At 40.8% G+C, this 72,089-nt stretch overlaps 3 protein-coding genes and 1 long non-coding RNA gene across 6 annotated transcripts; 2 read left to right on the top strand and 2 right to left on the bottom strand.

Moving 5' to 3' along the window:
* Positions 1-256: 256 nt before the first annotated feature.
* LOC124384957 (SH2 domain-containing adapter protein E-like) lies at positions 257-1,491 on the top strand. The gene is made up of 2 exons (XM_046847981.1): positions 257-360; positions 1,053-1,491. Exons 1-2 carry the CDS (start codon positions 272-274, stop codon positions 1,234-1,236), a joined length of 273 nt encoding a protein of 90 aa, XP_046703937.1. The 5' UTR covers positions 257-271; the 3' UTR covers positions 1,237-1,491.
* A 1,612-nt stretch (positions 1,492-3,103) lies between these two features.
* On the bottom strand, positions 3,104-9,128 carry LOC124384994. Of its 2 annotated transcripts, none has more exons than XR_006925659.1 (3): positions 8,288-9,128; positions 3,834-4,027; positions 3,104-3,233 (listed from the first exon to the last, which is right to left on the bottom strand). It is a non-coding gene; the product is annotated as an uncharacterized LOC124384994 (long non-coding RNA). The 2 variants fall into 2 exon arrangements; XR_006925660.1 differs by lacking the exon at positions 8,288-9,128 and adding an exon at positions 4,379-4,543.
* Positions 9,129-12,024: 2,896 nt separating this feature from the next.
* On the bottom strand, positions 12,025-21,437 carry LOC124384993 (SH2 domain-containing adapter protein E-like). 2 transcript variants are annotated; one of them, XM_046848034.1, is made up of 6 exons: positions 20,484-21,437; positions 18,492-18,618; positions 16,671-16,889; positions 15,603-15,792; positions 13,919-13,991; positions 12,025-13,253 (listed from the first exon to the last, which is right to left on the bottom strand). In XM_046848034.1, the coding sequence occupies exons 1-6, from the start codon at positions 20,973-20,975 to the stop codon at positions 13,158-13,160; spliced, it is 1,197 nt and encodes a 398-aa protein (XP_046703990.1). In that variant the 5' UTR covers positions 20,976-21,437; the 3' UTR covers positions 12,025-13,157. The 2 variants fall into 2 exon arrangements, with proteins under 2 accessions (XP_046703990.1, XP_046703989.1); XM_046848033.1 differs by having other exon boundaries at positions 13,872-13,991.
* Positions 21,438-31,123: 9,686 nt separating this feature from the next.
* LOC124384970 (cingulin) lies at positions 31,124-58,539 on the top strand. The gene is made up of 21 exons (XM_046848000.1): positions 31,124-31,262; positions 41,176-41,433; positions 42,349-42,946; positions 44,273-44,376; positions 44,604-44,673; positions 45,847-45,962; positions 46,078-46,210; positions 47,732-47,944; positions 48,145-48,293; positions 49,601-49,721; positions 49,946-50,158; positions 50,249-50,470; positions 50,606-50,854; positions 51,050-51,220; positions 52,341-52,502; positions 53,026-53,115; positions 53,196-53,279; positions 53,433-53,551; positions 53,906-54,014; positions 54,134-54,297; positions 56,528-58,539. Exons 2-21 carry the CDS (start codon positions 41,177-41,179, stop codon positions 56,667-56,669), a joined length of 3,486 nt encoding a protein of 1,161 aa, XP_046703956.1. The 5' UTR covers positions 31,124-31,262; position 41,176; the 3' UTR covers positions 56,670-58,539.
* Positions 58,540-72,089: the final 13,550 nt, after the last annotated feature.

Raw genomic sequence — 72,089 nt, forward strand, 5'->3', positions numbered from 1 at the left:
CCAATATTATGCAGTTTATCATGTCAGCTGTCTGAGAGAAATCACTTAAATGATAATAGATATCTGATGTTTGCAACGAATATTATGTTTTGGGATTAAATCTTAAAAACGTAGTTGTAGAGTAGGGCTGAATGTTTGAAATAATGATTGCTCTATTCTGGTAAATTTGTTTGCTCTCTTCTCATTTCTTTATGGTAGAGAGATTCAGTATGGGTTTAGGTTTAAAACTCTCTCTCTCTCTCGCTCTCACACACTTTCTCAAGCTGGTATCATGGCAGCGTCAGTCGTCAAGAGGCTGAGGCTCAGCTTTCTGGTGCGTGACAGCGAATCAGCCACCAGCAAATACTCTATTGCTCTCAAGTAAGCCTCTCTTTATATATATATATATATATATATATATATATATATATATATATATATAATATTTTAGAAACAATTGTTTGACCTTTAATTTGTTTCCTGTGTGTGTATATATATATATATATATATATATATATATACACAGAAAACAAATTAAAGGTCAAGGCAATTTGACTTACAAAGGTGTTATGCCAACACAATGCACAAAAGATTTTTCTTGGTATATATTCTTTAATTCAGTCTGTGGAACTGTCCTGAAGAAATGAACATGATGATTGCAGAGAGCCTGGTCCAACACTTTGTCTTAAAAGAAATTCCTATAGGTGTTCAATTGGGTTGGTTGTGATCTTGTGAAAAAACAATCCTATGAAGCCATTCAGCCGCACTGTGGATGAAGAGGCTCACGACAGGATAGAAACACTTCACCATAGCAGCAGTCAGATGAAAAAGAACATTCTATCGATTTGCAGTGATGACTCCTTTTAAAAAGACAAAGTGGAACCAAACCACACTTATGAAATGCACTCTGGAGTATAACAAAGCCATTGTTTGTTTTTTCCTTTCATTTATATGTTTGTGGGGTTGTTAGATGTTAAAAGTGACCTGACTAAGCATTTTTAAATAAGCTGATCTAAATGATATAAAGTCCTCCTTCTTCATCCCCCTCTCTTTCATTACTTCTCTATCTTCAGGACCAGCCAGGGTTGTGTGCACATTATTGTAGCCCAGACCAAAGAGTGTGGTTACACACTGGACCAGAGCAGCTGTGTGTTTCCCAGCATCCCTGAAGTGGTGCACCACTACTGCACCCAGCGTCTGCCCTTCACCGGAGCTGAGCACATGACCCTCCAACACCCTGTACCCCGTACACACTGATAATCTCCTAACACAAACACACATCTTTCTGCAGACACACAATGGAAAACTATACACTGCAGCTACTCCACCATAAATGACTCCACATAAATGTGCTCCAGCGGTCCTCTGCATGGAATCCATTACCATAATCCCAACCTAATACTCATCTTTCCTCCCTGTATGCATGTGTCTGTGTTTTAATTTAAAGAGAACGAGACTTCCAGTACTCTGTACTGTGTTCCCAAACCCTTATAGTAAGTCCTGTACTAAATTTTAATGATCCAAAAATGATTTTTTTCCCATATTGCTTAAATTTGGACACTCCATTATAGTTTAGTTTCTAATTTGTTTGGGAATGTTTCCTCCACATTCTTTTTATCTCCTCTTTATCCAGTGCCTTCTGGGCCCTGCAACTGTGTTAGGCTTCTAATCATCTCTCTACTTATAGTGTCTCTATTCTAATGACACTCCCGAGGCAGCAGAGGCACTTAAACTCATTAGCTGCAACAAGATGGACTCCGTAATTACGATGACTACAGAATTACCTGTTAAAATACTTACCTTGATGACTGTGCGTATATAAGAGCCAAATCTTCTGTTGCTCATTTGTCGAGTCATTCTTTTATTTGATGTCTCATTATTATAAGAAATCCTCAAGTATTGACAGCAGGACAATCGAGTTGGCTAATGTCAGCTGTTTGCTCAGTAAACTGGCTCAAATGATTGGCCCATTTGCTTGTATGCCCTTTTCTGCTGATTGAGCAGTCATGTTTGTGTTGTTAAGGTTTTGTGTTGCGTATGCACTCAAGGTCATCTAGTGCCAGAGGATGTGGCTGCTGCTGGGGAGTGCACCCCTCTAATTGATTTTACACATTAAATATACTTTCGATATGACATTTTTTTCCCCCCCAAACATGTTATGTTGAAATTTTAAAAAGGGAACATGCCCATGACATAATGATGCAATTGCAAGTTTAGAAAATTGTTACCTTTGTACAATTTAAGATCATGCAAACCCTTAAATAAAGATTTAATGAATAAAGTTTAAAAATAAAGATTGAAAATATGACTTTTATATATGACGTATAAGGCTAAATAATAATCTCTCTTTCTCACACACTACACTGTCAACCAACCTGAAATGCCTCACATACAGAATTGGTTGTGTGCATCCCCTAGAACTGTAAAAATCAATGATACCGAAACAGGCCGTCTCCATCTTATACGTGTGTACAAGATCACACACACAAGCTATGTTCACAGATGTCCAGAATGCATGAGATGAGAGCCTAATTGAAATAGTGCGTGTGTGTGTTTGTGTGTGTGAGAAAAAGAGCCTGCACATGTCAGATTTTTGCTTCATTAGAGATGACAAGTTTGCAATGCTGAAAAAGTGAATGAAAGCTGTTACTACACTGTAGTAGTAAATAAGAGGAACAGATATATGAAATACACTAAACAACTCCCCCTTTCTATTTTACATCTGTAAGTTACAATATATCTCCCTTTACAGAGAATAGAGTATGGCCAGGTAGCCAGACAAGCTATTGTTTTACAGTCATGGCCATTTATATTGATAAACAGGTAGTTCAGTTCAGAACTGGAACATTGGATTGGGTTGGAACATTGGATTGGGAGGCAGTGGATTCCCCACCCAGTGAAACCCTTCACAGAAGTCCACCATGTGACTGCATCAGGCCAAACCTTCTAAGGCCAAAATCTCTATTCCTCCATTCCTGACTGGGAAATGCAATGAAGTACTGCTGCCTCTTTTACATCCCTGAATGCATTGTTGCTGATCATTTTATAGAAATGTAGGAAGTAAGAAGTGACATAATATTACTAAATAGATTTGGGAAATGACTGCTGATAAAAACACAAATACTTAACTTTAAACAATTTATTTACAAAAAACATTTAATTTAGGGAAAAATATAAATTAATTAAAAAAAATAAATAAATAAACACCCCACACCACAGCAAATGTGTGTTGGGAATTTGATGACGACATCCCCCTAAAAACCAAATACAAAAAGAAAAGACATTTAAATATACTAATAAAACATTTTCCCTCAGTATGTGGACAGCAGCAGAGTCACTGCACAACAACATACATTTCTGTAGGTTAGTTTTCAGAAATAGCCATTCTTTTTACGAAATCTGTTATTTTCTATATAAGAAAACACACATTACATAAGAAACCATACTGATAGCAAATATAGAATTTTACTACTTTTTACACAGGTTTAAACAAGTGAAAGTTCCAATTTGTGTGTGCATGTAGTTATACATACAGTGCATTTATATATATATATATATATATTTTTTTTTTTTTCTTTTTTTTCTCCCCCACATTAATGTTCATATACTATTATCCAATTATGGAACGGAATATGATGCAAAACGAGTATGACATTTGATCCAGAAATGTAAAAATAGCCACTTCAGAAGATTAAGAGCTTTAATTATATGCAGAAAATTAACAGTTTCATTCTGTTGTACTAAACCTGGTTTTTTTTCCCCCCTTAATATGTACAATATCCCACGATCATTAGAATAGTGCTTACAGTTAGTTTTTATTTTATTTTTGGTGAAGCCACAAATAAATGTATTACCTCTGGTTCGCCCCTCAGCAACTCCAGAACGAAATGGACGCAGTTGTATTTGAGGAGATCATACTTTGGATTTCTCCTCAGTGCTGCACTCACTCTTTCAAATAAGTCATGGGGAATCCCCGCTTCTTGTCCATACACAATGTATCTGTTGCCTTGACAGAACACGTTTATTGGCTCTGTTCCCACTTCTTTACCTGAAAGGGAGCAGAAGTATGTGTTTTGCTGTAAAAAAAAAAAAATATGTATGGTATTTAACGTTATATAGTATTAAATAGTTGTTTGTTTTTTCATGTTTATTGTGATGCTACAGGAATGAAGGGGGCTGAGATAGACAGAAGCAGTTAAGTGTTAAATGGCCACATAAACATGGAATTCAGTACAAGGGCAATAATCTCTACATTGTGATTTAATGATTAGACTTTAGGTGTTTAATGTTTTTTTTTTTATTAAAAGCCTGAGATGCTCTAATGTATACACCAATATATTAAGTTAAATAAACATTAAATTGTTGTGTCATTTATATTGAACATTACATGGAGATTTACTTGTAAAATGGATGATGTTCTGGTCCACATCAGAGAAACAAACACCAGCGTGATAATCCCTCGCTGATCCCCCGCTGATGTGTGCATGTATATATATATATATATATATATATGTATGTGTGTATGCATGCGTGTGTATGTCTGTGTATATATGCGTGTGTGTGTGTGTGTATGTATGTATGTATGTATGTATGAGGGCGTGCGCGAGTGTGCGTGCGTGCGCATGTATGTGTGCGTGCGTGCGTGTATGTATGTGTGCGTGCGCTTGTGTATGTATGCGTGCGTGTATATTCGTGTGTGTATATGCGTGCGTGCGTGTGTGTATGTATGTATGTATGAGGGCGTGCGCGAGTGTGCGTGCGTGCGTGTATGTATGTGTGCGTGCGTGCGTGTATGTATGTGCGTGCGTGCGTGCGTGTATGTGTGTGCGTGCGCTTGTGTATGTATGCGTGCGTGTATATGCGTGTGTGCGTGTATATTCGTGTGTGCGTGTGTATGTATATGCCCTCTGTCAAATTTTAATGCCCATTGTGGCCCGTGAGTCAAGTTTGCCCATCCCTGGCGAGATCTTGGGACCAGATGTTCTGGTCCACATCAGAAAAATAAACACCAGCGTGATAATCCTCGCTGATCCCCGCTGATGTGTGCATGTATATATATATATATATATATATGTATGTGTGTATGCATGCGTGTGTATGTCTGTGTATATATGCGTGTGTGTGTGTGTGTATGTATGTATGTATGAGGGCGTGCGCGAGTGTGCGTGCGTGCGCATGTATGTGTGCGTGCGCGTGCGTGTATGTGTGTGCGTGCGCTTGTGTATGTATGCGTGCGTGTATATTCGTGTGTGTATATGCGTGCGTGCGTGTATGTATGTATGTATGAGGGCGTGCGCGAGTGTGCGTGCGTGCGTGTATGTATGTGTGCGTGCGTGCGTATGTATGTGTGCGTGCGTGCGTGCGTGCGTGTATGTATGTGTGCGTGCGCTTGTGTATGTATGCGTGCGTGTATATGCGTGTGTGCGTGTATATTCGTGTGTGCGTGTGTATGTATGTATGAGGGCGTGCGCGAGTGTGCGTGCGTGCGTGTATGTATGTGTGCGTGCGTGCGTGCGTGTATGTATGTGTGCGTGCGTGCGTGCGTGTATGTATGTGTGCGTGCGCTTGTGTATGTATGCGTGCGTGTATATGCGTGTGTGCGTGTATATTCGTGTGTGTGTATGTATGTATGTATGAGGGCGTGCGCGAGTGTGCGTGCGTGCGCATGTATGTGTGCGTGCGCGTGCGTGTATGTATGTGCGTGCGCTTGTGTATGTATGCGTGCGTGTATATGCGTGTGCGTGTATATTCGTGTGTGTATATGCGTGCGTGCGTGTATGTATGTGCGTGCGCTTGTGTATGTATGCGTGCGTGTATATTCGTGTGTGTATATGCGTGCGTGCGTGTATGTATGTGCGTGCGCTTGTGTATGTATGCGTGCGTGTATATGCGTGTGCGTGTATATTCGTGTGTGCGTGTGTATGTATGTATGAGGGCGTGCGCGAGTGTGCGTGCGTGCGCATGTATGTGTGCGTGCGCGTGCGTGTATGTATGTGCGTGCGCTTGTGTATGTATGCGTGCGTGTATATGCGTGTGCGTGTATATTCGTGTGTGTATATGCGTGCGTGCGTGTATGTATGTGCGTGCGCTTGTGTATGTATGCGTGCGTGTATATTCGTGTGTGTATATGCGTGCGTGCGTGTATGTATGTGTGCGTGCGTGCGCATGTATGTGTGCGTGCGTGCGCATGTATGTGCGTGCGTGCGTGTATGTATGTATGAGGGCGTGCGCGAGTGTGCGTGCGTGCGCATGTATGTGCGTGCGTGCGTGTATGTATGTGCGTGCGCTTGTGTATGTATGCGTGCGTGTATATTCGTGTGTGTATATGCGTGCGTGCGTGTATGTATGTATGAGGGCGTGCGCGAGTGTGCGTGCGTGCGTGTATGTATGTGCGTGCGTGCGTGCGTGTATGTATGTGCGTGCGTGCGTGCGTGCGTGCGTGCGTGTATGTATGTGCGTGCGCTTGTGTATGTATGCGTGCGTGTATATGCGTGTGTGCGTGTATATTCGTGTGTGTGTATATGCGTGCGTGCGTGTGTGTATGTATGTATGTATGAGGGCGTGCGCGAGTGTGCGTGCGTGCGTGTATGTATGTGTGCGTGCGTGCGTGTATGTATGTGCGTGCGTGCGTGCGTGCGTGTATGTATGTGTGCGTGCGCTTGTGTATGTATGCGTGCGTGTATATGCGTGTGTGCGTGTATATTCGTGTGTGCGTGTGTATGTATATGCCCCTCTGTCAAATTTTAATGCCCATTGTGGCCCGTGAGTCAAGTTTGCCCATCCCTGGGCGAGATCTTGGGACCAGATGTTCTGGTCCACATCAGAAAAATAAACACCAGCGTGATAATAGCCAGTGGCTGACACCACGCATTGGCTGTGTCTTGGGACCAGGATCAGGTCTCCAATTTTAAGTTGTTCTTCCAGTTCCTGATCCTCCTGTTTGATGATTTTAAACACTTCAGGTGTGTTTCCAAGGCCGATCCTAATCGTGCTCTACAAAAGAATTTATCCAACACAGAATATTGTCAGCTAAAAGTGTAAAACTGTGACTAAGGATTGTGCATTAACACAAACATTCATAATGTCTAATCATGTCTATTTTTTTTTTATGAATTTTATTTTAATTCATATTCATTTTACTTAATAAAATGTTAAACATCTATAATGTAGCATTTTGTACTACACTAAAAATGTTCGTAAATTTAACAGTAACAGTATAAATGCTACAGGATAAAACCAGATTTCAAAAAACTTGCAATAACAGTAGTATTTACAGTGAAAACTGTAATTAGACTTACAGAGTAAAGCCCTATTCGGACGGGACTAGTTTTACAGGGGGTCGTTAGAGAAATTTCTGTTTCACAGAGGTACTTTGTGATTTTAATCCCGTCCGAATCTGCCATGTCTGTCTTTTTCCTCACACGACCTCTGTAAAAATTCCAGAGCAAATTACCTACTGTTTTTCCAGCAAACTCGGCGCTCATCTGAGAAATCTAATCCCGTCCGAATGCGAATGTCTGCTTGGCGAAAAGGTTTTTTTCCAAAACGCGTTTACTTGTGTTTTGGTCAACGTGAACTACCGTACTAACCCTAGCGTGCCGGTATTCAAATTTCTGCGCACCAATAATGGATGTAGAGGTCTTGTGCCACGCCCACATGTAAAACACAGACACTCCTACCTCCGTAATAAACACGGAGATGTTAGTCCCGTCCGAATCCATACATGAAATGACAGAATTTGTTTCAGCCGACGGAAAACTAGTCCCGTCCAAATAGGGCTTTATTTTAAGAAGAAAAAAAAAAAAAGTTTGCTTAAATTGTCTGCCTAAAACACTTAAATGTCCACCTTGACATTTGATTTTGAGGAACTGAAATATTGTTCTGCTAAAATTAACATTGATTTTAAAATGTTTAGGATGTGAAACGATATTTCTGAAATTCAGTTCCGTTTTGTCTCTGTCCTCAGGAGTTTGTTTCAAAAAAAAAAAAAAAAAAAAAAAAAAATAATTCAACAAGCATTTGAAAAGGTAACCGTTAAGCATCATCTAATCATGATACACGTTGCACCTTGGCGCCAGTGGGTAAAGAATTTGATTGGCTGAATACTGTTTGCTTTCTCGCATTTCAGCGGTTTTAAACCGTAAAAAAAAATAAAAATCAGAAAAATATACAGTACAATGTGTGCAATCCTGTACTACCAATAACGTTCTTAGCGTATTTTTCACTGTAAAGTTCTGGCAACCACAGCCCTTATCACACCTGCTCAAATCATTACAATTGCCCATTTCACAACAAAATGTTTACTTACGGTCAGAAACTCTTGGGACACGGTGCACGGCCAGATTATCAAGGCAAAAACAATACCGAAAAAAAAACAGTAAAAAAAAAATATCTTAGCCAGCAAACTGACAAATACAGCGAGGGCAGAAACACAAACAAAAAACAAAATAAAAAATATTATTATTATTAAGAAGAAGAAGAAGAAGAAGAAGAAGAAGAAGAAGAAGAAGAAGAAGAAGAAGAAGAAGAAAGTCCAGCGTTGAAACCGGGTAACGGAAAGGCAGAATGGTGCCGGAGCGCCAAGTTAACGTCTTTGGTGTCCTTAAATACCGGGAGGCGCGGGAAAAACGCCAAGATGGCCGCCGACCCGGAAATGCGCGTCGCGGAACCGGAAGTGCGCGCTGTCTGCCCTGAAGATCCTGACACTTAATATATCCCACCCACGACAAAGAGATAATAACTGCTGTTATAATGTCATAATTTTAATAACTTGTCGGTGTACACGCCGATGCTGTGTTCTGTGATACTAGGTCAAATTCTCCTAAATAAAATCTCTAAATAGCTTGTGCAGTCATGTGAAAAATAAACATAAAAAAAATCAAAATATATAAAAATAAAATACAGTTTGTACATACAGTATGAATAATCAGGACAGTTTGCCAAGTGCCGAAAACCACTCGGGCAGAACTTCAGGAAGACCTTGCATCAGCAGGTACTGTTGTTTCAAAGAAAACTATAAGCAATGCACTGAACTGCCATGGCATCCATGCACGCTCTTTATGCAAGACTCCATTGCTGAACAAAAAGCATGTTGAGGCTCGGTTAAAGTTTGCGAAAAAGCATTTGGAGAAGCCTGTAGATTATTGGGAGACTATAGTATGGTCAGATGAAAGCAAAATTGAACTTTTTGACAGTCATTCTACACACCATGTTTTGAGAAGAAATGGCACTGCCCACCACCCCAAGAACACCATACCAACAGTTAAGTTTGGGGGTGGAAGCATCATGGTTTGGGGCTGCTTTTCAGCAAGGGGTACTGGCAGACTTCATATTATTGAGGGCAGGATGATATTTATATATAAAAAAATATATGATTTAAGTTTGACAAATCAGTTTAACAACTACAATGAATGAAATTAAATTGTATTATTATAATTATTAAAGGTCAAAAAGGGTGTAACAATGTTTATAATCTGCTAAAACTACAACCATGTAAATGTGTGTTGTGTGGAAACTCACAAAGCCCTGACTTTATAGTTACAGCAGCCCCTGAAACCTCAAACTCACACAAATAGACTGGCAGTAACTAGTAATTCAGACACAATTCAAATTCAGTATGAAAATATACTTTGTTTTATTGATGTTAAGAAGATACTACAGAATGCTACATTATAGATTTTATTAACATTTTATTTTTGTAGTTTATGTATCTAAAGCAGGATTTGTTTAAATAAATATGTATTAAAATGAAGTACATTTAAAAAATAAGTAGACATGATTAGACATATTATGAATGTTTGTGTTAATGCACAATCCTTAGACACAGTTTTACACTTTTAGCTGAAAATATTCCCTGTGTTGGATAATTTATTTTGTAGGACAAGTTTTTGATTGCCCTTGGATGTGCACTGGAAGGGTTCGCAATAATCAAATGGCAGGATCAGGAATTGACGTTAGACCTAAAGCTTGGAGACCTGTTCCTGGTCAAAAGAGCGAGCGGTTGCGGGGGATCAAGCCTAGGATACCATCATGCTGGCGTTTACTGCTGTGAAGTGGTCAAGGAGATCATTCATTTTCAATCATTCATTAAAAGTGTGTATAGCAAAGAAAAGAAGACCTGTATACAATGTCCTGGAATACAACTGTGTCCATTTCGCTGCTGGAGGTCGAACCAGAGGTAATACATTTATTTGTAGCTTCACCAAAAAAAAGTAATTTTATAAAAAATAACTGTAAGCACTATTCTAATGATCGTGGGACATTGTACATATTAAGAAAAAAAAGCAGGTTCAGTACAACAGAATGAAACTGTTAATTGTCTGCATATCATATAATTAAAGCTCCTAATCTTCTGAAGTGTCTATTTTTACATTTTTGGATCATAATTGGATAATAGTATATGAACATTAATGTGAAAAAAATATATATATGCACTGTGTGTATAAATTCACGCACACACAAATTGTAACTTTCACGTGTTTAAACCTGTGTAAAAAGTAGTCAATTTTATATATTCATGTTTGTTATCAGTATGGTTTCTTATGTAATGTGTGTTTTCTTATATAGAAAATAACAGATTTTGTAAAAAGAATGGATATTTATGAAAACTAACCTACAGAAATGTATGTTGTAGTGCAGTGACTCTGCTGCTGTCCACATACTGAGGGAAATGTTTTATTACTATATTGAAATGTTTTTTCTTTATTTTTGTATTTGTTTTTAGGGGGATGTCGTCATTAAATTCTAAACGCACATTTGCTGGAGGTTTTTTTTTGTTTTTTGTGTGTGTTTTTTTTTTTTTTTTGTTAAATTTTTCCTAAATTAAATGTTCTTTGTTTTTTGTAAATAAATCATTTAAAGTTCATTATTTGTGTTTTTATCAGCAGTCATTGCACAAATCTATTTAGTAATATTATGTCACTTCTTACTCCATTTCTACAAAATGATCAGCAACAATGCATTCAGGGATGTAAAAGAGGCAGCAGTACTTCATTGCATTTTTCAGTCAGGAATGGAGGAATAGAGATTTTGGCCTGATGCAGTCACATGGTGGACTTTTGTGAAGGGTTTCCACTGGGTGGGGAATCCACTGCCTTTCATGTCAACCCAATCCAATGTTCCAGTTCACAAGTTCTTTGCACATAATAGAGTTCACCATGAGCTGAAATGGGTTCCACCAATCATTTCAGTAAAACCTGCAGCATGCTTTTAATTTGAAAACCAAACACAATTTATGCACATGTACAAAATGTTAATCTGAAAATGTGCTTGTCCTCAATTAGATTAAAACTTGATTTAAGATATGGGATCTTAAATCCACCTGCCTCACACAAATGTTTATCATCCAGAAATACACCCCATGTTTGCATGCTTGTTTGTTTTTGTGTGAACTCAGCCAGTTCTGTCTCTACAGTTACAACAATCACCAAAGAACTACTGCTTGATTTAGAATGAACTGAACTACCTGTTTATCAATATGAATGGCCATGACTGTAAAACAATAGCTTGTCTGGCTACCTGGCCATACTCTATTCTCTGTAAAGGGAGATATATTGTGACTTGCAGATGTAAAATAGGCTCATATTTTCCATCTGCATGGAGAGGGGGGTTCTTCAGTGTATTTCTCATATCTGTTCTTATTTACTACTACAGTGTAGTAACAGCTTTCATTTACTTTTTCAGCATTGCAAACTCGTCATCTGTAATGGAGCAAAAAAATCTGACATGTGCAAGCTCTTTTTTTCTCACACACACACACACACACACACACACACACACACACACACACTCACTTCGCTTTTGTGCAAACACTGTTTTTCAATTAGGCTTTCATCTCATGCATTCTGGACATCTGTGAACATAGCTTGTGTGTATGATCTTGTACACACGTACAGTATGAGATGGAGACGGCCTGTTTCAGTGTCATCGATTTCACAGTTCTAGGGGATGCACACAACCAATTCTGCATGTCAGGTTGGGTGACAGTGTGTGACAAAGAGATATTAATATTCAGCCTTATACGTCACATTATATATAAAATAGTCATATTTTCAATCACAATCTTTATTTAAGGCTTTGCATGATCTTAAATTGTACAAAGGTAACAATTTTCTAAACTTGCAATTGCATCATTACGTCATGGGCATGTTCCCTTTTTAAAATTTCAACATAACATGCTTGAAAAAAATTTCATATCGAAAGTATATTTAATGTGTAAAATCAATTAGAGGGGTGCACTCCCCAGCAGCAGCCACATCCTCTGACACTAGTCGACCTTGAGTGCATACGCAACAAAACCTTAACACCACAAACATGACTGCTCAATCAGCAGAAAAGGGCATACAAGCAAATGGGCCAATCACTTGAGCTAGTTTACTGAGCAAGCAGCTGACATTAGCCAACACGATTGTCCTGCTGTCAATTCTTGAGGATTTCTTATAATAACGAGACATCAAATAAAAGAATGACTCGACAAATGAGCAACAGAAACAAGATTTGGCTCTTATATACGCACAGTCATCAAGGTAAGTATTTTAACAGGTAATTCTGTAGTCATCGTAATTACGGAGTCCATTTTGTTGCAGTGTGTGGTTGCAGTCATTGGGGGGAGCTAATGAGTTTCATAGTGCCTCTGCTGCCTCGGGAGTGTCATTAGAATAGAGACACTATAAGTAGAGAGATGATTAGAACCATAACGCAGTTGCAGGGTCCAGAAGGCACCGGATAAAGAGGAGATAAAAAGAATGTGGAGGAAACATTCCCAAACAAATTAGAAACTAAACTATAATGGTGTCTAAATTTAAGCAATATGGGAAAAAATTTTTTTTGGATCATTAAAAGTTAGTAGAGGACTTACTATAAGGGTTTGGGAACACAGTACAGAGTACTGGAAGTCTCGTTCTCTTTAATTTAAAACAGACACATGCATACAGGGAGGAAAGATGAGTATTAGGTTGGGATTATGGTAATGGATTCCATGCAGAGGACCGCTGGAGCACATTTATGTGGAGTCATTTATGGTGGAGTAGCTGCAGTGTATAGTTTTCCATCGTGTGTCTGCAGAAAGATGTGTGTTTGTGTTAGGAGATGATCAGTGTGTACGGGGTACAGGGTGTTGGAGGGTCATGTGCTCAGCTCCGGTGAAGGGCAGACGCTGGGTGCAGTAGTGGTGCACCACTTCAGGGATGCTGGGAAACACACAGCTGCTCTGGTCCAGTGTGTAACCACACTCTTTGGTCTGGGCTACAATAATGTGCACACAACCCTGGCTGGTCCTGAAGATAGAGAAGTAATGAAAGAGAGGGGTAGGAAGAAGGAGGACTTTATATCATTTAGATCAGCTTATTAAAAAATGCTTAGTCAGGTCACTTTTAACATCTTACAACCCCACAAACATATAAATGAAAGGAAAAAACAAACAAACAATGGCTTTGTTATACTCCAGAGTGCATTTCATAAGTGTGGTTTGGCTCCACTTTGTCTTTTTAAAAGGAGTCATCACTGCAAATCGATAGAATGTTCTTCTTCATCTGACTGATGCTATGGTGAAGTGTGGCTGAATGGCTTCATAAGATAGTTTTTTCACAAGATCACAACCAACCCAATTGAACACCTATAGGAATTTCTTTTAAGACAAAGTGTTGGACCAGGCTCTCTGCAATCATCATGTTCATTTCTTTAGGACAGTTCCACAGACTGAATTAAAGAATATATACCAAGAAAAATCTTTTGTGCATTGTGTTGGCATAACACCTTTGTAAGTCAAATTGCCTTGACCTTTAATTTGTTTCCTGTGTGTATATAAATATATATATATATATATATATATATATATATATATATATATATATATATATATATATATATATATATATATATAAAGAGAGGCTTACTTGAGAGCAATAGAGTATTTGCTGGTGGCTGATTCGCTGTCACGCACCAGAAAGCTGGCTTCCTTGCAGTTCTGCAGCTGAGCCTCAGCCTCTTGACGACTGACGCTGCCATGATACCAGCTAGAGAAAGTGTGTGAGAGCAAGAGAGAGAGAGAGAGAGAGAGAGAGAGAGAGAGAGAGAGAGAGAGAGAGTTGTAAACCTAAACCCATACTAAATCTCTCTACCATAAAGAAATGAGAAGAGAGCAAAAAAATTAACCAGAATAGAGCAATCATTATTTCAAACATTCAGCCCTACTCTACAACTATGTTTTTAAGATTTAATCCCAAAACATAATATTAGTTGCGAGCATCTGATAGCTATTATCATTTAAGTGATTCCTCTCAGACAGCTGACATGATAAACTGCATAATATTGGCTGCAGTGCTCTTGCCACAAATATGCCTCTTTTCACTCATCAAGAATATGATGATGAAGAAAGATTGATCCACATACAAAATGACGGAGTCAGCAGTCTACTAGCAGGATTCATTTGATTGTAATCGGGGTGTAAGCACAATTTATTAATGATTGCATTGCTCTCAAACTCATAATTCGCTCTTAATTTGAACAACCTGTCTTACAAAACTAATTCATTTCGACTTTTTTTTTTTTTTTTTTATAAAATCCTATTACTTTTTGGATGTGTACACTAGGGGTTTAATTTCTTAAGGCAACGATGCCACTGAATCTGATTAAATATGATACAATATGATTTCATAACCACTGAGTTAATCCTACTGTCAGGATCCTCTGGGTTCTGTACCTACTGCTAAATAATGAATGATAATGACTTAGAGAAAGAGTATATTCTTAGTATCAGAGTTACAGGCAAGTCATCTTGCTAGCCTGATATACTTTTGATTATTATTTATTTTTACACACTGTTTGTCTGTGCTTTTTTGAAAACGATTTATTTATGATCGTTGCCTCAATTCATTTCAATTGCTGCTTTTAAAATGTATACATCACTGTAATCTGAGTAAACCATTTGTTTCTTTACAGACATCCCATAGCATCATTAGTTGATATACAATATACTGTACAACACATGGACAAAAGTATTGGTACACCAGATCTTTGCAGTTATATGTAGTGTTTTCCATCCACATCGCCAGTTCGAAGCACACAGTTGTATGGCATGCCTTTGAATGCTGTAAAATAAAACCTTTCCTTCACTTAAAAAACCCAAACCTGTTGCAGCATGACAATGCCCCTGTGCACAGCCACTTCCATAAACATAACGTATGGTTTGCATGGGTTGGAGTGAAAGATCTTGAGTGGCCTGACCTCAGCCCTATTGAACAGCTTTGAAATGAATGTGAATGCTGACTGCAGCCCAGGCCTCCTCACCTCACCTAGATCAGTACCTCACTTTACTAATGCCTTTCTGGATAAATGAGCGCAAATCTCCAAAATCTAGTGGAACATCTTCCCAGGAGAGTGGAGGTTTTTAGAACTAAACTAAATGTGGAATGTATTTTTCAAAAAGCACATACAAATCCTATGGTCAGGTGTCCACAAATATTTGCCCACAGAGTATATGTTGTTAGGGGGAATGCTTTACAAATGCACTAATGAAAATTAAAACCATTAAACAACACTGATTCTGGTGTTCATATAATAATATCAAAGGCGTGTAAAAGATGTTTCACTTTGTGCTATTTTACACATTTAAAACATACACCCACCTCTGTAACTCAAGGGGAACGGTGGGGTCAACTTTATGGCTCTCAGAGTCCGGGTTGGCTTTCGGGGAGGATGGAGGGGACAGACGCAGAGATTTGGGTGTCCAGCTTTTCACCGAGCGCAGAGTCTGCTGTTTAACACCGATGGGGGCAATGTCCTCTTTACACGGTCTCTCCACACCATCAAACTGAGCTAATGTGTAAAGATGCATTGGAGCAATGAGGCTTTTCATTCATCTTTCAAGAGAATAGTACTTTATATAGATTTTATATCAGAACATGGTATCTTATATTATGATCCAAAAACATGAAACAAAGTATATTTCAATCTAATTCTATTTTAATCCTTTTTTTTTTTTTTATAGCACTTTTTATAACATGGACATTGTCACAAAGCAGCTTCACAGAAATAAAAAGCTTTGCAATATAAAGTCATAGATGTGTCCCTATACGTTTATCCCTGTTACATTTTATTCTTTCATATTTATTAAGAATGACCACCTGAATTTAATTATCTACAAAAGGTATCTTCATGTTCTGTTTGGTACTCAGCTGTTGGCCAGATACTGCTTTTGATTAGCAATGTGATTGTAAAAAGGAAGGTTCCTCTTTAAAAAAAAGATTTGACGTGGGTTATGTAATCTCAATTTAATAGTAAATACTGGTTCAGAATTGATGTTTATAGCTTCATCTCACTCACTAATTCATGCATCATTCAGTCAGTTCATCCAGATCACTGTTACTCCTATTGTCACTTTTTACACAAAATGAGGAAATTCAGACTTTCCAGTGCAATCCAAAAACATGAAGACCCATGTAGACAGGGGGAACATGCATAGAAAGTTCTTAAAGGCAAAATCCTGAGCTAAGAATTGAACCCTTAAGTTGTTCACTGATTATATTCATTGATTATGAATACAATCTATTTAAAGAAATAGACACTCAAAATCCTTTTACTTGATTTGGGAATCTTCTGAAGGTCATGTGACAGGACTATTATAATTTTTTTGCAATCATGTTATAAATCATGTTTGGTAAAATTCCGGACCAGAGCAAAACTGCTGTACTTACCTGAAAGCACTCGAACAATCTGCTCCTTCTTCCACTCCCAGGGAAGCTCGTACTCTGCAGGTGGTCGGGGGTCAGACTCGGGCCGGGTCAGGGGGATGCCTTCCAGAACTTCCTCATACGGCACGTCATAGATCTGTGTGGATCCAGAGCCTTCTCCTTCTCCTCCGTTCAACACCACGCACACCTTCAGAAGATCCTTGGACCCACGACGACGAATCTCTGCAGGAAACAGTCACCTTTGAGATGATTCAGTCACCTAGGTGTAAACTAACTTTAATCTGGGTGCATTAAATAGGATTTCATTTTTACTATTTGCTGCAGCAATGAGAATTTGATGTTACAATTGACAAATTAACTGATTTCATTTATGAGCCGCATAATTGACAAATCAATCTTTTTTCAAATGATCGATATTTCACTCATATTTCACGCAAATATTCAGGATAAACGCCAAGAGTTTCTTTATGATAAAGTGGATAGGGAATCACTGAAAGCATTGTCAAAAAGAGCCCTGGCATCATTTTTTATCTATAAAGTTATACAGGGTGAAATTTCAGTCTATCTTTTTCCCCTTCTTTGTTTCAGCCCTAGTAGTTAGGAGCTGCATTCTGCCTAATGGTTTCTTTTAATGTATTCCAGGTTTTGACAGATCTAGACAAAGCTGCATTTTCCTATTAGGCACATTGTTGATAGAATAATTCGAAGGAAAAAAAAGTTTAAAAAAATGTTCAATTTATTGTTAATGTGTTGAAGGCTATTATTAAGAATTTGGTGAAAGTCATATGTTTTTTTTTAGTTAGTTAAATAAACAAATAAGGCTCATTATTTTATGTGCACAGTAATATTTTGGTTCATTGTAGACTAAAAACTTTTTCCTTGACAAAATGTGTTTGGTCTCAAGAGATGGCTTATCATTTTTTTTTAGTTATCAAGGTTTGCATTAAACAACAATTCAACAGGCAATAATAACTATATGAACTCTATAACTCAATCTTAAACCAAAACTTAATATAACAGCTTTGACAATGGCAGGGTGTCATTTCTAATGCTGTAAAGCCATTTAAAACAAAAACGTATACCCTTACCACAGCCTTTGTGTGTAGATCATGATTGTGTGCTTTTACTGAAAGTATTGCCATTCATAATCAGTTATCACACCACTAAGAGTCATTTTTAAATGTCTGCACTTAATTCATCACTTTAGTTGATAAAGTCTCTTGAATGAGTAAGGAAACATTATGGTTTTTTTTTTTTTGTTGTTTTTTGTTTTTTTTGTAGCACACAATGTACATATTGTGGGTTTAATAGGGGAACAGTAACAAATGCACAGTGCTCCATCTTTCAAGCTGTGTTAGTCTGCTGTCACTTTGTGTCTGCTCTATTGTATGAGAAAACAATGGCAGTACCAGGGGAAGGACGGCCCCGGCTTGCGATTGGCTCGGTTAGCAGACCTACTTCCTGAGTTCTAGGAAGTCACTGTTGGGAGAGGAGGGGGCTTTCTCACACAGTCTAACAAACTGAGGAGGGAGGGGGGGCAGCAGGGGTCAACTTCCTGCCCAGAGAATGGGGCAAAGGAAACACAGACAGGAAACGGGAAGCAGAAAGAGGAAACTGCACCCATTGTCCCTGCACAACACCATCACCGTAGCAACCACCCGAGAGAGAGGGGAGACCGACATTTACAAGAGGGTGCTGTGATTTTAAATCCCTGAAAGTCTGCCTTCATTCGTTCGGTTGTCAAAAAGGGGTAAGAAGGTGAAAATGGGGAAAATAGTGTAGCAAGAGAACAGAAAATTGCGAGCAAATGAAAAGACAGAGAACCTGTGATAATGAGTTGGGCATCATAAGGCTCCATGTATCCATCATTCTCTCCTTCTCTTTCAGCTTCTCTCTGCTCTTTTGTTTTCTCAGCATCAAACGGGTCAGCGTAGTCCTCCAAGATAATCAGCTGTTTTGACCGGAAGAAAGATGTTGACATGAGTTACTTCTGTATTGTACTATATTACATTTTTTTCACAGTAAATTGGCTGTTGTTTGGAAATATACACTTGAAATCTTGAATATTTGGATCCATGGAAGCAATACTAGAACTGGATTGTATTGGATATTACTGGATAATATTGATTGCAGTTCTCTCTTTTGTCCAAAGTGTAATACTGTTGCTTAATCGCTTGGTTTAAAAAAAAAAAAAAAGGTTTTTAAGATTAAACAAATGTGTTACATTTTTTTCTCCTAATTCACACAGAATGAACACTTGTAGACAGACACATTGCTGTGTAATATGCACCACATTGTCACTCATTGAAGCATATTTAAAGGCAGCTTTGAAGATATTTCTCTTGTCCAGTCCTGCACCCCACCCCACCCCCTGTATCCAAAGATACACACTCCACCAACCACCAACGCCCCTGGACTTTTTTATCCTGACTTCATGAGAGTCTCATTTCTGTGGTATTATGTTCAAAGAGTAGCCGGAGGGCCAGTCCATCTATGGGAGAAGTTACTGCCTGTGTGTCAAGTGACATAATTCATCAAACACTGACTTCACTGGGGATGGAAAGAAAAGATACATTGTATTGTGTGTGCATTCTATTCTTCCTCTATTTGCGTTTGTGGAGGTGTGTGTAGGTGTGTGTGCACCTGGGCATATCTGTGTTTGAAAATGACATTGGACAGAAAAAGAAAGAAAGGTGGCAAGGCCTGATCTCTTTGTGTGTGTGTGTGTGTGTGTGTGTGTGTGTGTGTGTGTGTGTGTGTGTGTGTGTTTGTGTCTGTGAGTGTGCAGGATGACTGAATAGAGACAGGAAGAGTGGCACGAAAAGGTTTCTGCTCATTGTGATTGCTCTCCTGCTACTCTACTTGAGCTGACCGTAATGCAAGCACATAGTGACTAGGGAATGGGAAAGGGGTGGGGGTGTTTTAAATTGTGTGCGTGTAGTGGTGGTGGTGGTGGGGGGTGTATGGGGTGTTGGAGGGGATATGGTTAAAAACAAAGGAAGCTGGAAGGGAGATATCAATCTTGGTTTTCATAACAAAACCAATTTCTTTTTGGTTCCCACAGACATTTCGCAATGAAGTACAGGAGTTGAAAAAGAAAATTAGAGAAACCACACTTTAAAAAACGATGCCTCAGAGGGAACAAAGGCTTTTATCTTCCGTACGAGATCAAGCTCATATGAATAATTTGAGCTCACATGTTAAATGGGCGCTTTTCCGAGACAAAGACCAAATGCACAATGCAAAATCTCTGCATGTTTTTTCTTTTTCAGACTTCAACACCAACACAATAACCACAATGAGCACCTTTTGGAGATTATTTTGCAGTATAAATTCCTACTTTTTCCAGTACTCATATCCATGAAGTCTTACTTCTAAGAATGAACACTTTCTTGGTGGATTAGAACAGAAATAGTGTCTGGCTGATAAGGCTAACATATAAAGTTCAATCACTCTTGAGGTTTTGTAGTATAGTATTAGTAAGACAGACAGACAGACAGACAGACAGACAGACAGACAGACAGACAGACAGACAGACAGACAGACAGACAGACAGACAGATAGATAGATAGATAGATAGACAACAGAAGTCTTTGTTTATCTAAAACATTAAAATGCCCACTGTATATGTATGATGGTATATTCACAGACAGACAGACAGACAGACCTACAGACAGACAGACAGACAGACAGACAGACAGACAGACAGACAGACAGACAGATAGATAGATAGATAGATAGATAGATAGATAGATAGATAGATAGATAGATAGATAGATGGATGGATGGATGGATGGATGGATAGTGTTTGCTGACCGTCTCGGTTTTAACAGGTGTTTTTCCGCGCTCCACGTCGCTCCCGGTGCCTTCTGAAGCCGCGCTGTTGTATTTCTTCTCCTGCCACTTGTCCTGCTTGTCCACTTTGATCATGCGGCTCATGTACGCGTCGGCGATGGTGCTCGTCCTCAGCGTGCGGTGGTCCTCAAAGCCCTCCATCTTCACGTTCTTCTTACTTTTGCCAGGTATCAGAATCTCCCATATCTTGGTTTCCTTCCCCGAGCCGGGACTCGAATGGTTTCGGCCCAACTCGACGGCAGAGTTTTTTCGGTTCCTGCCGGACAGGAGTGAACCCACCCCCCCTGTGTGCTCCGAGTTCTTCCGCGGACTCGGTTTGGGTCCAGTTCCGCCGCTCAGCGCCACTCTGGGTCGCGTCTGCGCTCCGGATTCAGACGCCGATCGGAGCCTGTCCGAGCCCGTTTTCAAAGTTGGGAAATCTTTAAACCACTTGGCCATGATAAACAGCTTCATGCACAATGGCTGTCTCCATAAAACAAAAACCCACAGCAACTTTCAGGAAACTTTTCTCTATTTCTGCGCTTTAAACCTGCGTGTTACTTTCTAATCACTATTTATACCTAATGTCTACAAATGATTCTTGGTGAAAACAAAAGTGGAAAAAATTTTTTTTTCAATGTTTGATATCAGGGGTGATGTTTAAAGTCTTTTACATAATCCCAATTGCACTTATTATCCCATTCGTTCTCTTTTCTTTTTTTCTTTTTCTTTTTTACATTTTATCACATGTCCCCCCCCATCACATTTGAGTATAATGTCTTACCCGAAATTATTCCCGCAAAATAAAAAGGAGCCTCTGGAGGGCATAAACGCGGAAAAATTGGAAGCTTTTCTTCGCCAAAGATCCCATTCCCGGTGTGTCCGACCTGAGCGCCAGTCAACGCAGTGTGAGAGTTGAGTGGAAGAAGGGTGTGTGTGTGTGTGTGTGTGTGTGTGTGTGTGTGATGCAGGGTGTATAGGGGGTGGGAGCTACACAATAGAGGTGGGATGTAATGGAGTACAAATTCATCGTTAGTGTACTTAAGTACATTTCACTACATTACTTCACTATTTATTTATTTTTTACTTTGGCTCATTACATTTTTGACACAAATATCTGTACTTTTTTACTTCTTACATTTTCAAACCAGACTTTAGTTTGAATCTATTTGGTGACATGAGCTAACAATGAGCAAGTCAGAAGGCAACAAGAAGTATGGCGGACATGGATGAGACAGGGGAGTCAGTGGTGTGAACATGACTGAGAACATTCTTGATCATCATCATCTTTTCTCTACACGTTTTAAATTGTGGTTGTTAAGCTGAGATATATTCAATAGACAACAAAATTTGTAATACATTTGTATTAAAATATTAATATGATGTGAGGTTCATTTACCAGCATGACACTAAAATGTGTAGCAGTAATGGCTACTTATTACTTAAGTATGTCAGAGCCCAAACTTCTTTTATTAACTTGGGTAAATAATTGTAGTCAGTACTTCAACTTTAACTAGAGTGTAGAGTGCACTTCAAGCCTTGTACTGGCTTCCTCAACTTTACATGATTATTAAAGTCCAGGCCTACAGTATATAAGCTAAAATGTCTGTGTACACCTGTGTGTTTACTGAATATCCAATTTTAGATTTGAGTCTTTCTTCCCTATTATAATAAGCTCCATAACATAGCTTGGTGGACTTGTCCATTGAGCAATGAGAACATTATTGCAGCCATCAATCAGTTTCACCCTTAAGGTTTTTGTGTACACCTAACCTCAGCATAGGTGAGTCTCCTTGGAAGACCTTCCACTAGATCCTTCGAACATGGCTTGGTGGATTTGTCAATTGAGCAACCAATATTAGTAGAAGTGGCCTGGGAACTGTGCAGCCATCAATCAATTTCATCCTGAAGGTGTCCAACAGCTTGTTAACACCTGACTACAGCATAAGTGTTTCCTGAATATGCTATTCCAGATTTAAAGCTTCCTTCGTCATAATAAGCTCTATTCTTCTGGAAGACTTTTAATTAAATCCTTCAGAAATGGTGGGTAAATTTTTCCACTGAGCAACAACAACATTATTGAGGACCACCATTGATGGTTCATCACTTTAGATACCATTCAGTTTAACCTGAAGCTGTCTAACAATTTATAAATAATATTTATATATAATATAATAATAAAATAAAATTGTGTACAAATCTCATAAACTTATATTTTCTTCACAATAGATTATAGATAACATATCAAATGTTGAAAGTGAGACATTTTGAAATGTCATGCCAAATATTGGCTCATTTTGGATTTCATGAGAACTACACGTTCCAAAAAAGTTGGGACAGGTATCAATAAGAGGCCGGAAAAGTTAAATGTACATATAAGGAACAGCTGGAGGACCAATTTGCAACTTATTAAGTCAATTGGCAACATGACTGGGTATAAAAAAAGCCTCTCAGAGTGGCAGTGTCTCTCAGAAGTCAAGATGGGCAGAGGATCACCAATTCCCCCAATGCTGCTGTGAAAAATAGTGGAGCAATATCAGAAAGGAGTTTCTCAGAGGAAAATTGCAAAAAGTTTGAAGTTATCATCATTTACAGTGCATAATATCATCCAGAGATTCAGAGAATCTGGAACAATCTCTGTGCGTAAGGGTCAAGGCCAGAAAACCATACGGGATGCTCGTGATCTTCGGGCCCTTAGACGGCACTGCATCACATTCAGGAATGCTACTGTAATGGAGATCACAACATGGGCTCAGGAATACTTCCAGAAAACAATGACAGTGAATACGATCCACCATGCCATACGCCGTTGCCGGCTAAAACTATATAGATCAAAAAAGAAGCCATATCTAAACATGATCCAGAAGCGCAGGGTTTTTTTTGGGCCAAGGCTCATTTAAAATGGACTGTGGCAAAGTGGAAAACTGTTCTGTGGTCAAACGAATCAAAATTTAAAGTTCTTTTTGGGAAACTGGGACGCCATGTCATCAGGACTAAAGAGGAAAAGAACAACCCAAGTTGTTATCAGTGCTCAGTTCAGATGCCTGCATTTCTGATGGTATGGGGTTGCATGAGTGCATGTGGCATGGGCAGCTTACACATCTGGAAAGGAAACATCAATGCTGAAAGGTACATCTAAGTTCTGGAACAACATATGCTCCCATCCAGATGTCGTCTCTTTCAGGGAAGACCTTGCATTTTCCAACATGACAATGCCAGACCACATACTGCATCACTTACAACATCATGGCTGCGTAGAAGAAGGATCCGGGTACTGAAATGGCCAGCCTGCAGTCCAGATCATTCACCCATAGAAAACATTTGGCACAAGAGGATGAAGACCTCAGACAGTTGAGCAACTAGAAGCCTGTATTAGACAAGAATGGGACAACATTCCTATTCCTAAATTCGAGCAACTTGTCTCCTCAGTCCCCAGACATTTGCAGACTGGTATAAAAAGAAGAGGAGAAGCCACAAACATGGCCTTGTCCCAACTTTTTTGAGATGTGTTGATGCCATGAAATTTTAAATCAACTTATTTTTCCCTTAAAATGATAAATTTTCTCAGTTTAAACATTTGATATGTCATATATGTTGTATTCTGAATAAAATATTAAAATTTGAAACTTCCACATCATTGCATTTTGTTTTTATTCACAATTTGACCAAAAAAGTGTCCCAACTTTTTTGGAATGGGGTTTGTAGAATATAATATTATTATTTATATATATTATATAATATATAATAATATTATAAATACTTTTTACTTAACTTTTTGGACATGGCTTTGGATATTTGTCCATTTAACCACCAAGCACTATTAAGGAATACGCACTGATGTCACAAGAAAAGGCTTGGGGGTGCAGCCTCCATTCAGTTTTACATCAAAGTTGTTCAGTGGTGCTGAGGTCAGGGCTCTATGCAGACCAGTGGAATTCCCCTTGGCAAAGCATATTTTAATGGTGCGTTCTTTGTGAACAGGGCATTGTCATCCTCTAACAGGTTTAGGTTTCTTACCTCAAGTGAAGATTAATTGTAATGCTACAGCATGCAAATAAATGGTATAGAATAGTGTTTACTGTGAATTGTGGTTACTGTTTGGTTAAGACCTACATATGGTTCTAATCGTCAGGTGCCCACATACTGTAGTTTAGTTGTAGCTTCTTTATTTATCAATCTTGGGAATAAAAACACACATGCAGTGCTGGTTCAGGACCCAGAACACAAAAGAATCAAACTATTACATTTTATTACATTTGCCATCATTTGTTTTTAAATATCACACCACCACTGGCTTCAACGTTCTTTAAAAAAACACTGACACTCTTTTTTACAGTCTAATGATTGCACTCACCTGGGCACCTGGGAGTATGTAATCACTTTCTTACTTCAGGTTGGAAGGTAATGTAAACACTCAGTTCATTTTTTTCCAGTCATTAACAAGCCATTGTATTTAGTAGGTAGAAGGTCAAATGATCCAGCATTTGTACTGTAAGAGACTCACAGAGCTCACATACCATGATGATCAGGTGTCTCTAAATGCATCAACATATTATCTATATGTTTTGTTTAGAGACAGAAGGACCACACACACAGGAACATCCCTCCCATTCCTGCACACAAGACATCTGAGTATAGCTGTATGCCAAAGTTAAATAAGGTGGATTGACACAAATAGTGTCAAGACAGTTTGTATTTCTTTCTGTGCAATCACCTTTCACACCTCATTTCAATGTGGTTAGTTGTTCTTGTTTTCTGTCTCAGCCAAATTCTGTGCTTTCCATCTAGTTAATACGCTCAGGGAATGTCTCTGGTGCTGCTGGAAGCTTCATTGCCTGCACCCACACAGAAAAAATTCCAACTGCCTTTACAACCACTACAACACCTCTTTAAACTAAAAATCTTGGGTGAAGGACCCAATGGATGGAGTTTCATAAAACATTTGACTGAGCCCATTACACACCAGGTCAGCACTATGCACCATCACTCTCCTTGTTATCAACATAATGAAATGTATACAAAGGTCAGTTATTGGGTGTTCATGTTAAAAGATTTACACCATTTACTGCACTTATGGAGGAACTAATCTGAGTTCAATCCAGACAAACCAAAAGTTTCACAAAAACCAATTAGCACAGCTGAAAATGGGATGAAGCCTTTGGTAAATATAAAGTGAAGCCATTACTAGTGCAATCACTCCTTACCAATAAGGATTATATTTGTATATTGTTGTTTACCATACAGTATACAATCTATCTACATTGAGTGTCCTGGAGAACACCATTTGATATTAAAGTAAGTGATACACACCTCAGAAAGCAGATCGATTGAATCCACCTTGAGAGCTGTTTTTGTCCCGGGCTCACAAAAACCACCCGAGTCAGAGTTGGCATGCAAAGACAAAACAATTCCCCCTAACATTGTTATATTGCTAACCATTGATACTGACAGTCTCGTTTAAACTAGGTACCCCAGAACTAGCACCTGTATACCAGACACAGAACTGACTAGAGACTAGAGGCTAAGGCAGAGATTAACAGATACTTTGAGATATAAATAAATAAATAAATAAATAAATAAATAAAACCGAAAGGGACCCAGTCACTAGTTTTTTTCTGTATTGTGAAGAAAAGGGATATTTGAAAGATATATGACCTCTGACCCTCATTGCAATTAAGGTATGCACATCTGTTTATGAACAACCTTTTATCAAGACTCAAGCAATGAAAAAATATGTATAAGGTAACATTTGCCTGTACTTTTGCAGGATTTTTCCATCAGGATGATTTTTTTGTGGCAAGAAAGAACAGTACATGAACCCCTTCACATATCATAAAGGCAAAATTAAGTGTTATTCTTTGCACTGGTTAACCTTATTGAGCACACACTTCTATTATAGGACAAATCAAAAACTGAATTGCCCACAAAGCTCTGTTTCACTTTTGCTAGACTTCTGCTAGAACCCTTTCTAGGGTTTTTCTACAGTGGATTCATAAGAGGTTTCAGCTAACAAAGGAAAACAGAGAATGCTGAAATGTAATGATCCAGTTTCAGGGACTCTTTAGAACAATGCCCCAATGCTATGCTGATCCTGCATTTCTGTTGTTATACTTGCACTTCATTTTAATAAGCTAAGCAGCATAAAACTATTATGTGATAAACTGTAAACTGTTGCCATTCAAAGTAATACTGGAAATTGGAGACATTGGTTTGGGGGAGTAGTGCACTCTTTTCTGATCCTTACTGGATCATATTGACAGCCAAAGAAAAGACTCAATTCCCACAAAGCTCTGTTCTTCAGGATTCAATTTCATGTTTCCAACCAGACCAGGATCAAAGAACACAAATGCCAACACCCTCTTAAAAGTCATGAATCGTGTATTGTAGCTCCCATCTATTGCCAAAAAATGGATACCACTGATTAAGCACAAAAAGGCAAATCACATAGCTTGATTATCCCTGAAATTCCTTATTGAAAAATGCAAGAATTACAAACACAATGGGTCCAAACATTACTTAGGTCTACACATTTAAGCATACTGTACTACAACCTTAAATTGTACCAGGTTCTGGTGGTTTACTTTAAGTCATGATGTAAGATATTTTGTCCAACCAAATGCCAGATCTATGCACAATCTAATACCCACAGACACCATCCCCCTCCCCGATTTATTGCAAGCTCAGCAAATTTTATTCGGAAAAGATTTCTTCAGTATAAACAAGTCAGCTAAGTCCACCATCATAAGATCTGTCATCTGCTTCACCTCCTCTTCCTAGTTGTCATAGTTAACATGACCTTTACATCAGCGGTGTAACCTAATCACGTCATGGCACAATATAAATGGCGGTGCTTTTTTATAATCCCTGATTTAGGTTTATTGGCTCACCAGCCTGACCTGGTGCAAGCAGTAAGAGTGCAAAGGAAGGCGAAAGTTTCTACTACACCCCTGTGCCAAAAACTGAGTTATGCAGCAGAATTTCTCTCACCAAAGGTGGTAGGTCAAAGCATCCATGTTTCCAGAGAATTTGATTCCAGGATAAGCCCCTGGATGGGCATCATATCATCTAACTCCTCATTGTTCCATGCCACCAGCAGCTTCATCTTATACATTTCCTAAATGCCATTGTTTTTGTGAAGACAGACAGTTTCTATAGCCCCAGTGTTGTTTTTAAGGTCATAGATAAGTACTGTGCAGCTAATATTCTGCTTTTTATTTTGATCGCTGACTTAGTCAGTTATTCTCAAATTTATAAAGCTCTACACATAAATACTTTATCGAAGACAAAAAAAAAAAAAACAGTTTGGCATGCAGTCAGGGTTCCACTTCATTCAAAAAGTGTTTACTGGGATTGAATTCAGGGTTCTGTACATGCAAGATTATACAAACTGTAGCATACTATGTGTTAAGGTTCTCTTTCAGCACAGGGGCATACAGGAACATGCACCTATGTTCCAGTTAGGTGAAATTGTAATCACAAAAAACATTCTAGACAATTGTGTGCTTCCATCCTTGTGCCAGGAACCACACATAAGTGCGATGGTCAGGTGGTCACATACATTTGGTCATATAAAAATGTATGCGTTATTAGACACTGTAAACATATAATGAGTTATAAAAGACTATATCTATGTTTGTAATAAATCTATAATTGCAATGCATGACTCATTAATAAAAGCAATACTTAACATACACTATATAAACAAAAGTTTGTGGACACCTAAGATTCATGTGTGCTTTTTGATCGTCCCATTCCACATTAAGTCCCCATTTGGTATTAAAATGAGCTGTACTCTTCTGGGCAGATGTTCCACTAGATTCTGGATGGTGCATATGGAAATTTGTGCATTCATTAGTAAAGTCAGGTACTGATGTAGGGTGAGGACACCTGGGGTGCAGTCAGCGTTCACATTCATCCCAAAAATTTTCAATAGGGTGGAGTTCTAGAGCAACTTAAAGTCTCCCAACCTTTTTTGCACCACGGACCAGTTTAATGTCAGACAATATTTTCACGGACCGGTCTTTAAGGTGTGGTGGATAAAATATGGTATTTTTTAAATATAATAATAAATGTAAATCCACTTTGTTGGGTTTTGTTAATTTTGCTCGCTTGGGGGTTTGAATTTAGCGGTAATGTATTATGTGTTAGCGGCCGGAGCAGCACCTTAAAGAAGGTAGCGGATTTAGGTAAAACTTGTGACCGAGGCAAGCATCTTGACATGCATCAAAAGTGAGTCATAGACAGATGTGGTGGAGAAAATCCAGTAATTTTCCAAAATAAAACATTGTTTCAGAATTAGATAATTAATAAAACGGAAATAATGTAAGTTATGTATTCTTTCTGTGCGGCCCGGTACCAATTGACCCGTTGCCCGGGGGTTGGGGACAACTGATGTAAAGCATAACTTCATGGAGCTTGATTTGTGCACAGGGGCATGTTTTGCTGGACTAGGTCTGGATTTTTTAGTTTAATTGAGAAAAACATTTGATTGAAGCAGATTGAGAAGAGCCTGGAGAGGTGGAGGAACACGCTGGGGAGAAGGGAAATGAAAGTCAGTAGGAGTAAGACAGAGTACATGTGTGTAAATGAGAGGGAGGGCAGTGGAGTGGTGCGGTTGCAGGGAGAAGAGGTGGAGAAGGTGGAGGAGTTCAGGTACCTGGGATCAACAGTGCAAAGTAATGGAGAGTGTGTTAGAGAAGTAAAGAAAAGAGTGCAGGCAGGGTGGAGTGGGTGGGGAAGAGTGACAGGAGTGATTTGTGATAGAAGAGTATCTGCATGAGTGAAAGGGGAAAGTTTATAGTTATAGTTCCACAAGGATCTTTCTTAGGCCCTCTGCTTTTCTCTTTATATATGCTGCCTCTTGGTGAAATTATTCATAAACATGGGATTCGCTTCCATTGCTATGTTGATGATACACAGCTGTATATTTCAGCAAAGCCAGATGAGAGAGATCATCTTAACAATGCAAGGACATTAGACAGTGGATGCTTGATAACTTTCTTCTGCTCAACTCAGATAAGACGGAAGTACAGTACAGACCAAAAGTTTGGACACACCTTCTCATTCAAGGAGTTTTCTTTATTTTCATGACTATGAAAATTGTAGATTCACACTGAAGGCATCAAAACTATGAATTAACACATGTGGAATTATATATGGAATTATATACATAACAAAAAAGTGTGAAACAACTGAAAAATGTCATATTGTAGGTTCTACAAAGTAGCCACCTTTTGCTTTGATTACTGCTTTGCACACTCTTGGCATTCTCTTGATGAGCTTCAAGAGGTAGTCACCTGAAATGGTCTTCCAACAGTCTTGAAGGAGTTCCCCGAGAGATGCTTGGCACTTGTTGGCCCTTTTGCCTTCACTCTGCGGTCCAGCTCACCCCTAAACCATCTTGATTGGGTTCAGGTCCGGTGACTGTGGAGGCCAGGTCCGCAGTATCTGAGTGAACTTCTGTACCAATATGACCCTCTACGCCTACTTAGATCCGAAGGTGCAGACTATTTGTTGGTACCTCAAACAATGAAGACTACAGCAGGGGGCAGATGTTTCTCTTATAAACCCCACAGTTATTTAACAGCCTCCAAATCAGTGTTCAGGACTCAGACACAGTCTCAGTGTTCGAGGGTAAACCTATTTATTTAGTCAGGACTTTTATCAGTAGATTCTTTTTAGGTAAAGGCTCAGATCTGGAGGGATCATGAATATAGAGTGTTTCGTGAACTGGGATATTTGGATGCTGTTGTCCCCTCACCCTCACACGTTCACTCAGGTTTGTTGACAGTGGTGTGGTGGGTCGTCTCTTATCCCAGAGATCCCTCATGTCGGTGTTAAGTTGATGTCTAATGACTAATGGTGTCTAGGAAAACCAAAAGCCTTTAATTTTTAAGAAGTACATCATTTCTTATTTCACAACCTGAAGAAGAGACTCCTGACTCCAACCCAAGTGACAGAAATTACACAATCTTTGACACACAATGCCTCCCTCTAGTGGTTGACAACAGTAACACAATACGGATAAAAATCCAGTTCTCTATAGATAAAAATACTTAGTTCTTCAGAGGGTTTTTTATGTGAGGGATTTTTAGTTAAGTCTAAAATACACATGCATTTTGCCTTCTATAATGAAAAACTATAACTTGTTGACCAGTCATTGATCAATATTCGAAGAACTGTAGTGTTGGCTTATTATTTGCCGGAGGGTCCATTTTTCTTATACATTATTAGTCTTGGTTTGTAATTTAACTTAAATAAAAAAAAATCTTAAAACTATTATAAATAGGTGTGTGTCTAAGAAGGACTTTGGATCTCAAGGTTGTGAGTTCAAATCCCAGCATCACCAAGCTGCCATTGTTGGGACCTTGAGCAAAACAGCTCATTTGGACAGCTCATCAAATCTCATGTAAGTTAGATGTAAATATGATGTTTATAATTGTGGATCTTTGATGGACTCTCAGGAACTCTTCTCAGCATGGAGCACTTTGGAAGCAGCCTGGATGTGAGGATTTGTATTACTAATATAAAAACGCGCTCTCTTGTAGCTCCACCCACCACCCACATTTGATCCAATCAGACCATCGCTTTCGGCGTCTACGGGCGGGGCTAAGCGCATGAGCCGGTTAAAAGGTAACAGGTTGCCCTCGGAGGTCAGTTTGCTCAGTCATGGAAGTTGGTACTTAATGAAGGAAAGGTACAGAAGCGGATAGAAAGCGCACCACTGAAATATTCACGCACTTCACACCGCCTGTTCTGTAGGTAGGTTACCGCGTTAAAGGTTAACCTTCTCTTTAATGTTTATTCACTAACCCGTTAGCTTGTTAGCTCAGCGGCTACTTTAGTATAAGGTATTAAACGAAAAGGTGTTTCATTCACTATAATAAACCGTCAATGAACTTTGGTCTTTGCCGCCGCGCTGCCCGGGTGTCTTTATTTTCATCATTTGGGTGTTGAACTTCGTACTTCACTCATAAACAGGGGCAATTGTGGGGTTTAAACCTCTAGAAAGAGGGCCAGGGGTGTTATTTTTGTGTTAAAAAGCACTCTGAGAGGAGAGAAGATCTAGTTAGCAAGGCGCAGGTGAACATCTCCAGGTGCACCTGCGCCTCTGGTGCCTGTACATCGCGCTCTGAGACGAGTCCTGACGTGGCTCCCATTCGGTTACACACCGGCCGAATCCCAAATCACCTGCTTGGTTTATACTGTGTAAGTGCACTAGGTACGCTAGAGGAACCATTATTTTCCAGCCTGTATAGTGCACCTAGATAATGTAGTTAGCGGGATTTGGGCGAGGCCAACCTGTTGAGCAGAGGGGCAATTTCTACAGTGAAGGTTAAAAGTTTGTGCCCCCCTCGCCTTTTTGTTTCTTCTTTTGAGGGGCAGGGGGACATTTTTAAGTAATACAGCAAAGGGTAAAAGTTTGTACCCCACACCCTTAATTGTTTTCTCTTGAGGGGGAATTTGAAATAATGCAGCTGAATTAAAAATTCTGCTCCCCTTTTTTGTTTTTATTTTTGATCAATGGGGCAATTTTAAACAAAATACAGCAGAATGTCAAAGTTTGTACTCCCTATTGGTTTCTGTTGGGGGTATTAAAAACAAAGTAGTAAATAGTACAGAATTGGCAGTCATGTTGTTATCGTCCTCAAATATCAGTGTTGATATGCCATCGTTAAGTTATTTTTAATGCTGTTCGTTAGTGTCGTGACTTGGAAGCGTCAACATATTTTCTACAAATTGCTTTCGCTCCGTAGCTAAAATTGTGATGACAAATAAATCACACAAGGGACCATTATAAGTAGTAAAAACAACTCCTGTTAAAACACACACACTGGCAGATTACTCAATAGTGGAGGAAAAACAAGTACAAGGTAAAAAAAAAAAAAAGTCAAACATTTTGAAATGGCAGACTGTGAAGGTAAAGGGAACAAAATACTATATCAATTTACATTTTTACTTGCGATAATGGTGCGTCAGGTTTCTTCGTTTTATTGAGAGTATGCAAACATCTGCAATCGACTGTGAAAACAGATAGCGAGAGCCGTGTGAGGCTCCACAGCCATTGATTTTTCTATAAAGGTTTCGCTTGAAGAGTGAAACCGGTGACTCATTTCACAAGTATTTGGGAGTTTGTGCTCCGACTAAACTCCAGGTCTGATAACTCGAGCTGTAATCCACAGGATAGTCTTTGTTGTAGATGCAGTGGATTACATTCGCTGTGGATTTATATACTCATGACCTCTGAGCTCCGGTGCTCGCATGTGAAGCGTTTAGTGTTGCAATCAGGCCATCGTGGTTATTGACCTGGAAATGTATGACGGCGTCGATAAGCCTCGAGTACATCCAATAAATAATCATATCTCTGTCAGGAAGGTACAACACAACTTCCCTTACCTGTGAATGTATTGTTTTCAGAGAACTCGAAGATGGCAACTTTTCCAGGTATGTCTTAGGGAAGGTGTGGGTCTGTGTTGTGTGAGCAACACAAGCATGAAGGCTACAGAGAGAATGGTTATCATTGTCAGTTCAAGCATATAGGTTGTGCTATATGGCTGCACTATGTTTGTCTCATGAGAGAGAGAGAGAGAGAGAGAGAGAGAGAGAGAGAGAGAAATGCTGGTTTGTTTAAGACTGAAAGGAGGACAGAAGCTCAGGTGACTGAGAAGGAGTTTGGAAAGAAGCAAAGAATGTTGAGGGAGTTAAGCCCTTGCCTAAGGGACATGTGATGAAGCAATAAACATACACCTGCTAATCCTTAACTGACAGAACTGTAGCCAGTCACTAAACTGTTGTACGTGTTTTTTAATTGCCTTATAGGCAGCGAGCTACACATTCTCGGACCACCCTCTTTGATAGACGGTGGATAGATCTGTATTTCTTTATCCTGAACCCTGATTTTTGTGTATGTGGTTCTCGTGAATAAATAGTCCTCCTTCTTTCTGCATCTTCTTCCTACAACTTCACATTCTGACTGAGCTGAATGTCATTTTGGTCAAATACAGCAAAGCTTAGCCATCCCATCCCTACACTTTCAAGACCATGGCGATGAATAGAAATCGAACAAGTTACGAATATTTGGGGATGCGAATTAAAACAAAGTTCCCATGTTGACACTTTTTTTGCCGCCATTTAGATTTTAAGTCCGTTTCCTCTCGAGGGTTCTTCCTCATGTTATCCGAAGGGGTCCGTGTGGCCTGCAGAGAGACATGGCTGATGTTGAAAAGAACACGCGTGTCAAGAATGTATATGTCCTGATTGACAGCAGCTTAAAGGGCAAGGCAGGAATGAAAGATGAAAATGTTTAGTGGTTTAAGGGCTCGTGTTTGTCTGCTCATGCTGTGATCCTACTCTAACGATGACACTTTCAAGGTGGTGCATTCAAGCATGCAGTGTGAGTGTTCACACCAGCGCTGTGCAGTCGGTGGGGTAGCGCGTGTTTATCCCCGAAGCTCATGTTGTGGTGATGATGATGAATCTGATTAATTGTGCAGCCCATCATAACTTTCATTTCCATAGTCGGGTTTAAATTTGCATTCATTTGCATTTAAGCACACCACAGTCTACCTTCTTATGGAAGCAAATTAGTACAGAGTGATTCATGAGTATTTTTTATAATCAGTTCCACATTCAGGCCATATTTGTAGGTATAATCTCTTCCACTCTTCTGGGAAGATGTTGGACTAGATTTTCGGAGTGCGGTTGTGGAGATTTGTGCTTATTCAGCCACAAGGGCGATACTGATGATGGAAACCTGGGATGCAGTCAGCGTTCCAAATCATCCTGAAGGCGTTCTGTAAGATCGAGGTCAGAGCTCTATAGAAGGCCACCGTAAACCCATGTAAACCGTATCATCATGGCGCTTTCTTTTTGTGCGCAGGGGCAATATCATGCTGGAACAGGTTTAGGTCTCCTAATTGAAGTGAAGGAAAATGTAGTCATCCTGTACAGTTGCCTCTGACTTTGTGGTAAATTTTGGGGGATGCGCTGTATATAACTGGAAAAGACTGGTGTCCCCTAATGCATTTGTCTAATTGCTGTGCATGAAGGTGCTTATGCTTAGGATATAATATTCCAATTAAAAGGTTGCCTAACATTTGTTTTTGAAGGAGAGGACACCCATGTGTGAATAGGGGGGAAAGTTGCATAAAAGAAAATCACCTTCTATAGAGAAGATCGAAGCTGAATTAAATAGTGAACACGCGTGATGCAACATTTAAATGTCATATTGTAGTATTCTGCTCTTATGTAAACTTCTACATTTCAGCATAGGTAGTTCCCTATTCCCTTTCCACTCCAGAAAGCGGTTTCCCATGAGGTAAAGGTTTACTTCTGTTATGTAGATAAGGGACAGAGCAGTAGCAGAGCAGACAGAGCAGTCAGTGTTCTTGGGCTGTCCATCAGGTTTTCTGCCCCACTTCACTATAATAAATATATGAGCTGGTGCTTTTGCCCGCCCCCGTTACCCCACACTCTTCCCCACTGGGATCATCTATTCACTGTAAGTGCTGAATACTGCCACTGTTTGCTCATGGGCTGAGACAGCGAGGAAGTGAACAGACCATGAATGAGTTTCGGTCGCCGGTATTTTTGACCAGTTTCTGGTTTGTTGCATGGAGAAATGCCCCGTCATGTTTAGGATGCTTCAATCTCCCAGCGCTACACAAGTGTTTACACATTCATAGCAAACAGTGATAACATTCTCTATTGGTGCATAAATTCTTTTACATCGTTTTTTTTTTTTTTTTTAACCAGGGATGCATCACTGGCAATTTCAGAGTACTTGTTTTTGTATTAAGCGCTCGAAGGGGCATCATTGAGCTTGGTATTTAGCTCTGCTTGTTATTTGCTGACCAATCAACTCCTTGTACTATTTCCATTCAAGTTGTTATTCCATTTTAACAGTAATACTACAACATATAAGCCCCAGATCCCAGATGATTTTGCGTTAACTAGCGAACAACATGGTGAAAAGGTGGAAACAAGAATTTTAACAGTGCAGTAATGTGTACATGACCATTAAATGCATCTTTTTGTTTGCAAAAATTGATTAAATTCATTATTTTCCTCCTTTGTTAAATCACCTTTGGCACCAATTACAGTCTCTGATTCTACAAGCTTGGCACCTATTCTTGGGCAGTTTCTCCGATTCTTCTTTGCAGAACCTCTCGAGCTCCATCAAGTTGGATGGGGAGTGTCAGTGCTCAGCCATTTTCAGATCTCTCCAGAGATGCTCATCAGGTTCAAGTCTGGGTTCTGACTGGGCCACTCAAGGACATTCACAGAGTCGTACTAATCCTTTATCATCTTGCCTGTGTGCTTAGGGTAGTTGTCTTGTTGGAAAATGAACCGTTGCCCCAGTCTGCAGTCCAGAGTGCTCTGGAGCAGGTTTTCATCAAGGATTTCTCTGTACATTGCTTCATTCATCTTTCCCTCGATCCTGACTAGTCTCCCAATCCCTGCCTCTGAAAAACATCCCTGCAGCATGATTCTGCCACCACCATGCTTCACTGTAGGGATGGTATTGGCCAGATGTGCATTTTCTCTTTTTGTTTTGTTTATAAACTTTTTATTTTCAATTATGAATTGGAGACAAAGCTGCTATAATTTTTTTGTCTGATTTTCACCATGCTCTCAGACCTGTGGATCCCACTATGCATTCTGCTTCTTAGTATCATTGAGGTGACATATACACTATCACATAATGTCCCCTGATGTCTAATGAGGAAGCAATGCAAAAAGCAATGCAATGTCTGTTGAATTTAAGTTCAGAGTGTTAAAATATTAATGACACTCAGGCAAGACTTTCTTTCTCTCGTTCACTGGCAGCCACCAGCGCCCTGGAATAAGAATTTTTTTTTTTTTTTTTTTCGTTTTTGGATTTACAGATTTCCCTAAGTAGTAAATTTTTTTTTTAGGTGGAGAAATGCATTTGCACTTCGTCCTGAATGGATTTTGTGCATCTGATTTTTTTTTTCTTCACCAGCCAAGGTCCTAGAGGACACACTGTGGCCATGGTACAGAGTCTTCAGAAACCTTTGTGTAATTGTGTGCCAGAACAAACTTTCCACTTCATGCATCTGCAGGGATTAGTACAGATAGCAGTTTTAACAATGTCTATCAGTTGTTTATGATTCTTTGTGCAGTACGGTGGTGTTTAAAGTTCACCGTGCGCAGGCAAATATAAAAATAGACCATGGTCACTTTGTAGCAGATTTACAGTGTTTGCTTTGCTTCTTTTTTTTTTTCTCTCTCTCTCTTCTGCAGTATTTCTTGTCTAAAGAATTTCAACACTACAGCGTTTTCATTATCATTTTATTTTAAGTCCATCCTCTAAATGAGTATTTACCTGAAGATGTACCTTGACAGGGTTTCCCATCTGACTGTAATTTTGTCTATGGAACATTGTCATATTGTACAAAACAGATTTGATATTTGGTATACATTTTATAGATGTCATAATCACATATCCGCGATGTATGCGAATACAGTGTTGTACAAGCTCAGGCGTCCTTGGTATCTCACGTCTGGCTTAAACCTTTTTCTCATTTTCTGTGTCGCTACATTTAATTATAATGGCATTCCCAGTGCTAAAGCCACCATTATTCTGTAACTGTTGTTACGCCGTGCTAGGTAAACACGTTTTTTTCCCCCCCAAGGTGACGTGTTCGTTCGCAAAAAGGTTTTCGCTACATGGCTCAGGTCCAACTTATTCTGGGGCCACTGGGGAATTCTGATATGCTCAACACCTGCCCTTGATAGCGTCTGCAGCAAAACAAATCTACACCCACGCTAGGCTTTTGTGCGCACTAATGAAAGGCGGCCTTTTAATACACAGGTATGTGGAAACTGACTAAAGCGAGCAAAATGAAGTTCAGTGCAAATTGTCATGTACAACTTGAATATTCAGCCCAAAAATAAACACAAGGTATTGAAAGGCAGTCGCAGGTTGGATAGACATCAGTGGCATGTCAATTCCAGCATGGATTTCCTGTGAAATTTTTACCAGTCACTGTTTATATCCACTGTTCCCTGGCACCTGGTTGAAAGATGTTAGGGTGAGCAACTTGACCTCCCTATGTGAAGCTCAGTTGCAGTTCCCAGGTAGTGCTATAACCAATAGTAGCCTTGTGGTCAAACTAAAGTAAAATAAACACTAGTTTAACTCGTTTACATGTAACCGCTAGTGTCCTTAGCTTTATTTCGAGCCATTTCTGGGGCATGATTACACACTAAACAGACAAAAGTTTGTGGACACTTGACCAGTTAGAAGCACACAGACATCCTGTACAACCATGTTCACTGTAGCATTCATTTCTCTCTAATGAAACCACCATTAATCACCAAAACCCGTTCCAGCATAATGTTCCTGTGTACAAAGCAAGCTCCATGGGCATGTGGCGTGTTCTAGTTGGAGTGGAAGACCTCCAGACCTCCTCAACACAGCTGAACACCTTTTGGATAAACTGGAACAACGAGTGCACCCCAGAGTTCCTTCACAACATCGGTACCGGAGTTCGATTAAAGCTCTTGTGGCTAAATGATCACAAGTTTTCACAGCCACAATGACAAGCCTATCAAAGACTTTGCAGGAGAGTAGAGGTTAATAGAACAGTAAACTTTTGTGTGTTTGGCAACAAAAACAGGGGACTACCTGCATACTGGTGTTTTTACCTATTCAGTGTACTGCCTAATAATGTTTGTTTCGCTACATGTTGGCTAAAGCTTTCTGTTCCTGTGGGCTGAAGTAGTAGTTGAGCTTTTGATGTTGTTTGGAATTTCTTTACAATAACAATAAAACATGGATGGCAAAATTCCTACAAATATGTATAGTGTTTTTCCTTATATTTAGTCTGAGGTTGTGTGCTTTAGACCTTTTGGTGACCCAGAATAAAGAGTGAGACTTTTCACTACACTGTACTACTGTACTTAGCTGTTATTCTCCTGCTGAATGGTCACATGAGACTGAGACCTTTTAACCGCACTGGCTGCCAACTCCACTGCTCCACTTTCTTTTACTTGATTCAGCGCACTCTCTCTCTCTCACACACACACACACACACACACACACACACACACACACACACACACACACACACACACACACACATTCTCATTCTCTCTGAATCCAGTAGGGAACAGATGCAGATAAGAGATGTTTGTATGAAGGCATTAGAGGACACTGTGTGTGATTTGCTGCAGAGGAAGTAATTTGAAAGTGTCAATGGAAGAGTGAGAGGAACAAGGGAAGGTGCGTCTCTGAAAATAAACGTGTTTTATTTTTTTTTTCTTCCCTTCTCACTACAATGAACAATCAGACAGAAAGCTATTTGAATTCTTTCTCATTCTTTTTAAGGTTGTTCACTTATTATTATTATTATTATTATTATTATTATTATTTTTTGTATCTTTTTGAACAAAAGAATGTGTTTATAATGATTAAATGACTAATAAGATGCTGTTCAGATGACTAGACACAAAGTAAAACCGTTTCCGTTTTAAAACGCCTCTCCTGTTCTGCTGGAATGTGACCAGTCACATCCAGTCTGAAGTAAACTCAAGCAGAGGGATGGCATGGCGTGTTAAAACCCACGGATCCAGTCGGCATAAAGACACACACACACACACACACACACACACACACACACACACACACACACACACACCTGTGCCACAGTCTCGACAACGTGCTGATGGATTACAATGGCAGAGACAGACACACCCTTTGTACTTTAATGTCCCCACCTTTACTGAGCGGAGTATGGGACGTAGAAGGGAGTGCTATATTTGTAATATCCTGCAATATACACCGATCAGCTTTAACGCCCATACCATCTGTCTGATCTTGTGTAGTTTCACTTGTTCCACAAAATCAAAAAATCTCAATCTGCAGATTCCAATCTGCTGGTAAAAAAAATAATAAATAGATAATAATAACTCTCATCTCTACATGCTGCTCGAGCTGGTCAGGTTCCCAATTGTCCAAGATCCAACTCTTTAAATGTAATGTTAATACTGCATTGGCCATTGACCTTGATTTTTAGCCCATTGCTCACTATCTGAGAATCTGTGGTAATTTTGTGCAAGAACGTGATATACCCTAGAACGCCTAAAGTTAAGGAATGCCTGATTAGCACACACCAAGTGCTTTTTAAATGTTCCCTTCCACATTTAGTCTCCCTTTGGTCTAATAATAATCTCCACTTTTATGGGAAGGTCTTCCACCTAATTTTGCCTTGTGGAACAGGAGATTTAGCCTCTTCCAACACCAACTTTGGCACATAATGTCATCATGGAGCTAACTTTGTGCAAGGGCAAGAACAGTAGGGAACAGGCTTTTGGCCCCTTAGTTCCAGTGAATGAAAATTTGTAATGCTGCAGCACACAAAGGGATTCCTAACAATTGTGCGTTTCCAACTTTGTGGCATCAGTTGGGTAAAGAACCACATATGGGTGTGATGGTCGGTGGTCCACAAACTTTTTAGTGGAGCAGATTCGCGTTCTGGAAGCCGACGTTTAGTCTTTTCTCCTATTAAATGCCATTGAAACCCTGGAAAAGTCGCTTCTAAACAAGTGTGTGGTTTCGAACAGGAATAATAAAAAGCACCAACCTAAAAAAAATGCGGCGGGGAGGAGCGTCTCTTCAGGGAACAATGGCCTTGTTCTCATAGTTTAATGTATAATTTGAGAAGTGTGTTTAAGCACCCGTGTCTAGTTTCCTCACAAGTATTGTTCCGTCTGTTTGAGTGATGAACGCAGTCTGTACAGGTACTCATTTAGACCTGTTTTAATGAACGGTCCACGTTTAATATGCAGGTTAGGGTTTATGGTTTAGACATGTTTATGTTGGACACTGGTTACACTCACTTGTGCTGCAGGACTATATCTCTTTTCAAATCATTGATTTGTTTCGTTTGTCCTGTAACCCGTATGCACACTTGATTGTTCTGTGGCTAACCTTCATGTGTGTACAGTACTCTAGTAACACAGAGTGAATGTGAAAAACCATCATAGTCCACTTTAAAGCTTCCCCAATTGTTAAACCTTTTTTATTTCTTCATTTATTTATTTATTTTTTAAATTCAAATCATAAAGTAAATGTTCAGTACAAAAGTCCAGTGTGATTTAGGCAGTTTGAACCCTTGATTAGACCTCAGTGCGTTTGTACAGACTGTAATATTACTGGAATGAGGCTTCTGTCTATCGTACATGATTCGTAGGTGACTCGCATGCAGTTCTTTTTATATATAAATAATTATAGTCTATGCTTTAAGTAGTAATTACTACAGCTCAGCACATTTACTCGTTCCAGTTTTCACAGCGCGAACGTCGGAAAGATTGCCAGCACAACTTAATCTTTTGTATGACAAATTTGGTCATGGATCAGCTTTTGGTGTAAGTTGTGGTTGAGGACACACACAAAGGAAAAAGTGCAGCACATTCTTTTTTCTATTATGGCCTTGTCAAATTTACATTGTGTTTTGATTATTTCGATTCAAATGGCATTAGTTTCATATTTCGTGACTCCTAGTTTACAGGTAGCATTTCCCTAGTTCAACTCTGAATCCTTGTATTCTTGTGGGTTTCCTCTGAAAAATATGGTCATGGACGGGCAAATCGACTGCTGATAAATTAAACTTGCTTCCCGCCCCCCCCCACCCCCTGTCTGTTCCAGCATGTCCGCATCAGCCTCGGGTCGAAAAACCCCAGTGGATTACGGGGTTCAGATCCGCTTCATAAATGACCTGCATGATACAGGAGGTGGTGGTGGTGGTGGACGCCGAGACGGCTCGGGGAAATCCTCGTCCCGCTATGGCGTGGCCGTCAGGGTGCAGGGCATCGCAGGCCAGCCATATGTAATGCTTAAGGATGGGAGGAAAGGAGACTCCTACGGAGTGCAGCTTCGCACTCCAAATTATAGCAGCTTGCCCAGGTAATACACACTTACAGGGTACATTGTCTTCATATTCATACTTCACCGTTCCTGCCTGCTTATTTACAACCTCCAAGTTATATGCATTTTAGACGTCTACATCAAATAGATGTCCATTGAGAAGTAGCGGTCAACTGATTTTACCGATAGCTAGGTTGGGTCGTACTTGCCGATAACCGATTAATCAACCGATCGATTTTAAAATGGATACTGGATAAAGAAAAAAACTTGCAGAACACTTGTAAATGTTGTAAAATAACATTGGACTTTATTGCAAAAATAAAAATGCAGTCCTGAATGATGAAAATGTGCTAAATGAATATGAATGAGTTATTTTAATAAATAGAGAAAAATAAGACCTGCATTCGAACTGAAACAAAAAGTAACACTTAGAATAAATAAAAACATCCCAAATTAATTTTGTTAAAGAAACTTCAAATAAACAGCACATGGTGTCAGTGATTCGCCTTTAGAGGCTGCGCTTGTACTGTTTTACACAACCCGGAAAAACTATCAGGAGGATTTTTTTTAATGCTGATAGAGCCAGCAATCACCTGTCGGTGCCAATTAATTGGCAAAACCGATGAATTGATCAACCTTTGTTCAGAACACAGTGTTAACTTTTATAAAGTTAATATTTAATAAAAATTTCGTTGTAATTTAGGACAGAAGGTGTTAATTTTCTGTGACTGTACTGACCGACTCAAGTGGAGTAGAAGCAAGTGTTGTACATAACTAAAGAAGAAACCATTAATAAACAAAGGTGTATAGCTTTTACAAATGACATAAATAATCGGAGCTTACTTCTACAACAAATAACTATAAGCTGAATGAAGCGTTGTCCTATTATTAGGATTATAGTATATATTATACAGATGTGTTGTAACGTGCTTTGATGTTTATCTGTTCGATTAGGAGGCGGGAAGATGTAACAGAGGACAGTCAGCTTCTTTCCACCACAGACGGCAGCGTGTTGCGCCGGGCTCAGTCTCACGGCTCTCTGCTGGACCGAGAGAGTGACTACAACGACTCCGTCGACGAGTTCAGGCGCCCGAATGGAGACGGGCGCTCTGGCAGCTACGGCAACTTGGACAGCGGGATCGGCGGAGGGATGGAGAGGAACCGCTGGGGAGGCTCCCAGCAAGCAGCGCTGAACGGGAAGGAAGATCTACGAGGACTAAACAGCTGCTACGGATCTTCTTCCGGCGCTCCGTACGACAGACGCACCAACAGCGTAAAAAGCAGTTCTGCAGGACAAACCGGCAGCGTCAAAGGATCCTCCAGGGGTCGCACTACTGGCGGCAGTACAGGAAACGGTGCCAATGCTGTAACTAACGCTGCAACCGTCCTTACTTCTGCACAGTTGGTGTCTCCAAATGAATACATTTCTCCTCCATCGTCCTCACCTGCTTCAGTTTACAACAAACCGAGCCGAACCTCTGGATCAGTGGCCAAGACTGCAGCCGTGCCTTCGTCCGGTTTAAATAACAATCGGTCAGCAGTAGATGCGCATGTAAGTGGAGCATCTAACACGATTGATCATAAATCGATTTCTTTTAGATTATTTGACACGTCCTAAACAGAGCATTAATATGAGCTGGGATTTTTGACTAAAATCTGCCAAATATGAGTATATTAACGTAATAAACATAGCAATGTGGCCAATGAAAAGTACACCAGGGGCTAGTGCTTGCAATGTGAATCACGCCCAGTATTCAGCCTTTCTGCAAAACATAAACAAACATACACTTCCTATTCTTTACATAGACCTTGGAAGCAGGAGGCGCAAATACAAAAGGACCGGTGTCCAGCTCCCTTCTTTGGCCTCCATAGCTCAGAGGTTTCTCTCAGTGCCAGGTAGCAGTGTTGACAGCGAACAACTGTTTATCAGACTAATGGATTGGAAACCGAAATGCTTCTCTCACTCTTCTCTTCTCTCGTTCTCACACACAAAAACTACATTCCCCAGCCAAAGTAGAGCAATTGGATTCACAAGTCAGTGACTCGCTCACTCAATATCGCTACTCAGTTTTGAATTAGGCAATAAGCCACGTTCCTTTTAAACATGCATAGCCAAGTAGTTTTGTTCAAGGCTTAAACTTTATTCCTATCCCAGTTTATTTATTATAGCTTCTGTGAATAAGCCTTTAATAATCTAGTCAAGAATTATGCTAATGCAATGTTTAAAAACACTAAAATGCATTTACGGATTTTGTCAGACGCCTTTTAATAAAAAGCGACTTACATTCATGTCCTTTTATCGTGAGCAGTTAAGGTTTAAGGGCCTTGCACAAGGGCCCAATAGTGGCAGCATGGTTAGACAGAAATTTTTACTTTTGACCATCCCTCCCTATATCTGTAACTCTATTAAATCTATATTCTACTTCTCTATAGGTCCTAATCTAAATGCAATGCCTGTCTTATTGCAATCTCTTGCTAGAGCCTCTCCCGAACGTAACTGGAGCAGGTTAGCTGATCCAGCAGACATGCCCTGTGCTCTCGAGTAAACTTGGCTTGGCTTCCTGCAGTGGTGTCTGCTGAAATGATAGACCCTTTATTCCAATTGCAAGGTGGATTTACACGGCTTGTGTTTTTTTTTTTTTTTTTTTTAAGGAGGCGACTGCATGTGTCCGCATTGAGCGTGTTTTTAAAACGCGAATACGAATAAACAATCATGCGTCTTGCCGTTAGATAAATTGTATAACTAAAGACTTGGCAATCATTTTAAGCGAAGTGGCTGCAGGAATGAAGGAATGAGATTACGCATTGTAGGTGTGTGCGCGCTCTCGCGTGTCGAATCTCGTGTAACAGATGTAGTGTCCTCTTTCTCCCTCTCCAGGTGACTCCTGATCTTTTGTTAGATCAAAGCCAGAGCTCGGGGTCGGAGTTCAGCAGCGAGGAGGATCAGATCCAGCAGATAATCTACAGCGTTCTGCGGCAGGGGTAAACGTGCATCGTTTCTGTGGTTGCAGAACGAGAAGTCGTACATGTTCAAAAACCTCATGTCTCTGTCTAGAAAACAAATACGTACCAAACTGACATTTTGCAGCATTAACTTTTCTTTTTCATCAACCTTGAATGTTTTTATGGTTCAGTTGTTGCATTGAAAAGCAGTTAGAAGTTTGTTTGTGAAACTTAAAACCGAACTCCATTCTGCCTGTCGCCTTTAGGAGCAGCGATAGCGACGCTACAATCAAGCGCAGAGTCCGAGTTATCTGTGATAAGATCCAGGGGCTGAAGGTATGGCCCAGGCTTCACTTTACACTCTGTAACTTTACCTTCAGTTAGAGGATGTTTGGCGTATGCCATTAATCTCCTAGCACAAAAGCACAAAATGGCGTCTCCTGCCTTTTATTTGTTCCTTATTGTGTAACTAGTCCTTGTTATGTTAATGTTATCAGCACACCTCCAGCATGATAAGACAAAGCATGATTTTGACAAACCAGAGAAAGCGGACTCATGTATAGTAATGGGTCACTTACAGATATTAAATTCAAAGTCACGAATACATCCATGATTGTTTAGTAAGCAAGGTGTAAGTTAACGTAGGGTGAGCTTTCATCCCAAAGGTGTTCACTTGGTCTGAGGTGAGAGCTCTATAGCATACGTGTTTATATCAATATGCCAGTGCATACACGATGAACCAGTGAATAAGACGTAAATAAATTCTCCATTTATGTGCGGCAGCCGATGCAAAAAGGGAAGTGTTGAACCTCGAAGCAGGTCTGTAGCTCCTGAGAATTATTTGAATGTTAACGCCTAAAACGGTTGAATAGCAGTGCACATTCTGAGTTATGATTTATGACTTGCACCCTGCTCTCTCAAGTCTCTTTGTTGCCAAGTTGGCGCAGAGCACGCCTCAGAAACTAGCAGTGTTATAATGGACATTACAGTAATGGCAATCTGAGAGTTGGCATCTCTCCCTAGAATAAATTGGCTGCGGATCAGACAGCTGAGCCCTGTTTAGTGCGAGTGCTGCCTGGAACATATCCACTTCAAAACACATACCTCCCTTGATAACCCATATCCACTTAGGGATTATTTCTTTCGTTTTTTTTCCTCCTCTTTAACACGGTCCTCTTAACGCAGACCACTTATCTTCACTGGAAACTGCACAGTATGTCACATGTTCTCACATTGGAGTAGTAAATCAGCTGTGCAGTGAAGTAATTGGCTGTGTCACATTAAATCAATGGCCTTCTTAGTACATTGTAATTACACAGTGATTGATATGCAGCACTACATCCCTGTTTTTTTTTGTTTTTTTTTATAGCCAACGCCGACAATTTACACGTATGACCTTTTTAAGGACCTTATTGTTGGTGCTAAACAAAATGTTTATGTAACGTTTCATAGACCAGATTATTTTGGCATACTGTCAAACTGTCTGTTCCGAAATCTGTGTTTTTGTAGATGAACAGCTCAGACCCTGCACTTAAGGAAGAGCTGGAACAGTGTCTGGATGAAAATATTAATCTGCAGGAACAGCTGAGCAGGAAGACAGCCGAGTTGGATCAGACGCATTCTGAGTAAGCCCGACCTCATGCTTGGACAGTCTGTCTTTTATAGCATTTTGGGTGTCGTGCTCTGATTATAGTGTCTGAGCGACACGTTCGCTGGTTGTTGTGTCCGTCTGTGTCTCAGGATAATTCAGTTACGTATGGAACGAGAGAATGCAGAGTCTCATGTCAGACAGCTAGAGGACCATCTGACAGGGCTGCAAGAGGAGCTGAGGAGAGACACGGACAACAGGGTCGAGACCGACGCCATGCAATCTGTACGCGTATGCTTTTATTGTCTGGTATATTCGCACGGGGAAGAATAAAAATCAAACGAGGACCACATTGTGTTTAAAATATCACTGCAGTCGTAGCTGGCTGCGACGAAGTTGAACCTATTCTGACTAGTAAACCTGACACTGTTGTTTATTCAGCTGCGAAAATAATGAAATGTGCCAAAACTAGAACTATACAGTGGGAAGAACTGCTATTTATTTTAACCTCACATACATTACAATGGGAATCATGAAATCATGAAGAAATGTTTGGGTGCATAAAAATGAAATGAGTGCCACTTGCCAGGGTGGATGTTACTTGGTGTTCGCTGATACGAGTGATTCTGAATATTATGGATGGTCATAAAAGTTTACTATGTGATGCATCCATTTAAAGTGTGCAACGGATACAAGTCGATCCGGTTTTGAACACATTTGCGTCGGTACAAATCGATTTATTTCTATATAATTATTAGCAGATGCACTATTTTTATTCTTTAGAAAGTGACCTATAATTTGTGACCGATATTTTATAAGTAGATTGATTTCTCCTCACCAAACTGTTTCTCGGACGCGTTCTCTCGGCACCGAGACTCAGAATACAGGTTAACATGGCAGCGGTAGAGCTGCATCTTTCTGGAAACAGAACAGGAAATTAATGTCTGGGTTTATTTGAGCTTTTCCATTTTTTTTTTTTTTTTTTTTTCTTATTGTGCTACAAAGGCCTGTTTGTGAAAGGGCTATGCATTAGAAGTTAGAAGGCACTTAAGTAAATTTATGATTTGCTGTCTGTCTGAACCAAAGAAATGAAAGCAAGCTATCTGTACCATTATTGAATTGCGTAGCCTCCTATTTTTTGTGTTAAATCAAATCAAAATCGGATAGGGCTGTTTCATACGCATCTTTAAAGTATTGTCAGCTTTGCATCGAGATGCAAATCGCATTGGCCTCAGTTATGAAGCTGCACATCCCTAATGAATATAGAAATGCTTATAGAATGGTCTTGTCTTTCCTTGCTTTTGTTCTAATATTCATAAAAACATATAGGAAGATATATAGACACTGTGTCCCATGATTATATTACCCAAGTGTATATATGTAAATCACCCACATCAGTGGTCCCCAACCCCCGGGCCACGGACCGGCACTGGTCCGTGGGTCAATTGGCACCTGGCCACACAGAAGGAATACATAACTTACATTATTTCCATTTTATTTCCATATTTTATTGCTACCTTCTTAAAGGGGCTGCTCCGGCCGCTAACACACAATACACACAGTGGATTCACGTTTGTTATTATATTTAGAAAATACCAATTTTTTATGGCGGTCGTATCATTTTATTTTGTTGTATTTATCGCCACACCTTAAAGGCCGGTCCGTGAAAATATTGTCTGATATTAATCCGGTCCGTGGCGCAAAAAAGGTTGGGGACCGCTGACCTACATGATCTAAGGAAGTGGCATTAAATGTTATTGCTTTTGTTTGTTTGTTTTTTCTTCAATATGTTGCACTGGTGTGTAGGAGCTGCTGGCGTTGCGCAACGAGCTGGTTGAAATGGCAGCACGGCATCAGAGACAGGAGGACACGCTGCGGCAGAGAGAGCGAGAGCTGACCGCACTAAAAGGCGCCCTAAAGGAGGAGGTGTCCACTCATGACCGGGATATGGAGACTCTTCGACAACAGTACAACCAAGACATGGAGAAACTAAGAACAAACATGGCACAGGTTTCACAGGTATACACACTTGGACACAACCGCATGCGAGAAAGTCGAAGACCTGAAGTCTGAATCTTCTATAACTTCAGCAATATATAGTATAGTGAGCAAATGATGGAGCCTTGCATTTACATTTCACTCAGGTGGAGGTATAGACTAAATATTCTAAACTGTTTCTTATATTTTCTAAATAATTATTTTTTACATTTTCTTGCTAGTCTCAGGCAAGCATTGAAGCGGAGCGCCAGCGTGTGAACTCTACAGTCCGGAACCTACAGCAGCAGTTGGAGGAGAGCAAAGAGGAAGCCGGCCACTGGAGAGAGCAGTTCCAGAGCACCAGGGATGAGCTTCGCAACACCAAACAAGAGTAATTGTATTTAAAAATCTATTATATATGTAGATCAGAAGGTTACACGTTTTGGACATGACAAAATTGCCTCAATTAAACCTTCGGTTAATACATGGCTGACCCTTGACTTCTTTACATGTTTGGATATACAGTGGAACCTCGGTTTTACGAGCACAATTCGTTCCAGGAAAACCGTGCTCGCAAACCAATTTACTCGTATAATGATCCAAGTTTTTCTATAAGAAATGTCAATTTAGATAATGTGTTTCAGACACCCAAAATGATTCATATAAAAATACTGTATAATACATTTATATATTTTATATATATATCAGAATCAGAATCAGGTTTATTGACCAAGTGTGTTGACACACACAAGGAATTTGGTTCCAGCTGTTTGTTACTCTCAAATCTCTATCTGAATCTCTATCTCAATCTCTATCTATATTGATAGTATTACATGTAATTGCATTACTGTGTACTGTAACAATAATAATTTTAAATAAAAACAAACATGTTTACTGCACCTTTGAGAAGAGTCAAGGCTGGTATGAAGATGAGGAGGAGGAGCTCCTTCCAAGCAAGGGTTATTGCTTGGAAGGAAAATCTCCTAACATTATGACTTTGGGAAGACCCGAATGACTGGCTTCAATTAATTTACGCTTTTATGTCTTATTTTTATCTTTTGACTCACTTGAACACTCTTTCTTTTCTCTCACTTTTAATCACGAATCTCCTTCTTCTTAGCTTCTTCCATTTCAGGGTTCTTCTTCATGGGAGGCATTGCTTCATTATTACTGTAATCACTACACAATACGCACAACACACTGCTTCACGCACACACGTGGTCGCAGTGGGAATACAGTACATATGGTAAAAAGATCTCTACTTCGGTTGCTTACGATACGGTACTGTAGCCCCACAAAGACTGAGGGCAGGGGTTTCAGGTTGCTTTTCGTCTGAAACACGTTCTCCCTCGACGCTCGTATATCGGATTTTTTGCTTGTATTACAAAATGCTCATAAACCACTTTACTCGCAAACCGAGCTTCTACTGTATTAGAGAAATATAGTACCGGATGAGATTATAAATTGTAGCATAGTATAAGGAACCAAATTCCTTGTGCCTGTCCACACATGTCACCAAAAAACCTGGTTTTGATTGGTTTTGCAGTGAAATATTTTTACATATTAAGGATTAATGACAATCGATCAGCTTGCCAACATCAAGAAGTGTACACTTGCATGATCTGTTTTAAAAACTTCTGAGATTAAACCGTGTACTTTCTGCTGCATGATAATATTTTGGTGTGTATGATGTGCCAGGCTTCTTCAGGCTCGTTTAGATAAAGAAGAGTTTGAAGAGGAGCTAAAGGAGCTGCAGGAGAGACTGAACACGATGAAACGGCAGATTCCCGATGTCAAACAAAATGAAACCTTCAACCAGGTGCCAACTTTTGATGATTTTATTTGCATTTCAGAGACATTAGCAATTCGAAATTTAAATATTTAAAGAAGGCATGTGCAGATACCGTAGTATTGAGAAATTGCGTACTGAAGTGTAGCACTGTAACTGTCCCTCTACTGCCACTTACTGGACATTTTTTGTTTTGCACGTTGTTTTATTATCTCCAAAAAACCGATTACATAGAACTGTTGAACTCTTTACAGGAGTTAGAACGCTGCCGTGCATCCCTGAAGCAAGCAGTAGCCGAGGTCGAGAAACTAAAGCGGGACCTCGACAAGAAAACTATGGAAATCATTTCCCTGAAAAAGGGCAATCAGGAGCTTGATGCCGAGCAAAAGTACGAGATCAACAGGCTAAAGGAGCAAGCACGGAAAGATAAAGAGGAGCTGGCTAAAGTTCATGAGAAAACCAAGCAGGTATACGACTAAATCATAAATAAACCCATGAAATGCCATGTTTAATATGCCACTTCTGATGCCCTAACTGTCGCCTCGCCTCTCCGGTAGCTTGCTGATCCTGCATTAGTGGAGTCTCTGCGTGAGGAAATGCGTGTGGTTCGCAGCGAGTCGGAGCGTCTGCGCAGTCACCTGCTTTTGGCTGAGGAGGATCTGAAGAAGGAGAAGGAGCGATTTACCTCATCGCAAACAGAAATGAACACTGTCTCTGGTGAACGAGAGGCGCTGGAGGAGGCTCAAACACGCCTCAAAGACAAACTTGCACGTCTGGAGGTGAGTGAAAGTGGTGTGAGATGAAGTAGTTCTGGAGTCTCTGTAAGGACACACACACACACACACACACACACACACACACACACACACACATGCTCACACTGTATGCTCAACAGATTCTTTCTCTGTGTCCAGTCCATGCTGCAGGAACAAGCTTCGCAGAACCTTGAGGCAGAGCAGGAGCTGCAGCTGGAGAACAGGAAGCTGAGGCAACAGCTGGATGAGGGCAAACGCAGCAACACCAAACTGAGCCAGGAAAGAGACGAACTGTCCCAAGCACTGGAGGAGCGAGACAGGGAGAGGGATGCTCTCCGCAAAGACAGCGCACAGCTTGACGAACAAAAGAAACGGCACGAGAAAATAGTGGACAAGCTCAACAAAGAGGTATTTACTAATGAGACGAATGGAGAAAAAATCTAGATGGATCATATTGTGCCCATCTATATAAACCATCTATGATATAGTTTAATGTTAATGGTATATGATAATAAATATATTATCTTTTTTCCACTATATTCTTATAAACCTGATATGTGATTTATGGTTGATTATTATTTTTTTTTCTTCTTACTCGCTCAGATCGAGCGCTTGGCTGCTGATTCGAATGTGTCTGTGCGGCTGGTTCAGTCTCAATTCGATGAGCAGAAAGAAAAGTGGAAGAAGGAGCAGCAGGATCTGCAGAAGCTCAACAAGGAGAAAATCAGTGAGCTGGAAAAAACCCAGATAATTGTTCGTTCTCTCCAGGAGGAGGTGAGGAAGGGCAAGCGAGACTGTTTACTTTTTTTTTTTTTTTTTTTTTTTTTTTGCATGTCTTTATTCACTCTAGGTACCCACATGTTCAACGTATATACTGTGGTCTTAGTACATATTGCTCTCAGAGTCGCCCACTGTTATTAGCACAATCACAATCTGTGTTCAGTGTCAACATTAGGTGTCGGAAATGTATTTTAGGATACATCTAAATGTGGGGGGAGGAAAAAAAAAAAGCATCTAGAATTATATTTATATCAGCCGTTTTAATCAGGTCATTTGTACCAAAGAGTAACAAAAGAAAAAAAATATATTTAAAAAAATCTTTAAACAAACAAAAACAAAAAAAAAACGATTGTTGGTGTGTGTAGACATCTCGTTACGTCTGATGTTCGAAAATAATTTCCATCAGTTATTGTGTTCTGTTAATAATGAAGCAAAGGAAAAGTTTTTTTTTTTTTTTTTTTTATAATCCAGCTACCTTTGCTTTTATTGTAATGTCAAAATAATCTGAATATATTGTACAGAATATATTATGTAATGAAAGAATGGAAGATGCAGGTTGAATGAAAACCGAGCAAACAAATCTCAGTGTTCAATATTCCAAAAAACAACAACAATAATCGTGCGTAGTTCAGGAGATCGGCAAGATTGTAACAGGCAAAGTGCATAAACATGAAGCGGAACTGATCAAAAACAGTAAGACAAACGGATAAAGCACTATAACGTATTAATCATATTACTATTATATATTATATCGTTTAATTATTGCATATATAATCAAAATGTAACTCGCCTCACCGTAATGACGAATCAATGCAGGCTTCATTTATCCATGCATAGAAAAAAACGCTGGAAATTGCCAGCAGGGTGTTTTTATTTGTAAAAAATGACCACTCGCACCTAAGTAAATAAAATTTGGGGGAGGTTTGGGACATTTAAAGTGTTTATTCGTTCTGGTGTTGCAACTCCGTACTGGTTGGTCCTCGACACCGCTCTAGAGTGGCAGATCGTGGCAACCATGTTTAAAGTCTGTGGTTTTAGCTGGAAAATTATCTGAATTGCACTTTAACTTGATCACAGCTGGACCACAAAGGATTTATTTCTGCTCTATTTCCAGTTGTCTCGTCAGAAGAAAGAGGTGCAGTCGTACTGTGAGGAAAAAGATAATGCTGTTCTGGACAGAGAGATGCTCCTCAACCGCATCAGATTCCTAGAGGGAGAGCTAGAGAGTCAACACAACACATTCAACGATCGATCCCGTGACGTCCGGAGCATGGAGGCAAGTGTAAACTTCATGGAGAAAATTTTTTTTGTGTAATAGACAATTTAACACGTGTCCTCGTGCAGGCTTGAAGATGAGGAGTGAAGTCGTTTTGAACGGTTTTTCAGGGGTTTAAATTCTTAAATCGTTAAAATAAAATAAAAATCCTTAAAAATTATACAATGGGAAAGTAAGTCATAATTGTGTTCACTGGCTCATGCAGATCTCACCAGTGTGTTCATCAGGATGTCTTCTTAAAAATTGATCGAGTTGCTCTTGGAAGAACAGAAACAATGGCTAATTATTCAAACAATTATTGATTTAAATTTTTTTTTTTTTTTTTTTTTAACCAATTGTCATTTTTGCTCAGGATTTAATCAGCAGTGCAAAAATAGTAACAGAAATGTAAACACCACTATTTGCTGTGTAATATGAGAATTGATATCTAATATTCCTTATAGAAACTGTTATAAAAAAGCCACTAATTAGGATTTTTTAATGTTCAAATTTAATTAGTTGTGCTTCTGCGTCATGTCTGCAGGACAAAGTGAAGCGCCTGGAGCTGGAGCTGGACGAGGAAAAGAACAGCGTGGAGCTTCTGACCGACCGAGTCACCAGGAGCCGAGACCAGGTGAGAGTGCGCACCATTGACGTCTGCTCACTCAGTGTGTGTTCGTGTGCCCTCTACAATGTTTTCGTTTTTGTGTGTAGATTGAGCAGATGCGTTCAGAGCTAATGCAGGAAAGATCATCCAAGCAAGACCTAGAGCTGGACAAAAATGCCCTGGAGAGACAGGTATGCTAAATTAGGGATTGTTCCATTTCTGGTCTTGTATGAGTACTGAGCAGTCAAGTTTTTCCTGTAATGAAAAACAGGTTTTTTTTTTTTGGTACATAATGATCTAATGAATCTGATTCTAATGTGCCTTTCTTACTGTTTTCCCCACAGCTAAAGGAGTATAAATCACGTATAAAAGAAATGGAGGGTCAGTCTCGTAGTTCCACTAATGTTTCCCAGTTAGAGAGCAAACTGCAGGATATGGAGGAACGGCTCCGTAATGAAGAAAGGTACAGAAATAACCTTTAATGTAATTGCTAGATCCACAGCAAGATCTATAGGTGGACTTGGAAGTTCTTCATACCATGTCGTGTCATCCCAGGACCCATGGTAGCAGTGTTGTAGATATAAATGTGGTGCAACAGAAAGACCTTTGTCCTGCGAGTAGTAGTTCTACATGTTTGGGAGCAAAATTGGCCATGCTGTTTGGCTGGGAGGGGTTTTTATTACTTTCTTTCTCTCATGTGAATCACCTTGACATGTCTTTAAGGAAGAATCTGAAATTATTATACACAAGTTTTCCTATTCCTAGGAGACATTAAGTGCATAAACACATCTGTTATGAATAAATGTGTGTTTTGTAGAGATAAAACCGCAGCACTGTCCTCACAACGCCGCCTGGAGAGGAAGCTGAAAGAGATGACCATGACTCTGGATGAGGATAGGCAGCAGATCATTGAGCAAAGAGACCAGGTCTCTCTCTCTCTCTCTCTCTCTCTCAATGAGAGGACACTTATTCTAAGTATACATTTTCTATAGTCATTTCCCATAGCCATGCTTATGGGTGTGGGTGTGGGTGTGTGTGTGTGTAGCTGTCTCTACGTGTGAAGGCGTTGAAGAGGCAGGTGGATGAAGGAGAGGAAGAGGTGGAGAGATTGGAAGGATTGCGGAGAAAAGCTGTAAGAGACATGGAGGAACAAATGGAACAGAAAGAGGCACTACAGACCCGAGTCACAGCGCTGGAGAACGAACTCAAGTAAGTTTAATCACTGAGTAACTTTAGAAATTATTTTTTTTTGTTTTTTTTTTTTATTAATAATTAATGTCCGGAAAGTCCCAATTCGTGTTCAATACAAAGAGTCTGTTAGAATCCAAACGTTTTTGCCATTAGTTCAATTTATTAGTTGCTCCAAAGGAATTTAATTCATCACTTATTTTTTCCTCCATCAAAACCACTGACAATCATGAAGGATATTGCAATGCGCCCATGATGCAAACTGTAACTGCTGACCTGCATTCATGTGCATTTTAAAATAAAGTGTATCCAGCGCTTTACTTTTTCCATGTTATGTTACAGCATCATTCCAATGTGGATTAAATTCATTATTTTCCTTAAAATTCTACAAACAATACACCATAATGACAACGTAAAAGACTTTGTTTGAAATCTCTGCAGAATCGCATGTATATAAGTATTCACAGCCTTTGCCATGACGATCAAAATTGAGCTTGGGTGCATCCTTTTTCCACTGATCATCATTGAGATGTTTCTACAATTTGATTGGAGTCCATCTAAAGGAAATTCAGTTGATTGGACATGATTTGGAAAGGCACACACCTGTCTATATGAGGTCCCGCAATTAACAATGTAGGTTTGAGCACAAACCAAGCAAAGAAGTGAGAGCGATTGTCTGTAGACCTCCAAGACAGGATTGCATCGAGACACAGATCTGGGGAAAGGTACAGAAAAATTTCTGTAGTATTGAAGGTCCCAATGAGCACAGTGGCCTCCATCATTCTTAAATGGAAGAAGTTTGAGCGAATGGGAGAAGGGCCTTAGTCAGGGAGGTGACTAAGAATGCGATGGTGGAGATAGAAGAACTTTCCAGGAGAACAACCATCTCTGCAGCACTCCACCAATCAGGCCTGTATGGTAGAGCCATTCCTAAGGCTCATGACAGCCTGCCTGGAGTTTGCCAAAAGGCACCTGGAAGACTCTTATACCCTGAGAAATAAAGCTTGAACTTTTTGCCTGAATGCCAAGCATCATGCCTGGAGGAAACCAGGCATCATTTGGCCAGTACCATACCTACAGTGAAGCATGGTGGTGGCAGTATCATGCTGTGGAGATGGTTTTCTGCGGCAGGAACTGGGATGGCTAGAGCGCTCTGCTCCTCAGACTGGGGACAGTTAATCTTCCAACAGGACAACGACCTTAAGCTCACCGCCAAGATAACAAGGGAGTGTCTACTAGATTATCCTTGAGTGGCCCAGCCAGAGCCCTGATTTTGAACAACTGTGGAGAGATCTGAAAATGGCTGAGCACTGACGATCCCCATCCAACCTGATGGCGCTTGAGAGGTTCTGCACAGATGAATCGGAGAAACTGCCCAAAAATAGGTGCCAAGCTTGTAGCATCAAACTCAAAAAGACTTGAGACTGTAATTGGTGCCAAAGGTGCTTCAGCAAAGTATTGAGCAAAGGCTGTGAATACGTATGTACTGTACATGTGATTTTCTTTTTTTTTTTTTTTTTTTTTTATAAATTTTTCTATAAATTTGCAAAGATTTCAAACACACTTCTTTTACGTTGTCATTATAGGGTAGTTTTTGTAGAATTTTGAGTGAAATACTGAATTCAGTTAACTTTGGATGGCTGTAAGAATGTAACATAACAAATTTTGGAATACAAAGCACTGTGGATATTTTTCGGATGCACTGTAGTTGCCTATAATAAAAGTTGTCATTTTTCTCTATAGAAACCTTTTATACATCTTTTTAAGCAGTATAAGCTTTTAAATTGAGCCTTGTTAAGCAAAGTGCCAAGTCCCCATATTTCTTGAACTAAATCCATAATATTTACCGCCCTTTCATTCCCACAGTCTGCGTTTGCTTGGATTTTTTTCTTCCCATTTTTGCTCCCTTTTACACTGCACATATTTTACAGAAAGTAAAAAGAGAATAATATTTTGTGATGCCGCTAGGGGGCAAAATTGAGCAATTAACGCAGGTAATAAAATAGCGTGATTCTTCATGAACTAAAACAGATTTTACTCTCACAAAAATATTTGGGGCTGCAATTCATATCGACCCACCCTCCCATTTTATTATTATGGGTAGTAATAATAGTAGTAAAAATAATATTAATAATAATATTTGCTCCAGCTATTTTTAGAAAAGGCCCCATGTTGATGACCCCTGCTGTAGAGACTTGTAGTCCTTGACTTAAGCATATGGAATCTGATCCGTTGTTTTCACTTAAATCAGGAGGAAGATCCAGCAAGCCCGACAATTATCAGTTGGCTCTCCGGGTCTCAGCTCGGATGATGACGATGACGACGGCCTGTTTGACTCGTCCACCATCACTTCTATCCTCACAGAAAGCAATTTACAGACCAGCTCCTGCTAGATGGAGATACTGTGTGAGGGAAAAGTGCACTCTGAGATAATCTGGGTGAATTGAGTGTTTGACGATGAAAGACACTTTGTGCAGGTCAGCTTAAGGCAAGATTGATTTTACTGTAGATATACAAAGGCTCTTTTGTGAATACTGGAAGTCAAAAATGTATACAAATTAAGAAGTCTTGGACATGCACTGTACAAATATTCATACTGAACAAATGTACATACTGTACTGTGCTACGACTGAGCTGAAGATCACATTTAGTTCAAAGTGTTGTGTAGTTTGCACTTACCTGTATCCAACATATACTACAGTACTGTGATGCGACTCGCTGTGCATTAATGCGTGTTAGCCCCATTTGAAAATCACTGTCTTTTTAAATGTGAAGGAAATTTGCAAGGAAATCGCAGCTTACGATATTTAATTTTTTTTTAAGGCCACTCGTTTAACACCAAGTTTTGTGTAAATCCTTGAATATTCTTTGAATCCTTTTTTTTTTTTTTTACATGTGAATCATATAATTCTTAAAAACTATTAGCAATTACGGTTTCTTTAGGGTCATTTGGCAGATCAATGTTTCCCATGTTTTCCACCAAGATGTCCATTTGCATCACATTTAACTAGAAGTTAACGTAAAGCTAAGTGATGCATCTTGTAATATTATTCATCTTGGTAGCTATAAGATTCAGTCACATCACTATTTTATCCTTCCACAGTATTCAGTAGTGATGACTGGGTCTATTAGTGCAAGTTTGCAATGAAACTCCACTTCTCAGTCAAAACATTTCACCATTTCAGATGTATGTTTGCAAACTTTTAAGGGAGATTTTTTTTTTTCCAAGATTTGTACATTTTCTCATTTATAATTGAATATTAATGGTGGGATAAAAGTGTGGTCCGATGGTTACATTGCTATCATCACCCAAGCATATCACAACTGAGGCAAAAATCTATATACTTGACTCCTAAGTCAGCATTTATGAATATAAAATAAAGTAAATTCTTTGCAAAAAAAAACTGATGGTCTCCACTAAGGCCCAAAAGCCAAATGCATAATTTGGAACCGCTTTTAGGTAACGCAGAGTGAAATTTCAGATATCCTACTAACCCCAAATTCCAAATCTAAACCATATAAATCAGTTGCTGTGATTCATCTAAACTTTGGTACATCCCAAAGCATTTACTTCTAGAAGTTACATTTTAGAATAATACAAACTGAGGAATGCTGCACTTTCATTTTTTTTTTTTTTTGTAGCTGAAGCACTGATTATTTTATAAATTTTTAGTACATTCGAAGACTAAACCACAGTCTTCCCAGAGCACAAAGACTAGAAGGATGCTAATGTACACAGTACTGGAACACTACTACTATGTTAATGAAGAAAACGCATTCGGATTTCATGCTAAATATCTGGGAAACTATTTTCGATGCACTTGACCCATGTCTTATCACATGCTCTTTAGGAGGCATGTACTTTAATTTGTGTGCGTTTGTGAACGTCTCTGATATGCACAGTACCGCAAGCAAATTAGAACGAGCCGTTATCCAAAACTCAACCTACACATTCCAGGCGACGCTGCGTTCTAAAATTAACTCGCTTGCATTTCATTATAGTGTTTTATTAGATTAGACCATCGCATCAAAGAACAAAAACAATTGTGTGGAATTATGTTTTTTTTGTAGAAATACATTATATTGTTCCACACGACCAACCGGTGGAAATCATGTACAAGCGTTTTATGATGTACCGCTTCACCTTTTATGTACAGTCTCTCTGCTTAAACTCATAATGGTACGGCCTAATGCTTTTAAATGTCTGTTAAATCAGTGTATTTTTACATATTTTTATGAAAAATAAATGAACCTTAAACACAAGTGAATGTTTGGGTTTTTTTATTTATTAATTGTATATATTAGTAAAATAACAAACCCTACAAATTCAAATATCTTGCGCAAAAAATTTTATTTTGGTTTTTGTTGATTAAAATAAAAACATTTCAAGCTATAATTTATAAAAAATGTAAATTGCTTAGATAGTAAATGTGCATTGGGAGTGGACACGGATCATTCTGGGCAATAAAGCAAGGAAGCGACGAGCAACACTGTTTACGTCATGACATCATGTCTTGGTCATAGCGGGTGATTGTAAAATTTAGCCCTGATTGTTTGCATACGAGTTGTGAAAGGTTTATCTTATCAGTGATGTGTTCGTCATCAGCCAGCCATTCCATGCCAACCTACTAACTGGTATTCTTTTTGGACTCCTTATATGACCTAATCTACAGTATGTGGGCACCTGAACATTACACCATGAGTAAAAGAACGAACAAATCGTCTGGTTTCATAAAAGTTTTTTAAAAGGAAAACATTAGGATCGAATCTATTCTGCTTTTTTTTGTTTGTTTGTTTGTTTTTTACTGCAATGTAATTTCGCCAGATGTGTGTGTGCACCACGGCTCGTTATTCATGTGCTTTTACACCAGGATGACTTCATGCCTTCGACATTTTAGTAACAGGTTTGAATTGGGATTTCATCCGAGTGTTAAATGAGCTCACACTCGCGCCGCTTTCAAGCTGTTCTCATACGATATGACTAATATTCACAAAACCTGAAATCACAGAGAGGTATTGAAGGACTGAGAATCCGCCAGATGTGCGCCAGATGTGCTTTTTTAAAAAAAATAACATGACAAGATCAGTGGAAATGTTTTTGTCTGTCGGTTTCCATGGAAAAACAGGGAAACCGTTTTTCCATGGAAAAAAAAGGGAAAACAGTGAGGGTGTATATTCCAGTGTGGTCTCTCTCTCACACACACACACACACACACACACACACACACACACACACACACACACACACAGACAGACAGACAGAACACTACACTTGCAATCAGAAATATTCAACCCCTAAAGAGTTTTAAGGATTTATAAATAAAAATCTTTTCAAAGTGCAGGATTCTGCTTTGGATAGCTTCTTAATGAGTTTAGTGATACATAAAATCAACACTGAAAATGTATGATGTAATATTTGTGGGTAACAGTATATTTTGTTAAGTTTGCCATATCACAATTATTCAACCCCTATATAATATTGTTGTTTTTAAAGCTTTCTGGCAGTTTTTATGGCCTGAAGTGGAGCTGAAACATCATTAAGCCTTTGGAAACTCTATACCGATCCTTCATTTGCTTCAGCTGCGATGCATATATAAACCCCGACCATGAAGGTGTTCAAGGTGAGTTGCAATCATGGGAAAGACAAAGGAGCTTCCACAAAAGCTGAAAGAGAAGATTATTTCATCTGAAGGGCCTTGGGTATAAGAAGATTTCCAAAAGATTTTACATTCCAAGAGACAGCATTGGGAGCATTATAATGAAGTTTAAAACTTATGGAAAGCTGCAAACCTGCCTGGCCGTGGAAGAAAGCTCACAATTTCATCAAGGGCCCTTAGCGACTTAGTCAGGACAGCTAAGAAAAACCCCTGTGTGACTGCAAGACAGCTACAGGATGACATGATGAAGGCTGGTACAAGTGCTTTAGTGGCAACTATAAGATGTGCACTGAATAATCAAGGACTTCATGGCCCCAAGACGCACTCCACTTTTGACCTCAAGGAACATCAGGAGTCGACTAGAATATGCCAGGAGGAATTTGGACAAAACAACAGAGTTCTGGGAAACAGTTCTATGGACTAATGAAACCAAACTGGAACTTTTTGAACATATGGACCAGCAGTATGTCTGGCATGCAAAAGGTCAGGCTTATGACCAGAAGAATACCATCCCCACGGTCAAGCACGGAGGTGGGTCAATAATGATGTGGGGCTGTTTTTCTGCGGCAGGAACTGGCAATCTTGATTGTGTACCTGGCATCATTGATTCCCAGAAATAGCAGGTCATTTTGAAGAAGAACGTGATGCCTTCTGTTGACAAATTAAACCTTGGTGATCATTGGATATTCCAGCAAGACAATGATCCCAAGCACACCTCTAAATCAACCAAAGCTTGGTTGGGGAAAAGATGCTGGAGTGTCCTGGAGTGGCATTCTCAGTCACCAGATTTAAATCCAACTGAAAATCTTTGGTGGGATTTGAAGAAGGCAGTTGCAGCACGAAAGCCGTCAAACGTCACTGAGTTAGAGGCTTTTGCCATGAAGAATGGGCAAAGATTCCAATCGAGAGGTGTAAGAAGCTTGTCAGCACTCATCGAAAAACACTTGTTAGAAGTTATAAAAATTAAAGGGCGCTCCACAAGGTACTGAAGCTGGGGGTTGAATAATACTTAACATGCTATTATGTTAAAAGACTTACAATTTTCATTTGAACTCCAAAGTTAAGTCAACTTCTGTTGTCAAAATAACTTAAATATGTATCAATAAATATTGTTTATTTCACAAGTTTTTTTTTTCTTTTTCATTTATTTTCATTATCCATCATCAACATCACTGTATTGTCTATTGAGGTGAGGGGGTTGAATATTTATGATTGCAAGTGTATATAGATCAAAATGTCAAAAGGTGCTGGCTATCTGTTGGTTCCTCAAATAATGAAAACTACAGCAGGGGTCAGATCTTTCTCTTATAAACCCCACAGTTATGGAACAGCCTTCCAACAAGTGTTCGGGACTCAGACACAGTCTCAGTGTTCAAGTCGAGTGTAAAAACATATTTATTTAGTCAAGCCTTTGATCAGTGGATTTTTTCTTAGGTAAAGGCGCAGATCTGAAGGGGAACATAGATATAGAGTGTTTGGTGAACTGGGATATTTGTATACTGTTGTCCCCTCAGATTCACAAGTTTACTAAGATTTGTTGACGGTGGTGTGGTGGGTCGTCTCTTATCCCAGAGATTTAGTTATGCTGCCATAGCGAGTCTTGCCAGAGTTCAAACTGCACAGTGATATTAACTTTTCATACAACAATAAGGACACTTCTCTCTCTCTCTCTCTCTCTTTCGAGTTAAACATGCTCCTGAGGCCCCAGTGACCACTGTTCCTGCCCCTCTCCCCTCCGTGGATCTTCCCACTTCGTTCAGGCCTGCCTCTGGATGGTGTTTTCTTCATTTGGAGGCCACTCTGTGCAGCTTAAGATGGTTTCTCATCAACGCCTTGGGTGGTTCCATGAAATTCCGGAGTAAGAACAGGCGCTTTAAGGATGGATTGGACTGTAGTTAATGTACACAGTCTCCTACACTGACTCAGGACTACTTTTCGCTTCTGATCATCATCACTGTACCCCGCAACATCTTATATCTGCTACAAATGGACATTCGGTGCAACCCAGATGAGGATGGGTTCCCTCTTGAGTCTGGTTCCTCTCAAGGTTTCTTCCTTATGCCAGCTCGGGGAGTTTTTCCTTGCCACAGTCGCCACCGGCTCACTCATCAGGGACAAACTTACTTATAAAGAACATATTTACTTTTAATCACCACATTATCTATGTAAAGCTACTTTGAGACACGTTTTTTTTCTGCCACTGGCCGCCACAGAAGCTGTATTGCTTTTTTTTTTCCTCATTTGTTATTCGTATTTCGTGAATCGCAATCTTCTTCGGATGAAAAGGTAAATTCTTCATCACTGTCCAAAACCATCTGAAGAGCTTCCTCACCAGTGTAGCGTGTCATCTTTCAAACGCAGCTGAATGTGTAATAATCTGTCCGGGGGGCGTGTGTGTGTGTGTGTGTGTGTGTGTGTGACTCAACGTGTGAACTATTTTATCTGTGTATAGCGGGGGGCGTGTCCGGTCGCAGCTCATTATCAGATAATGACCTGAGGTGGAAAGTCTTGGTTTCACATGATTTATATTAATTGGAAACATATGTTTTTTATTTCACTGACTTATTCTAAAACTACATACTTTAAGCTGTCTAAAGATATATGTTTTATTTCCGTTTGTCAGATATTAGCCGAGTTTCAGCGCTGTTTAATGACGTGTTTCTAAACGAAGATCGCACAGACAAAGGTGACAGAAGGCGCACCCTGAATATTTTATTCATAAAAAAAATAAAATAATATGTTTTGTTTATATAGTGAGCATACACAAATGAAAGTAGACCATTTACAGATTTAAATAATGTATTACTTTGACATGCTTAATCAAATATGACAGAGCAGTTTAAGCTCTTTTTGCTGGCATCTGAAAAAAAAGCATTGTTGGGCGCCGGCGGCAAATCAGACTCCGTCTGATCCAGTGTGGCAGGGGAGTAGATATAGAACTGTGAGACTGCAGTGCAGACCACACCGCTCCCTGAAACCTCAAACGACGACCGTGTCTCAATGATAATATCATTGAGTCTGTTCTAAATGTTTGAAATGTGCGACAAAGGATAGGACAACAATTCCAATCACGATGTTTTGCTGGTTCAGTTGTCCATAGAACACAGCCACAGAATGTGAGGGTGCAGTACGTTACAAAGGTGCTTTTGCATGACGAATTCCGTGAAGAGAAAACTGTGAGTTCTCGGAGCACCCAGAGAGCGGGAAGGAGCTCCAAATGATTGGGCAAGGGTAATAACCCTACGCACATGAAAGATACGGGTGATCAGCTGAAGTCCTTAAGCAAGATCATAGACAGAGTTCTGGATAGAATCTAGCCACATTCCATCTGGGGAGAACATGTCAGTGTGGTGCAGAATGTCGATCTCCGGTCTGAGCGTGTCCTCATCAGTTTCCCAAACGAATTCGTCCTTTTCTGGAGGAAACTTTAACCATTTACCGGATTCACGATGGCACAGTTGAATTAAAGGACCGATAGACCGCTCCAGGCACCACAGGCAAAGATTGGGATAAAGAAAGGCAAAACAAGCATTGCAGGAACCTCTTAAGGTGTCAAAGTTGAAGCGATACCCCTCAGCACATGCTTCGATGTACGCACACATGCGTTGATGCAGACGCCTCCCATGTTCACCAGCTGCCATGTTCCTGCACACAGCATAAAATACACACAACAACAACATGATTTATAAGATATAATCAAAGGATCAGAATTAAAGCGTAGAAAGGGTTTAGTGCTTTTAGTTATAAGGAAACGTTTGTTACAGTCATTTTTTCTCATTGACTAGGGCCATAATCCCTCCATCCAAATTCACATAGATGTTTTGATCCATATCTGTGGATATGTTTTCTGTAGAAGACCCTTCACCTGTAATTTCATACATTGGGAGCTGTACGTATTGTCTAAACAATGGCAAGGAATTCCACAACAGATAAAACATGCCACGGCTGCAAGGATTATTAAAATTGTAGTCCCAGTCTGACCATATTCTACTCTATTTATGTAATGCGTGAAGCTAAAGCGGACGCCGAAGTGAAACAAAACAACGTTTAATGTAAATCCAAGGCAATGCCAACACAAAACACTTGCAAAAAGGTAATATCCGGTGGTGCGCTAACTGGAGCGCGGCCCACAAAGTCCCGAACCGCATTCAAGGCGGGTCGTGCAGATATATCCAAAGGTGTGCAAAGGGAAGCGCAGAGCTGAGCAAAACGGGGAAGCGTAACGCAAAAAACAGCAGGGAAACAACACACATGTATGAAACAATAACGGACGGTGAGTGTGTGGAAGCGAGGGTTTAAGTAGGCAGGTTATGGTGAGTGAAATGAGCCACAGGTGATCCACATCAGTAGTTGGGTGTGCACGCACGGGAGAAGAAGCAGGGAGCTCCCTGACACCACCCCCTCCCCCCGAGGCTCCGGGCGAAGCGGATGCGAGGCATGAAACTCCGCCAGCAGCGCGGGATCCAGCACGTTCTGTCTGACCACCCAAGACCGCTCCTCCGGTCCGTAGCCTTCCCAGTCCACCAAGTACTCGAGGCGACCCCCGCGCCGTCGGGAGTCCAGCACCTCCCGCACCGTGTAGACACTGGGCTGGTCCACCACCTCCGGCTGAGCGGGCGCTGAGGGGCCCTCTGGCGGACAAGAGACAGAGGACACACAGGGTTTGAGCAGGGACACGTGAAAGGTAGGGTTAATGCGGTACCTTGGTGGTAGTTCCAGCCGGTAGGCCACGTCACCGATCCGCCTGACGACCCTGAAAGGCCCGATGTATTGCGGGCTCAGCTTACGGCATGGGAGCCTCAATCTCAGGTCCCTCGTCGACAGCCACACCCGATCCCCTGAAAGAAAGCGCGGGGCCTCCAAGCGCCGAGCGTCGGCGTGTAGCCGGGTGTCACAGAGGGCCCTACGCAACTGTGTGTGTGCAGACTCCCAGACCCGGTTGCCAGGCGTCCACCGAAGGCACGTCGCTGGGCACGTCTGTCCAAGGGAACAAGGGCGGCTGGTACCCCAGCACACACTGAAACGGAGTAGGACCCATGCTGTCCTGGCAGAGGGAGTTCTGGGCATACTCAGCCCATGGCAGGAAACGGCTCCAGTCCCCCTGGTCCTGGCTGCAGTAGGTGCGGAGGTACCTGCTCAGCTCTTGTATCTTCCGTTCCGCCTGGCCGTTTGACTGCGGGTAGTAACTGGAAGATAGGTTCACTGACACCTCAAGAGCTGGAAGAAGGCCTTCCAGACCCGCGATGTGAACTGCGGGCCACGGTCTGAGACGATCTCCTCCGGCAGACCAAAGCACCTAAAAACATGATGAAACATGGACTCGGCCGTTTCGAGGGCCGTTGGTAACCCCCTCAGGAAATAAAGCAGCAGGCCTTCGAGAAGTGGTCCACCACCACCAGAACGCATGTGTCGGGTAAGTCTGTGATGAAATCAATCCCCAGATGCGACCAAGGGCGCTAAGGAACGGGCAGCGGCATCAGCTTGCCCACCGGGAGGTGACGCGGAACCTTGGCCATGGCGCAGGTGGAACAACCCTGAACGTAGCGTGTGATCTCCTCGGTCATTCTAGGCCACCAGTACCGTGCCTGGACCAGCTGGACTGTCCGCTTCTCCCCCGGATGGCCCGTGCCCGGGACCTCGTGTACTGACTGGATGAGATTCTGTCGGCAAGACGCAGGGACAAAGACACGCCCCGTGGGACATCCAATGGGGGTGGTTTCCCGTAAGGAGGCCCTGCGGATCTCGCTGTCGATCTCCCAAATGATGGGACCCACGACAAGTGCTAGAGGGAGTATGGGATCCGCGTCACTGGGTTCTTCAGGACCGAACACCCGGGAGAGCGTGTCCGCCTTTCCGTTGAGGGCTCCAGCTCGGTAGGTGACTTGGAACTTGAACCTGGTGAAGTACGGCATGACCCAATACTCGTAATGTCTGGTAGGTGTAACGAAGGCAGTTTTCCACTCATCACCTTTCCAGATGCGTACCAGGTTGTACGCGCTCCTGAGGTCGAGTTTGGAGAACACCCTTGCCTCCCTCAGGTCCTCCAGTGCAACTGGTACTAACGGCAGGGGGTAAGGGAGAGGAGCGATCTGGGCGTTGAGCTGACGGTATTCAATGCAGGGACGAAGGCCGCCGTCCTTCTTTCCCACAAAGAAAAGGCTCTAAGCGGCCGGCAAGGAGGATGCGGTGATAAAACCCTGGCTCTGTGCTTGCTGGATGTATTTTTCTATAGCACGGAACTGTGCCATTATTTGTCTGATCCTTCCATGACATGGTGGACTGTCTGTGTGCTGCCTTTGCTCTATTTGGAGCAGGTGCCTGATCACATCTGTTTTTGAAACACACACACACACACACACACACACACACACACATGACTAATTGTGTCATTGATAAAGTTGATTGCATGTCATACAATGCAATAATGATTCAAACTAAATATAATTTAAGAACATATAAAATATGTACTTACTCAGGATGATTCTCGGTCGAACTTAAAATGGAGCGATGCCTGCGTGGCCTGGTGTGAGTTTCCAGTGAAGGCAAGGGTGATGCAGCCACAGTCCTAAAAATAATTGAACAATATATTTTAGGATGATGAATACACTTAAACAATATATATTTGTTAGCATGCATTGTATAGCCTATAGGCCTTTTTGTTGATGGGCAATAGGACAGATAAATGTTTGTTGATGGGCCATAGACCATAATGCATCTCAGACATTTACACGATCACTATTTACAGCTGAGCAAATAATGGAAAATGTTACATTCATAATGCAGTAATTTAGCTTTAGCATTTACACCTGTCAGGGATCCACCAGCCACACCTCCACCTATCTCTCCAAGCAGCTCTCCCACAAACTAATCAGCTACACCTGGCCCTTATCAGTTTGCACTCTACTTAAACCCCTTTCTCCCACCAGTTCTTTGTCCGTTCTACAGCTTAGGCTTAAGAACACTGTCGGACTATCCTAGCACTCGGTTTAAGATAATTATTGGTTACAGGACTCTGTGTGTTTTGTCTGCCCATAGTTTTCACCAGGATTATTGAACCTGGAGTTTCGTTGCAGTTTTGCCGTTTTCTGCCTTGCTCTTTATTTCTTCCATTAAAAACCTTTGTGGATTACACTTCGGTTTTCCGGCACATTCTTTCGCCTGACAGAAGAACGGACTGTACAAACCAAGGGGCACCAGAAGACGGAAAGAAAGAAACTGCGTTACCTCAGCATGGATGATCAGCCCGCTGCCTCGTCCGAGTCCATAAAGGAACTCACCGCCGCGCTACGGGAGGCATTCAAACCGGCAGCCGCAAGCCAAGCTTCCCCACCATCCGGCAGCCCGATGGCTCTCCCGGCGTCCTTCTCCGGAAACGCGGCGGAATGTCATGGCTTCCTGCTCCAAGTATCCTTATATATTGAGATGCACCCTCAACATTTTTCCACCGAGCGGGCAAAGGTCGCGTTCTTGATCTCGCTGCTCACCGGAAGAGCGCAAGCATTGGCAAGAGCGCTCTGGAGCGCGGCGAGCCCGGCCGTGACATCATACGCCGCCTTCACGAGCCACTTCACCGAGGTATTTAGCACCGCCCCCAGGGACACCTCAACCGCCGATCAGCTGCTCAACCTCTGCCAGGGAACAGACAGCGTGTCAGATTACAGCCTCCGTTTCCGCACTCTGGCGGCATCTGCTGGTTGGAACGAGAAAGCGCTGCTGGCAGTATATCGCAAGGGATTAAAGCAGGAGCTTCGGATGGCAATGGCCACGTATGACGATTCTCTGGGGTTGGAAGCTTTCATCCAGAGATCCATCCATGTTTCTCAACACCTGGCAGCCTGCGAGGCTCCTGAGGCTGAAACAGCTCCAGCAGCGTGTTATCAGCTCCTGAACCCGAACCCATGCAGCTTGGAACACAGCAGCTGTCTCAGCAGGAAAGGGAGCGCCAGTCGGCCTCCTCGTCGGACGGTGAGTGCTGTTATGCTGTTCTCTGAAATTACTCACCTGTCTATGCTCACCGTCACCTTGGTAACCCCCGCTCTCTCTCTGTCTGCCACAGCCCTAGTCGACTCTGGCTCCGCGGGGAACTTCATCTCCCAGGCGTGTCTAGAACGCCTTCAGCTATGCCGGCAGAGGGGATCTCAGGAATTGGCTGTCCAGACCATCCAGGGACGACCTTTAGGAAAAGGCAAGATTAAATACTGTACTCCACTCATCGTCCTCCAAGGTGCTACACCAAGAGGAAATACAACCAGCCAAGCACTCCCCCGTGTGTTCCTGGGACCCGTGCGACATCTTGGAGTGGAGCCCCGCATGCCGGCAGAAATGTTTACTTCCACTCCCAACTCCCATCCGCACAACCTTGACCCTCTCAGCAACTCAGGTGGAAGGAGCTCCCCAGCCAGTTCAGGTGGAGATCCCACAGGAATATCATGCCTTCACTAACATCTTCAGTGAGGAGGCCGCCACTCAGTTACCCCCACACCGGCCGTGGGACTGTGCCATCAACCTGATACCAGGAGCCAAGCTGCCGAAGGGTCAGGTTTACCCCCTCTCAGCCCCGGAACATCGAGCAATGGAGGGTTACATCCAACAGGCCCTCCAACAGGGCTTTATCACCCAGTCTTCCTCCCCGGCAGCGTCTAGCTTCTTTTTTGTGGAAAAGATGGATGGGGGATTGCGGCCATGCATCGACTACAGGGGCCTGAATGCACAGATCTCTCCGCTTCCATATCCACTCCCACTGGTCCCAGCAGCCCTAGAGGATCTGCGTGAGGCTCGCGTCTTCACCAAGTTGGATCTCAGAAGTGCGTATAACTTGGTGCGCATCCGTAAGGGTGATGAGTGGAAGACGGCGTTCATTACCCCCTCTGGTCATTATGAATACCGGGTCATGCCGTACGGTCTTTCCATTGCTCCAGCGGTCTTTCAGAACTTCATGAACAAGGTTTTCCGTCCCTTCCTCCACCGGTTCGTGATAGTATACATTGACAACATCCTGATCTATACCAGGACGCTGCGAGAACATCACGACCATGTCACCCAAGTCCTAAAACTGCTGCGGGAACACCGGCTATATCTCAACCTCCCCAAATGTGAGTTCCATCGTTAGGAGGTACAGTTCCTGGGTTACGTCATCGACGCAGCAGGTATCAGAATGGACGAGAGGAAGGTGACGGCAGTATGGGACGGGATGGTTCCCACTTTGATCAAGGAGCTCTAGAGGTTTCTAGGATTCGCTAACTTCTACCGCCGGGTTATAGGCGGCGTCAGCCTGGTTACTGCTCCACTCACATCCCTCCTGCGGGGAAAAGCCAAGACTCTCTCCTGGACCCCAGGAGCACAGAGGGCCTTTGAGAAGTTACGCAAAAGGTTCTGTGCCGCTCCGCTTCTCCACCATCCTGACCCCCAGCTCCCATTTGTCGTCGAGGTGGATGTGTCGTCCACGGGCGTAGGGGCCACCCTCTCCCAGCAGTCGGGGAATCCCCCTTGGCTCCACCCCTGCGCCTATTTGTCAAAGAAGCTGTCCTCGGCTGAACAGAACTATGATATTGGGAACCGAGAGCTCCTAGCCATCAAGCTGGTCCTGGAAGAGTGGAGACACTGGCTGGAGGGGGACATTCATCCATTCACTGTCATCACAGATCACAAGAACCTCCAGTACCTCCGTGAGGCCAAGCGTTTAAACCCCCGTCAGGCACGATGGGCTCTCTTCTTTACCCGGTTTAAGTTCAGTATTACCTACCAGCCAGGGTCGAAGAATGGTAAGGCTGATGCGCTTTCCAGGGTTAATGGGCCTGAAGAACCCGCCGGCCCATCTTGCCTCCTACGCTCATCCTGGGGGGCAGCTCATTATCAGATAATGACCTGAGGTGGAAATTCTGTGCTTCTACTTGGTTTCACATGATTTATATTCATTGGAAACATGTTTTTTTATTTCACCGACTTATTCTAAAACTACATACTTTAAGCTGTCTAAAGATATATTTTTTTATTTCCGTGTGTCAGATAGTTAGCCGAGTTTCAGCGCTTTTTAATGACGTGTTTCTAAACAAAGATCACACAGACAAAGGCGACAGACGGGAGGACTTCTGGCAAGATGGCGGGCTGAACACGTAATCTCACTAAGCGGCTTAGTTATCTCCCATTTTCTAATATGAAAGAAATGTAATTCTCAATTACCCCTACCCAGAGTGATATTTAAGTTTTGTGTTACTGTTACTGGCCTCCAAAATGCGAAAATCTCAACAGACAACTCACCCAAGGATTGTTATTCCTCCGGTTTAGCGTGTGGCTCAAACTTCAGCTTCAGAAATGGAAACAGAGACTGATCCATTAGAAAAACGACGTGATTCCTCTCACTTTACACCCACTAAAACACACACGTCGAGTAAGCTAAAATCTCAAGAAGAAGACATCACTAACGCTACTCTGCTGCAAGCCATTACTTCCCTGACTGCTCGCTTCGACTCACAAGACGAAAAGCTAGAAGAAATGGCGAACCAAATGCGAAGCAACAGCATAATGATAGCGGAGATCTCCAAAGCTGTCTAATTTAACTCTGATGAGATTAAAGAATGCAAAGAATAGTGCAACGAGATGAGCAAATCGGTCCTGAAACTAACTGCTGCACAGAATGACCTGGAAAACAGGACATCAGATCTTGAACGATATAAGAGAAGATGGAATCTCCGGATCAACGGCATGAAGGAAAAGTCTGAAGAGGATGCCCGCAGCGAGGTGATTGGCCTGATTGCTGAAATTGCTCCGCACTTGGTACAGAAATTGGATGATATTATTGACACAGTGCACCGGATCGGTAAGAAGGAGCCAGGAAGACCAAGACAGATCATTGTACAATTAACAATGCGGAAATACAGGGACGAAATATGGAAATCAGCTAAAAACTCTTCTATCTGCCTAAACCATGTAGTCAGATTTGTGGAAGACTTCACGAAGGAGGACCGAAACGCCCGTGCGGTTTTGTGGCCACTGATTGCTCAAGCGCGTAAAGAAGGGAAAAAAGCGTACTACAGAGGCCCATTTGGTTATATTGAAGGAAGGTGCATTGACCCAACAAAACCCTGCACTTGAACTTTCTTATGGGTAGGATGGTGTGAGAGATGATAATTTGGAGAAATACTAGGTTGCGAGGTATGTACTTGGTTAGTTGTCACCCAGTTAGTACATATCTGTTTTGAGTTTGCAATCAGTGTTTGTTTGTTTTCTACTTTTATAAGTTTTTTATGTTTCCAGTTAAGTTACCGTTTTCATTACTCTCTTTAAATGTTCGGGGCATACAAAACAAGGTCAAAAGAAAGGCTATGTTTTTATTTTGTAAATGAACTGGTTTGCATTATATTTTTTTTACAAGAGACACACTCTACGGTTGCTGATGCTGCTTTTTGGTCGAGTCAGTGGGGAGATAAAGTGTTACTAAGCCACGGATCCTCCCACTCTGCAGGAACTGCGATCTTATTTAACAACTGTCCAGGGAAAGTTATCTCCGTCAAAACTGATTTTAATGGACATTGGGTTGCAATTGTTGTGGATATTGAATCCATCTTTTTTATTTTTATTAATATTTATGGTTATAATAATGTAAAACAAAATCAGCAGCTTTTTGCTTATGTTTCTTGTTTAGTTTGTGATTTCAAGAAGTGATTCCCAACAGATAATATTGTTATAGGTGGAGACTTTAATGTTACACCAGAGGAAACTCTTGACAGACATCCACCTAAAAGTAGTACCCCTCAACTAAACTCTATGATTACAAATTTTTGCAATAATCTTAAAGTATTGGATGTATGGAGACATCTTAACCCTAACACCAAACAGTTTTCTTGGTTTAGACCCAATGCCTCTAGCAAATAGAGGATCGACTATTGGTTAATTTCAGATAATTTGTTACATTTCGTTAAGCATTGCATTATTTCACCAGCACCTCTAACAGATCACTGTGCTATTACCTTGGATGTTGTGCCAACATGTAAAATTTCACATAGTAAGGGATATTGGAAGTTTAATTCTGATTTGCTTGTAAATGAGGGATTTTGTGGTAAGATAAAAGATTTAATTAGAGACATTGAAAATAATAATGACTTCAGTTCTCATAAAGCCAGGTTGGAGTTCTTTAAATTTGAAATTTGTGAATTTTCT

The sequence above is a fragment of the Silurus meridionalis genome, chromosome 4 (genome assembly GCF_014805685.1).
Source record: "Silurus meridionalis isolate SWU-2019-XX chromosome 4, ASM1480568v1, whole genome shotgun sequence".
Classification (NCBI taxonomy): Eukaryota; Metazoa; Chordata; class Actinopteri; order Siluriformes; family Siluridae; genus Silurus; species Silurus meridionalis.

Excerpts from the sequence above, each read along its gene's own strand:
- LOC124384993 (XM_046848033.1), bottom strand. The coding sequence starts at position 20,975 with ATGAAGCTGTTTATCATGGCCAAGTGGTTTAAAGATTTCCCAACTTTG. Across the intron at positions 18,619-20,483 it reads CACCTGTTAAAACCGAGACG|CTGATTATCTTGGAGGACTA; the intron begins GTCAGCAAACAC and ends CGGTCAAAACAG. Across the intron at positions 13,992-15,602 it reads GTTCCCCTTGAGTTACAGAG|CTGGTATCATGGCAGCGTCA; the intron begins GTGGGTGTATGT and ends CACTTTCTCTAG.
- LOC124384957 (XM_046847981.1), top strand. The coding sequence starts at position 272 with ATGGCAGCGTCAGTCGTCAAGAGGCTGAGGCTCAGCTTTCTGGTGCGT. Across the intron at positions 361-1,052 it reads AAATACTCTATTGCTCTCAA|GACCAGCCAGGGTTGTGTGC; the intron begins GTAAGCCTCTCT and ends CTCTATCTTCAG.
- LOC124384970 (XM_046848000.1), top strand. The coding sequence starts at position 41,177 with ATGTCCGCATCAGCCTCGGGTCGAAAAACCCCAGTGGATTACGGGGTT. Across the intron at positions 41,434-42,348 it reads AATTATAGCAGCTTGCCCAG|GAGGCGGGAAGATGTAACAG; the intron begins GTAATACACACT and ends CTGTTCGATTAG. Across the intron at positions 50,855-51,049 it reads TGGACAAGCTCAACAAAGAG|ATCGAGCGCTTGGCTGCTGA; the intron begins GTATTTACTAAT and ends TTACTCGCTCAG.